General features: G+C 36.8%; 2 protein-coding genes across 2 annotated transcripts; one reads left to right on the top strand and one right to left on the bottom strand.

The window, feature by feature from the left end:
- Positions 1-17,150: 17,150 nt before the first annotated feature.
- LOC134789533 (seroin-like) lies at positions 17,151-24,371 on the bottom strand. Its single transcript, XM_063760107.1, is given in 6 exon segments — positions 17,151-17,533; positions 21,129-21,169; positions 22,440-22,749; positions 22,855-22,870; positions 23,301-23,343; positions 24,142-24,371. Coding segments are annotated over 6 exon segments (744 nt in total). The 5' UTR covers positions 24,197-24,371; the 3' UTR covers positions 17,151-17,254.
- Positions 24,372-48,331: 23,960 nt separating this feature from the next.
- LOC134790201 (pupal cuticle protein 36-like) lies at positions 48,332-59,498 on the top strand. Its single transcript, XM_063761034.1, has 3 exons — positions 48,332-49,020; positions 55,129-55,312; positions 58,885-59,498. The coding sequence occupies exons 1-3, from the start codon at positions 48,599-48,601 to the stop codon at positions 59,062-59,064; spliced, it is 786 nt and encodes a 261-aa protein (XP_063617104.1). The 5' UTR covers positions 48,332-48,598; the 3' UTR covers positions 59,065-59,498.
- Positions 59,499-72,089: the final 12,591 nt, after the last annotated feature.

Here is a 72,089-nt window from a genome sequence, read left to right as displayed (position 1 = left end):
TGCGTGGCGCTCTAAGAAACAATGCGTTAAGGGGCCGGTATATGACGTTTTCGATTTAGACCTCACTTTGTAACCATAATTTGTTCAATAAATGTTTAATAATTGCATTAAATTACACGTAAATTTGTTCACGAAGAAACCGTGTACCGACTCTTCATGCCATTGTATTTTTAATTTGCTGTTATTCTCTACAAATCGACACTAAAAGTATCAAAAAATCAAAATATGGAGTTCCGTTTGAGACAGAAGCAAAACAATTTTGTCTTTGACAGTAATTGAATTATTATATGATTCTGAAAGCTAGATAATTCAGCTACCAATTTATTATCGATTTATATTTTTACTCACAAAGACAACACAGAAATTCAATCTCAAATGTAAACTTTCGAACAATTTCCATACATTGACGACATCACTCAAAATTCTTCTTCAAGTCAGATGCCCGTTGGGGCTACACCGGAGCACACGTGTACTTCTTCAAATGAAAATGACAGCTTGATTTTCTTGCTTTTGACAATTATATTGACATTAAATCATATACGCACACGAGAAAGTATACCAGTAGATAAATTGTATTTCAAAAAATAGGGTACATAAATATCAGCTCGCGTCTCATTTAAATTTGATTTGCTGTTATAATGGTTGAAAACCGCAGTAAACTATCTTAAAACAATACGATTACAGTCGAATTTAAGTATTATGTTCCTTCAAAACTCGCTTAAAATGAAAAAAGTTTAAAGACTCATCTTTACTGATTGGGATCAATTTTTATTATGCTGGTATCATTTTGCGTCAGTTTAAAAACGTATTTGACTTCTGTACGTCAATGAATTTTGATGACAATTGTAATCTTGTATTATATTATAGAACTTTTATCTTAAAATAATGCCTATTAACAGAAAGAGTTATGTAATTCGTATAAGTAATACCTGAAAGTCTTGTACCTAGATCTGTAATACCATGGATTGCGACGAATAAATGATAATGATTATGCGGTTCGTTCCGTCTATATGTATAATGCGTGTACGTGCTGTTCTCTGAAAATCTTCAAGAAAAAATAACGGCTAGACCAGCACTAAGTACTAGCGAGTTTTTGCGGCTTTGGAGACCGAGATGAAGCTTACAGGCCAATAGCGCTCTAGTTATTGTTATGTATACCTATGTATCGAATGTTTTATAAATTACCTATAAAAAGCAATGTTTTATTTCGATTAGGTCTACATTTTGTGCATATTGCATATCTGAAGTATTTTCGTACTAAACTTGAAACTTTTGTTGAAACTAAATAAAATAATTATTCCAAATGTACAGTCGCCTGCAATTTATGTTACACAACGAAGGCCGCAAAAATATCTGACACGATCTTATTTGTAGAACCATAAGACCATGTCACATATTTTTACAAGACGCTCCTGTACTGATTTAATTTTCTTATTCAAAATATTCAATAATTTAGTAGATGCCCCTGAACTTTTAGAAAAGATAGATTTACGCGTACCCCGCAGAACAGAACGTAGTTGTCGAAATAAAATGTTATTTAGTATCAAAAGCAGCAGAACTAAACATGCGCAGCACTCATACATTAAACGCACATGTAGGTTGTACAATGTAAAGTGCCAAAACGTAGACATATTTAGCAGCTCACTAAGATTGTATAAAAAATTAGTTTTTTCTTCTTTAAAATAAAAAACACCTGTATGACCACCTAAATTAAGATTTCCTCGCATATCTCGTCACACATACTAGTACATATGCATGTCATTTATACGTAGTAATAAGTTTTTTTTTATAATATTTGTTTACATATAGGAAACTATAAGTCTATTACTAGAAGAATGTTACTCTATATACTTATCTGTTTTATAAGACTGTTTGTTTCTTAATAAATTAAAAAAAAAAAAAACATATTTTTGCGGCCTTCGAAGAGTAGGTACCGTCATTATCACCAACTTTGCCCGCTTATTTTTTAAAACGAATTTCTCAAAAAACATCACATCATATGACTTTTTTTGCTCAGCACGTCCATTGTGATCAAACGCATCAGTTTATTTGAAAGAAAAAATATTTTTTATCGTGTTTTTACTCATTTTTTTGCGTTTTAGAGGGCGGGCAAAGATATCCGGGGTTTTCGCCAACATTGCCCACGTCAATTTGGTATTCAAATACAGCTCGTATGATGATGATGTCTAAGGATCACTTAAAGGTTTTGGGCATGTTATTAACTTTTATTCCCTGTTAATAACTTAGCGATAAGTGTAAAAACTTTAAAATAAATTTGCTGGGCAATGTTGCCTACCCGTTTTTGCCCATTTCCAAATAAGGCTCGCCTAAGCATTTTACAAAGGCTAGGGTTGTCACTTTTGAGAAAATCTGTTACAATAGTTTAATGGCCAAAAATATGATTTTTGTTGTGTTTTTCATTCGTTAACGGGATAAAACATCTAAATAAAGGATAGTAAGACAAATTAAATACAGTATATATTTATAAACTTATTTTAGTGTACAAACATAACCTTCTTTTACTTGCGAAGTTGGGTAAATTAGATGAAAGTGACAACCCTAATCCGTTTTTGGTGGTGGGCAATGTTGGTATAGATGCCAAATTACCGGATTACTTTGCCCACCGCTAAAACTTTTGTGTATTTAGGCCTTTTTAGTTTAAATCTCAATAGACATAATCTATCGTCGTTGCTCTTTCCAAAGCTGATATGTGGTCGATTTTTGATTGACAAATAGTTACCTAGTAACTAAACGTATAAGGTATTAATTCATTTGATTAAAATCTCGCACATATCAGATTTGGTAAGCGCAACGACGCTATGCTTCATGTGTTATAACTCAAACCCGGAAATATTTGTCAAAGGGTTCTCAATTTTTTCTACTTGCATTCATTATTTATCAATTTTTTGTCCGCCGAAATATACCCTATATTAGACAACTCGCTCAAACTCTAAATTCCCAAGTCAAGTTATGCACAAGTTTGGTATATAGTTTTGTCAGAAATATAACCTATTTTCTACTAAAAATAGCAGGGTGGCCATAACTATTATAATTTTTTCTACATTAACGAATTTGTTTAAAATTGTCGTTTTGGGCAAAGTTTCCCTGGAGGCAAAGTTGGCGCTAATGACGTAACATATTATTGCAGGTGACTGTACATAAATGTTTCGGTGATTTTGAGATTATTTTTCAGGTTAGTTTACTAACAATCAAGTTATGCAGATACCGATTTCGTGAACGTATAAGTAGTAAGGTACCGCTATTGTTTAGCGATACCGATTATTTTTGAAGGCAAAACTATACCGTTGAAATATAAAGATATTAAAATTACAGCAGGGACAACCATTTTTTATAGGTGTACCTAAACCATCATTGGCCGAGCATTAGCAAAGGTCTCCGTTTCAGCTTGGGCAAAAATGCTTTTGTATGTTCTCCTTTGCAGATCACATTTCTCAACTGATTCTCGTGAAAATTTGTAAGCAGGTTCGATAGAACTATTCTGTTTCGCTTTATCCGCCAAAATGGAATTGCCACCCTGCTGAAACTTTATTTATTTAAATTCCTATTGAATGGATTTTGCACCTTATGAAAAACCGTATAGAGTAGTAAATAACATTTTACATCTGACTTAATGACATCTTGTTTTATTCGCTTTAATTGTACAAAACGCGTATCTCGACAAAGCAATATTAGGTAGTAAAACAGTCAACAATCAAATTAATTAAATAGGTAAGTACGTCACGTGTGACATGAACAGACAAGGAAAGCAAGATTAAATGCATTGTTTCTCTTTCATCTTTCAATGGAACGCTTTTACCCTCAAAGGAGGCTAGTGGTCAATACTAAACTAAAAGTCCAATCTAAAAAAAAACATGATGGGTCACTGACCTGTCCCAGTAAAGTGAGGTAGTGTGCGTGAAGTGCGCTTGTGTGTGAAATGGGGTAAATTGACAGAATCTGAAATTTTACCCACCGCTACCGTCGCCTTAAAACTAAAAATGGGAAAATAAAAACTTTTTACAAAAAAAAGAAAACCGACTTCAAAAAGGATGAAATAAAATATTATCCTTTTTTAAGTCTATGCGTTACCAACTGATATTTTTGAAGTCGGTGCCAAGCCAAGTAGTAACAATACCAGTCAAAAATAATCATCTTTATGGCTATAAATCCCATTAGAACTATACTACCTAATACTTAATAAATGTGTAAGTAGGTATTTCTGTCTGCCTCTTTGTCGCCTTTTCATGGCTAAACAACTGAACCGCTTTAGGTGAAATTTGAAAAGAAGGGGACATCCTTGAATTGTTTTGTATTTTGAAATGTAGTCCCCTGGATAAGGAATGGGAAATAACTCAGTCCCAATCCCACACTTGCGTGCTATAGACTGTTCGAGCATTAGTAAGAAATGCTCTTTAAAAAATACGACGGCAAAAAGATGCATTGGATTTACACTAATGTGCCGACAAACATGGTACGGACTGCACCAAGAAGGTTTGATCGTGTGTTCTGAGGTGTGTTCTTAGGTACAGTCGTTGTCAATGATATGTTTACACTTTTGCACCTTGCACCTTTCCGCTGGATGCGGGTGGCGCAAGACCGGTCATTGTGGCACTCTTTGGGGGAGGCCTATGTCCAGCAGTGGACGTTCTCTGGCTGATATGATGATGATGATGATGATGACCTTACTCCTTTGTAATAAGGCGAAAAGTGTAAACATATTTTTAACGTGGACCGTCGACTAAGAAAAATGTTGTTTTGTACTGACTTTTGACTGGACTATAAAAAAAAACGGGCACCTACCGAGATAAGCTGTTTACTATTTTCTGCTGTTTTTCAGTAGGAGAATAATATTCTAAAGGTTAGAAAGCGGGATCGGTAACGGTTTTCTTATAATAAGATACCTATTTTTCAGTTTCAAACAAAAAAAAACAAGCCTTATTTTGAAAAAAATTATATAACATTTTTTATTCCTTACATAATTTTCAACCGAAAAGCATTTTTTTAAATAGGGTTTTAAATAAATGCGAATGTCCTTTTTTTAGTCATTTCGATCCACTGTGTGCCGAAAACCTTGCACATTTGTATGGACTGACGTGGCTATTTGACCATTAAATAACATTGGTTCAATTGTTTTTTAGACAGAAAGGTAAGAAAGGAAGTCAATCAAACCAACAAAACCTTTCTTTTTTCCTCTAGTCGGAAAAAAAGAGGATCAAGGGTTAGGTATACAGTAAAAAACTGTACTTAACTTTCTAATATTATTAAATTGATTAAATAAGATAGAATAAAAGGTGTCCCCTTAGAGATAAATAAAAAGATATCCATAATCACGTGACTAATTTATTGCATAATTTATACTAAACAGAATACTTAAACGCGACCATTTATTTCTTAGCGGTCCTGTTAATGCTGAGGGGCTACCGCGAAAACTAAAATTCGTAAATTGCGGGGATTTTTCTCTTTCATTCCAATGCAGGCGTAATTAGAGTGACAGAGAAAGATGCCCGCAATTTGTGAACTTTGATTTTCTCTATTATAGCTCTGGTTTCATTAGTGGGCGGAGTCGGTCCCTTTGTCATTATTTGAGGACTTTCTGCCTGCGCTCGCGTCGTCTTTTTTGCCAACCGTCTGAAAAGATCCAGTCACACCTTTCACAAAATCCGCGGCAGCCTTCTGTCCACCTTGCTGTAAAATGAATATGTTATATAATAAATAAAAAGTTGAAGACTTATATAGCACGTTTCTAGTGGCAACCAGGTATTGTCTTCATAGTACTCAACTACAACTATATATATATATATCATCTCGTTACAATTTAAATAACAACAAACTTTTTTTTCCATACAGCCGAGCATTTTGACCACAGAATCTATATGCATTTGCAAATGAACTACCAGGGAATTTATTTTAAAGAAAAATAATAATAACGTACCTCCACATCGCTAACTGGCTTCATAAGGTTATTCCTGGAAAATTAATAATTGAGATTAAAACAATTGAAAACAAGATGTTGACATACATACAACATATGAAAACAAGTTTACTTAGTTCAATCTAACACTTACATGAAACCCAGTCCGCCATTTCCACTGTCGTCAGCTGAAACATACAAGTGATTAAAAGCAGGCAAAATACCTTAAGTAAAGGTGAGGTACACCCATGCCGATCTCCGGAATTATAGTTTAGTTTAGATTTCATATCGAATAAACTTCATGTATTAATCGGTAAAATACTACGATCCAGCAACGTTATTGAATAATTCTTTACACGATTATACATATAAAACTCTGTCCATAGAAAGTCCAAACGAAATTACTACAAGTTGTTTTTTTTTACCCTAGTCGATCTACTAAAGTTGGCAGATTTGACATTAACTTAATGACGACTATGATGAATTGATGATACTAAGTAATTCGTTCAGTCCATTAAGTTATTGTTAGGCATGTGATTAACAATAAAACAACATGATTTTTCCTTTCTAGCTTGACCTAGCTAAAAATATTGTTTCCATTTTTAATCCATAAAAAACTCACCGATGATGCATGCTGCGAATGTGGCCACCAGAAGAATAATTACGAACTTAGACATATTTTATTTTGTACTTCTGAACAAGTTAATACGGAAAGCAATTGATATTCTGACGAATTTTTCTAAACCACTTGGGATTATATACTAGCCAATGGTTATTGTTCGTCTAAGAATAAACGTTCCAAGTCCAAGTAAGACTTAAATAAATAATGAGACCAATTAGGCAAATTTTTGTGAAGTAAAACAATCTAGTAATTGACTGTATTGTGTGTAAAACAATAGGTATATGGACTTGGGTCATTAGTCATTAAAGTAAAATAGGTACCTACTCTAGTGTTGCTACTTAAACCGCAGTACAGTACGGCTACCACCAGTTTTGACATTGACATAACGCTCACGTTTACGTAACTTACTTTCTATGCATCTCGCTCGTACTCGCATATGCGAGCAATAGTGGAAGCGAGATGTACAGAAAGTAAATTACGTAGACGTGAGCGTTATGTCAATGTTAAAACTGATGGTAGAGGCTCAGGGCGGGGCCAAAAATACGTAGAAGTTTTTTTACTGCCTTATGCTTTTGTGAATCAAAGTTAAAGGAGGACATTATAAATTTTTTTTTTCTTTAGCCTATTAGTGTATCCCACTGCTGGGCAAAGGCCTCCCCTCTTTCCCGCCACTTGTCGCTTGTGTCTGTTTGTCTTGTTGTGTTGTTGTTGTGTTATAAAAATAACACGTTTTATTTAGTTAAATGATTGTAGTTTTATTTTTAATGACATTTTGTATAATACGGAAAGAAAATACTCCTAAAAATACTTTGTTAACGTTTTAGGCTTTATATTAGTTTATCTATTATACTCGTAGTTAAGACGAAACGGGAGCTGAGCTAAAAGTCGATTTTGAGATTTCAAGCTGAATATACCCGTCGCTCTGACGGGGCGTGAGAGACTGTATTTGTGTGTGTAATGCACGCACACAGATGCGTACATTTGCACCCGCGCGCGCCTCATTGCCGACAATTTGCAATGTTATTTTTCGTGCGTTACTGCCACGAGGCGTTCATTTATTACTTACTGTGTTGCGATTGAATTTTTTGACCCGGCTTACGTTTACGGAACTCGATAATCTTTCTACTACTGTGACTTGGCTTTGTTTACTTGACTTTGCTGATCAGCTTATTGTTTTGGATTCCGTGAGTTGTGGTTACCTATTGGACCGCACGCAATTCATCTACCTTTATTCAAGTAATTAAGCGTAATTAGCCGAAACCTTTATAAGAGTGTAATTCATAAGAAGTACATAAGATATAATTTATGTACTGGTTTGCTGTTAGCTTTTAATTGTATCACTTTACATATATGTTACTCAAATAACTAACACGGTTACACTGTTGTAAGAACATTATTTTTCAGGTAGGCCTTATTATACCTACTATAGGCCTTATTACCTCCTAGTACCTTAGTAGTAGTAGTACTACTACGGAAATTGATTCAAAGACTCAAGACTGACTTAAGTGGCAGTAGGGTGTAGGGTTTTTTCTAGGCTTAATGAGTTCGCTGAAGCTTATTTTTTATACTTAGCGCACAGAACCACTAGTTTAACAGTATCAGCTCTAACCACATGTCACCATTTTGTCCTTTACGTAACAAACTCAGGGGCCCAGAATATCCGATGTACCTATCAAATCAAGGTTCTGTACCAAATAAGGCCCGGTTATTATAGTTCGTTATTTTTTAGCATTAGAAAGAAGGTAAACAATCATGACGTGTCTTTTTATTAATAATTATTGAAAAACGCTTTCAAAAATTAGTTTATATTACTTATGAAAGCAAAAGAATATAAAAAAGTATATGATTAATACATACATACATACATACATACAATCACGCCTATTTCCCGGAGGGGTAGGCAGAGACCACGGATTTCCACTTGCTACGATCCTGACATACCACTTTCGCTTCCTTCACATTCATAACATTCCTCATACACGCTCGCCGGTTTAGGGTGCTCTTGCTCATTAATATGATTAATATGATTTATAATTCTAACATATTTGCTATGACTTATTTTTCAATGGTAATTTTTAATAAGACATGTCAAAATCTGTTACCTTAATGCAAAAAAAACGAACTTTAAGCGTGCTAACTTTCAAAATTTCATTTTTTATAAGATAGTATAAGTAGATGGGCAAAAATTTTGCGTCCATGTCCACCAGTGAGTAAGTGATTGAGATACCTAAACATTTAACTTTATAATGTAAAATGATATAATTTACTAACCTACTCGTTTAATTTCAGGTAGGTTGAATAAGGAACCAAGTAACCATGGGGAGGAGCAGTATTTACTAACATTTTCTTTTTGGGTCTTCAGAGTGTATCGTTTCCTTTTTTTTGCACATAACCCTTCGAGTGGCATTGTCCTCCTCGAGGTCTCTACGGTAAGTGGCGGTGGCCGCGAGACGGACAGACATAACAAGCCGGTTGAGTGGCGCAGCCATTTTGGAAAAATATACGTCAAGTGGCGGGGCCTCAACGGGTGATCATCGCGAATTTGGCGCGTGTTAGAAATATGACCGTTTCCCAAAAAAAAACTATGAATGATATATACAAACTATATATCACTGAATTCAGCATAAAATGGGTTATTTGATTGTATACCAATGAATTCTATTCTATTTATGTGAATTATGCTAGACTTGTTCTAATCTCATATTACCAATTTTTTTCTACTTTCATGTAAAAATACGTATAGTTACGAAATAAAACAATTGATTGTAGAAAAAGCAGTCTTTATGACAAAACAATACATTTAACACGATTACACAGTTTATTTCACTTTTTATCAGTGCGTATTCTGTTTGAATGTTCGCGGCTCGACGACGGTCGGCGCGTAATGGGCGAGGTAGGGCAGGAACATCACGTTATTTCTAACAAACTTTGTTTTACGCGGGAATTCGACCGTTAGTGAATACCATCCTTGTTTATTGACGAATGCATCTTGCAAGAGTGAGCAAGCAAGGCATAGTTTTAACGGTTTTATTTTAGGCGCGAAATGCAGCGTCGCCCAGAGGCCGCGAGACGGTCTCTGCCAATTACGGGCTTGTTATGACCGAACCTTCTCGCGGCCTCTGCCACGCCGAGGCATATTTAAAAAAATGGCCGCGCCATTTGTCCTACCGTTCAACCGGAGGTGCTGCCACCCGAAGGGATATTACACTTAAATATATATTCTCTGTGTAAACCCTTACGTCTTTCAATGACAAAGGCAAGATCAGCAAATGTACAATTTGTATGATCGTGCCTGATATTTGAGATCACAGAAAATAAATATTTTAAATCCACTATTCTGCGACCTTCTAAAATTTTGTTTTATCATGATTCATGATCAAAAAGCTCGGATTCAATAGTCATATCAAACGTCGATTATGCAGTTGATGATGAGCTTGCATTTTCTACCATTGGTGCTGCAAATGCATCAACCGGTGGCGATAAACTTTGCCCTCTTGTAAAACAAATTACTATTGTGATTGTGTCCAGCAAAAGGCCAAAATTCGGTTTACTTTCCTGTTTAAAATATTACTAATTTATTCATATTTCAGATTAGGTACATAGGTAACTGTCTGAATGTTACAATGCCAGCTGGCAAATTCTATCACATTTGTTTGTTTGGTAGTCATGGTAACATTCACTTACATTGATATCCTTATTAAGATCTGTATCTTATTATCCAGACCTTAAAATATTGCCACCGTTGCCCTTTAAAAAAATACTGTTTAAATAATTGGCTACTCAAACAATGCTTCTATAGTATAAATAATGACTACACAAAAATGGGTAGTATTGTATATAATGCACGAAATAAGGCCCGATTCTTAAGCGGGTTTAAATTTTGAGGCCATGTCCGCCAAAAACAACAAAATATCAAGTTTAATAAACACAAAAAAAAAAACATTGATGGGCCTTATTTTATAATTTAGGCCTTACTTTATAATTTAAAGTAGAGTTAGGCCAAGAAAAATCTATAGCGATTTTGATAGAACACGCAGTGCAAGTATTATTTCAAACGTCGCTTCTATGAAATTATGACATATAAATAACACTTGCACTGCGTGTGCTATCAAAATTGCTGTAGACTTTTCTTGGTCTGACTCTAAAATATTCTTTATTACACCACAAACATAAAAACAAATTTAAAAAAAACCGGCGAAGTGCAAGTCGGACTCGCACACGAAGGGTTCCGTACCATTATTTATAAAAACGGTCACCCATCCAAGTACTGACCCCGCCCGACGTTGCTTAACTTCGGTCAAAAATCACGTTTGTTGTATGGGAGGCCCCACTAAAATTTTTATTTTATCCTGTTTTTAGTATTTGTTGTTATAGCGGCAACAGAAATAAATCATCTGTGAAAATTTCAACTGTCTAGCTATCACGGTTCGTGAGATACAGCCTGGTGACAGTAGGGTTGCCAGATCGAAAGGCGCTATTATCGGGAAAAAATATAAATTATTCGGGATTTTGGGACTTAAGTCGGGAAAAAAAAAACATAAAGTATATAAAGTAATTGTATTAAAAACAACGATATTTTACATTATTGGCACTACGTTAGCTACGCGCTCGACGCGGGTCGCTCGCTCGCTCGACGACAGTTCGGAACATGAAATTATTGTTTTATAACGTGATTAACGTGAAGCTGTTTTTCGGGACAATTTTCACTTCGTCGGGAATCGGGAACACATGCTAAAAATCGGGAGAATCCCGCCAAATCCCGACCATCTGGCAACCCTAGGTGACAGACGGACGGACGGACAGCGGAATCTTAAGGGGCCCACTGATTAACAGTCCGCCGGACGGTATCGGCCTGTCAGTTGTTCGGAACTGTCAAAATTTTGTTCTAACTGACAGGCCGATACCGTCCGGCGGACTGTTAATCAGTGGGCCCCTTTAGTAATAGGGTCCCGTGTTTTACCCTTTGGGTACGGAACCCTAAAACCGATTTACAATGTAGATAAAGGTAGCAACAGGCGGTCTTATCGCTGTTAGTTCTTATTCTTCGTTTGTTTAGCATTAGAGTTGATTAGAGTGAAGGTGACGTGTCTTTTTTAAGCATGCAATCGTATAATTATTTAGCTTTTTTTGTAATAGTTATGTACTTAGTGGTTAATATTAGTATTTACTATTTTTTTTTTCAATAATGCTTAAAAACGAAGTATAGACATGACAACCAAATATTAACGCCATTGTAGGGCAGGATATACAGAACATGAATTATTAGTACTGTCACGCTCCGTGATTGTTGAGCCATTTAGGGTTCTAGCTAAATTGGACATTCCATAGAGCACGAGTAAGTATGGAACAACCAATTCAGCTAGGACCCTAAATTGCTCGACAATTACGAAGCGTGCCTGTAGGTACCTAAAAATTTTGTTAACCCATTTTAACCATGCAATAAAATATTTTTGATTTTGATTTCTAATTTGAAATATTAGAATCAAAAAGTTCATAATAGATTGTATATCATAACTACAAAAATGTGTTCCCTACTCTCAACCCAAAACCCCTTGTATCTTAGGATCTAGATATTTTCACACAAGACGGTTTATCGATAACTTCTTACATCACTAGATTATCGACATTAAATGTCGACTATTGCCCATCACTTTTCTGGCTGTGTACGTATTTAGAAACTTGACTCCGCCCCTAAAATTAGTGCGATAGGGACAACTGCAGCTGAGGCGAAAAATCCTGCGTAAAAATGACAAAAATCGAGGTTTCGTAGTCCTCTTTTTCCTCCCCCAAAACTTAACCAATCGTAACCAAATTTGGAAATCTAAATGATTATGAAATTATCTGTGTCGGACCGTTTTGCTTTTTTGGCTAATTGATATCAGTTTTGAATACCACGCCTCTCATTGCGGCATAGTCTATTAGGCCATTTTGGCCGTTTTTGAAGGGCTCTAGCGCCTTAAAAAACAAAAATATCAAAAAAAGCAAAACGGTCCGACACAGATATTGACAATATTAATCTGTGTTGAAAAAATCATTGCTCTAGCTTCAAAAACCACGGAGGAAAACGAGGACTACGTTTGTATGGAGGAATGACCACTCCTGTTGGCTCTTAAGGGTGACTTGCTAAAAATGTAGGTACACATAGCTAAGAACGTATCTAAATTCAAGTTGTGTTAGACTAAAGTAGATTGTTACTAAGTACTTAAATTAAAAAAAAGTATTACGCTTTTTTTGCCGCCGATATTAGACACAGTATGTATTTAAATGAGTCAATTACTCTTTCAATAGTCTTCATGAAAATTGTAAATTATTGCCTTTTGTATGTTCGCGGAAAGATTTTGGCCAATTTATTTTCTAGGAACCAAGGTCTTTGTGACATTGAATGTGAGTTCGTAAACATTTAATTTAGTTTAGGAGATGGTCATTTAGGATCTGTCTTCACCACATGAACAAGTGTTAGGGTGATTCACTTTTGTATGGAGAAAAAAAAGTTGTAATATTTTTCCTGACTTTGCTCACCAATGGAGTCTCCCCACACTAAAAACAATCTATTTCAATTTTCAGAAGAATCGAATAACGTTTAGAGGTTGCACAAGTTGAAAAGGTAAAGTGAGAACCCCATACATTGCGTGAAAATGAACTATGTTCTTAAATGACAAAATATAATGAACTGATACTAAAATCGAATGAGAAAACTGAATTTTGCGTCTAAAACACGATAAAAGCACTTTTCCTTTGGAAACAGGTGGAAAAACTGAAAAATCTTAATTAGAACATTTATCGAGTAACCAAAATCCAAGTTTACTACTAATTTTAAAATTTATTTATATGTAGAAGGTTCAGTATCACACTACTCTCCGCTTTGATGGTAGCCGCTTAAACCATTTTCTACCCTCCGATGTAGAGTCGTTGGTTATTTGAAAAATCTTTGTTGATGTTGTGCAACCTCTAAATGTTGACCGATTTTAATTATTTTTAACGTATTATATTTTTATATCAGTTAGAACAAGAATTCGAGCAAAGTCAGATGAAAATCGAAAATTCGGAAAAATGAAACACCCTAACAAGTGTCAATGGATTTAAAGCGTAGAAGTATGGTAAGAAGCGTTGGAGTAACATCAAAAGCGGGGTAGTGTAATTCTTGCTAAAGTATGAAGTGCTTCTATATGTATCATAATGACACCATTCAGAAGTAAAAACACATAAAATATAAAAAAAAAAAAATTTTTATATTCCTCTTAAAGCTTAAACCGCTAAACCAATTTAGTTAAAATTTGGTACAGAGATAGTTTGAGTTCCAGCCTTCCAGGGAATAACATAGCCTACTTTAAATCTCAGAAATCATCCTTTAAGGGTGTGAAAAGGGAGGTGGAAATTTGTATGGGGATTCAATAACCGCTGAACCGATTTAGATAAAATTTGGTATAGAGATATTTTGAGTCCCGGGGAAGAACATAGGATAGCTTTTATTAAAAAAAAATCTCTTAAAAGTGAAAAGGAAGGTGTAAGATTGTATGGGGAATCCATAACGCGTCGGCCTAATTCGCAAACCTCGTAACTCAATCTGACCAAATTTTACAGGAGGCACAAAAAACTTGATTACCAAAAATTTTGCATGAAGACTTGCTTAGATTTTTTTTTACATAATTTTAAGTTAAATTTAGCCGTCAGATTGTTAAAACCAATTTTTGTTTAAATCACCTGAACCTGGAAAATGAGGAGTTACGAGTTTTTCTTGAAAATTTTCGAAAGTTAATCGGGAGTTAAGAGTTATCCTTGAAAATAGAGGATAATCTTTTGATCTGAACAAGGTAATTGTGGATCAAAAAATATATTATTTTATTAAACTTTAAACAGAAAAGCCTCTTTACGCAAAACTGACGTGCAGTCACAACGCCATTGCAGACTGTACTGAAGGGAGTGGCGGGGGGGGAGAGATACGAGTTATTCCTTTTACAAAATAGCGGTCGGGAGTTGCGAGGTTTTCTATTTTGCTTATTAAACGTAAACGGTTTCTTTTTGGTACCTATTTAAGAGTTTTGCCGTTAGATGCGTTCAGAATAGTACTATCAAAAAGTGTCAAAACATGATTATCAAAAAAAAACGCCATCGCAAACTGTACTGGAGGGAGTGGCGGGGTGGAGATACGAGGTATTCCTTTTACAAAATAGCGGTCGGGAGTTGCGAGGTTTTCTATTTTGCTTTTTAAACGTAAACGGTTTATTTTTGGTATTTAAGAGTTTTGCCGTTAGATGCGTTCAGAAAAGTACTATCTAAAAGTGTCAAAACATGATTTTCAAAAAAAATGGAGTTACGAGGTATGCGAATTAGGCCGACGATTACGGCTGAACCGATTTAGATGAAATCTACGTCTACATCTTTGATTTACTTGAAAATGATACTAAACTTGACATAGAACCTAAAGTTAAACAAGTATTAACATCAGACGTCGCCGACGCTTAAAACCCCCCCACCCCCCACCTGCATCAACAATCTGGGTGGCTCCACTTCTTAAATCCATCCTTGGGTCCTAAGGACCAATCCTGCCAAAGGAAATATCTTGTTCATGCAACGCCGTGGTTGACCTTTTTATGCTCTGAGCACACTCAACTAATGTATTTGCCATTTTCAAAATTACCGGTCACAGAAGACAAGCTCTTGGTGACATTAATTAATAGTAGTGTAGGATTTCAAACGAAAGTACCTACTCGCCGTAGTTGATTTTTTAAATGTTGAAAATTGTTGGCTAGTTCGGCCTCAATAATAAACTAGTAAAATAGTTTAGTCCAAAAATTAAACGATATTTCAATTGAATTTTTAAATAACAAAAATGGACCCTCAGTCTGCTCGCCAAGAACGTAACATAATGCCGCGTTCGAAAGAAAGTTCAAGAAGAAAAAACCGGCCAAGTGCGAGTCGGACTCGCGTTTCTAGGGTTCCGTACATAAGTCCGACTCACGCTTGACTGCACATTTCTAATAGGTTTTCCTGTCATCTATAGGTAAAGAACTAATTTGTGTATTTTTTTTCAGAATTTTAGACCCAGTAGTTTCGGAGATAAAGGGGGGAATGGTCATTTTTTGGCTATTTTCTTAAATAACTTCGACCCTATGTATTTTAAAATTATAAAAAAAACATGTCTGTCTATCTTTGGGTCACTAATTTACATATGTGTACCAAATTTCAACTTAATTGGTCCAGTAGTTTCCGAGAAAATAGGCTGTGACAGACGGACAGACAGACAGACGCACGAGTGATTTTTCCTTTTGAGGTACGGAACCCTAAAAGTAGTCCCGTTTCAGTTTAATCATGAGTGAAAATCACATTTTGTTCATATTAATTACCTTAAAGGTCTCTGCCAACTACACCGTATCACACCATGACCGTGCTATGAACGTATCAGGCACGGAATGTAACACGATACGGACTACTATGCCCACTACACCGTGACCACATTGTTTCATATCCGTACATAACGGGTTTAGTGCCCGTAGTAAACGCGCATCATCCCCATAGCATCCGCCTATAATCCCCGTAGCATTCGCGTTTCATACCCTTAGTACCCGCGTTTTATCCGCGAGAGCATGACTCGTCAGAAAGAGCGAGCGAATAGTTATCAGACTGGTAAGAGCGAGCAGGAAATATAGCAACGCGTTTATAAAGGGCTTAGAACGGTCACCATACGCGGTTATAACCCGTATGCCCACCGTTTCGCCGCCTGCACGCACCGTTCTGGCAACGTTGCGTGCCATGCACGGAGTGTTTCGGCACCGGCAAAATATCCTCTCCGACAATTTTTGACGGTCCGTGCATGGCACGCTACGGGTATGGTCGGTGACGGAACGGGCTAGTGGGCATAGTCTCATACATTTTAATACAAAGATATTTTTTTTGCCTGACACGTTCATAGCACGGTCATGGTATGATACGGTGTAGTGGGCAGAGACCTTAAACCAGCAATAATATTATTTAAATCAGCTCTACTAAAGAGTAAAGAAACAGACTATTTTCAAGTTTTTAGTCATTGATGTAATGGTAAACATTTTCATATTATTTTAATAAAACTTTTATAGCAGTGGAACCAAGAGGAGACTAGGAAAGGAGGATATAAATAAAACACTTTCATTATTTTCGTCAGTACTTACAGTTTATTGAAGTTTTAAATATATTTAAGAGTATTTTCAGAACTCTGAAAATAAAATGATCTTCGTTAATTTTGCGCTAATTTACCTCTTTTTAAAATTCTTAGTTAAGTATAATAAATTAGCATTCGATATATTTATTAAACACACTTACTTTTTGTTATGAATTAAAATAACACTATCCTAGTTCAAATAAGTACTTAAGAAATTGGACAATGATCTATATAAGAAAATTGAATTCATTTAGTTTAAAATTAATAATGAAAATGCAGTAATGTAAAATATTATAAGTCTTAAATATAAAAGCGATTTGTTAAAGCGATTGGGCAAAACCTTTGTTTTTTTAACACTAAGACGTTTTTAACGAGCGAAGTTGTAATAGGATATTTTCATAACATTTTATTATATACCTATATTTTTATCAATCGATCTAACAAACCGAATAGACTATGAAGTGGATGATAAAGATTGAAAATAAAAATTTTTGAACATATTTGTAGGTACGTAATTTAACATCTCAACGCAACAACACCAGTGTACTTCATATTTCATCCACTCGTGTCTCAATTTATCGGTCCTTTAATTGCGTCTGCGTTTGTCACCTTTGTTGTACCCGGCGTGTTGCTGGTCAACTTTTCCATTGTCGTTAGCGATGACACTGGATGCTCCTTTGTCTTCAACCACCCTCCCGTTGACAATTTTTGTGCTCTTTGATGACGACACTGAATAACCGCTATAGCTTTCTCCTTTGCCAGGCTTATGGTTTTTAATGTCTTCGATGTTGATGGGTTCTATAGGGTCGAATTTGATTGGTTCAAATTTGATCGGCTTAAACTTGATTGGTTCAAATTTCGGCATCTGTAATTGCAAGAAATTAATTAGATAATACATGGAGGCAGCGAGCTTTTCAGGTTGAACCTGTTCTGGAAACAGCCGGCCTAGCCAAGGTTACAATCGCTATCGCTTCGACAACGAAAAGCTTTATGTCTCTCTATCACTCTTCCATATTAGTGTGAAAGTGACAGTTGCATTTCGATCGCTACGGAGCGTAAGCGATTGGCATCTTGGCTACGCGGCCAGCTCAGCCACTACAGAGTTACTTTTTGCAGTAAATAATAGCTTGTACCTATATAGGTTGTAGGCGTTTGTTTTTCATTAAGTCACCGTGAGTTCAGGTCCTTCTCCGAACGCATCTCGCTGAGCACTGAGACGACGGCCGTGCGTGCCCAGGATCGCAGATATCATTGCTTCTGAATTGTTATTTTTAGTTAGTACGAACAAAAAAAGTAATCGATTAATTCGGTCAAAATAAAATTGCGCGCATGGTATAATAATATACTCCGCCTGGTACTCCATTCCCGTCTTTTCTAGGTCACCTAACTGACACGGGCTTACGTCATCATGCGACAGCGCTATATGATAATATGCGATAGCGCTATATATAGCGGCCATGTTGTTGTGACGTAGGCCCGTGTCACTCTGGGAATGGAAGACCATGTTTTATTAGACTATGATTGCGCGTATTTATAGAAGCAATTTTCATGTTAATCGTTTTTGTGCTAAAATTAATAAAAATTTTAAATGGTGCGTTTTAGACCTATATTCGTGATATTTTTTCGAGTGAAAGTTGTTTAATCTGGTTCCGAATCAATGAAGTTACTAAGAGAAAGGCTTCAAGATTGCTAGGTTCATATTTTCTGGCAATCGTATTATGATCTACAAAAGCGCTACGATTTTTCAAAAACTCTGCTGGCTGAACTCACTGCTCCTTAAATCTAATAAAAACTATCATCGGGCTAACAATAATTTACTTAATTTGACTTATAATCGCGCATTTTTGTGAAGTGTATTTTTATCGAACATAGGTAGTTGTTTAACTAAGGATTACGGCTGTTATTATTATTATGTATGGAGGGGCAGAAGTAACCTCTTAATATCCTGTTAGGAAGTAAACAGTCCTCATTATTTCAAATTTGCGGCCGTTATTCGACCACTCTAATTATTCCTCTAGCGAAACTTATTTCCAAACTACTCGTAATATGAAAATATAATAGAATAACAACAAATAACGAGTGGCGAGTCACCGCCTTCCTCGATAACTATGGCAGTTGCCCAGATCTCTTAGCCCGGTCTCATTGTCTGCCCAAATTTAAACCACCACACTGTTAGAAGTGATAGAGGCAGAAAACGAAATTACGATATTCGATTTTCGCGGTATGCCCTCAGTTCTCTTTCCATTTTTCTGCGATAGCCTCCAATGCCTGGATATTGCCAGCAATATATGACGCGAAAAAAAAATTAAAACATGACAAATGATCAGCCTTCGGCGAGGACGCCATTACTTGAGATTCTCTCTTTTTTGCAATGCATAACTCAATTAGTAATTTAGCATTTCAATTAATCTGCCACTTTGCATAGGATTGATTTGGTGAAATTTAAGCTCGGCATTTAAAATATTAACCACAATATTTTAAGCCCAAACCATCCTCAAATAAGTAAGTGAATGATTACCTTAATTTTTTTCATTTTTGGGAATTCAGGAAACTGGAAATCAAATTATATTCATAAGTTTTCTGGGTACTATTAAGTGATTGCTAAGTGAGTTATGTAAAGAAAAGTATGCCATTGTTCCTTATGTACCTATACCTAAACCCTTAACTTTAATATAATACTGCGTTTAATAATATATTATGTTCTTCCATGTATTAATATTTTTGGAGAAATAATGTAGGCCTTAGAATAGTAAACCCTGGCATTCTAGTTCCAGGAAGCCATCCTGTTACAATTTGAAGCTGAACTAGGTATCTTCGTAAGCCAAAAGGACACTTAAAATTTCACAGAACGCGTTAGTTCGTCGTTCTCTACGCTTTCCAATACCTTCTAGGCTTTATTATTCTAATATTTAGGTCTCCAAAGAAAACAGGAACCCATTCTGCTCTGAACGGCTGATATTCGTACACATAAACGCCGTAACGACATTTGGAAAACCACTCTTAATTTAGAATTTGTAGCACGAGAATAAGAAAACAATTGAATGAGTTATACAATTGCGGTTACGGCTGTTATGCGTGGTGAGGCAGTAACGAATTAGAAAAATTTATGCAATTACATGTTTGCTCACTTTAGGTATCTGCAACAATTAAAATTCAAAATTGGAATTAGAAACTTTTATTAAAGAACTCCCGCTACGTTAGTCTAGTAAAACAGTATAAAACTAAAAGAATAGTTCGTCTTTGTACTCAAAATAAAAATGTATGTGTTAGTGTTGAATAGTATAGTAGCAGTGTTGTATGATTGATGGTATTGGGTAGTGTGGGGGAAATGGAGGGGACTTTACCACACCGGCCTGACCCTGAAAAAAAAACATTTTTTTAATAATATTTCAAAGAAAAACAAATAGATAACTGCCCGCTGGGGCTACCTGTAGAAATATGAGAATATAATAAATAGTTATTTGTCTTTACAAGGGGTAAAGTGGTTGTTTAACTCCTTGTGTTAATATTGATAAGCGAGCAAGCGAAATATTCCAAAATTCGAAAAGTGGAATCTCAAGCGTTGCGAGGGTTTCAAAGCACGAGAGTTAAACAAACTTTGCTACCGAGCACAAGATGTACTATTAGATAAATGTGGAAGAGCTTCCTGTCACAGGTATTATACATACTTACTAGGCTAGGAAGTCCCAACCATGAGAGTGTTGTGTTGTATACTACTAATTTAACGAAATAAATGGTTTTTGATTATTTTTTGCAATCTCTTTTTGATTAATTTCTTTGGCTTCAGTTTATTTACAAGAAACAAAGATTTAAAACTATCAATACTCAATAAATACAAAAAATACTAGAATACCTAAACGGAATCCTGTGCCGTGCGTAAATTACACTTGCTTGTAAATAGGATACGAAGGTGAAGTAAACATGACTATGTAGAACAATAAAACTTAATGAACAGTTGAGTACATAACGTTTTACTCGTAAAATTATGCGTCACTTGTTTTCGTTATTTTCTAGAACAAAAGTACACGCTCGTATAAAGAAATGTAGGTATGTATAAGTACTTAAGTGACTATTTCGTTCACGAGCGTATATTTCTTTGATTTTCAATCGTAGGAAAAAAAATCCTATTGATTACTGGAATTAAAAGCAATCGCTGCTTTGTCGATAAAATTATCAATATTGTTCGTTGTTCGAGAAAAACGCTAGTGGACGGAATAGTCCCCATGGGACAACAGCGCCTATTTGATATTCATCAAATTCACGAGTAGAGCTTCGCGTAAGCGTTAGAGGCCCTTTCAAAGTGACCATGCTTTTCTTTTCCTTACTAGGAAAAGCGTTCATGATGGAAAGTTCCGCTAAGTACTTAAGTATATTTATTTTGTATTCGTCGAGTAGACGCGCTTGCACATTGCCCTTATTGTATTATTAATTATATAACTAAACACTAGATCAAATGTTACTTACTGGATAGGTTTGTTGAGATCAGGTGGTGCATTGCCGTCTGAAATCAATAAACAATTGAAATGATTATGAAATCAGCACTTCAGATATTTTTAGCTTAAAAGTCACTAGGGAAATAAATTCGGTCATCCAAGTCATATTTTAATACAACTTTATGTGAAAAAACAACGGGTTGCACTCCGGGAGTGCCGACAGAAGTGAAAACTCAATGACTAGTCCAAAATGTCTGCAGCACTATGTATAAATTGACCTATCCTCCTTTCTATTGAAAAACTTTAGTTCCGAAATTGCTGGCCAGTGAGCTTAAATTTGTAGCGTTAATTGTTTAAAATTCGAATAGAAATTGTAAAGTTACCTTGCAGACCTCGCATCTAAATATATTTGGTCATGATATTTTGAGTTTTATTCACCAGTACTAGAGTTCACTTTTATTAGCGATTTCATCAAGATGTAGCTTTATTGAATTATATTGGAGTAATATAAAGTTAGAATGTAACTGTGAGATCCTCGTATTTCAGCCCGTACAAGATTAGAACATTGAGCTTTATTGCTTAATATTAAAGTCCAGTTTTAAATAATTGACCTGATTATGATACATTATAATTAAAGTTCTTTGGTGAATAAAAACGAAACAGCAAGCTCAGGCATGCATTTTGGCCGCGCGGTAGAAAGAGAGGGTTACGCGTTACGCGTTACGCTGTCTCGAGTTTAACATTTTTTCCCCACTTCAAAAAGTGCACAGCGCCGCTAAAGAAGTTTTCACTTCAAAACTACTATTTTAATAAAAACCTCATACACTTTTAACGTGTTTTTTTGTAGTAAGTGCATAATGAAAACTTTAGAGAGCTTTTTGCTAATAACCGTCTTTTTGTCTTCTTTCTATCTATAGCAATATCTCTTTGAGTAAATAATTGAGACAAAATTCTTTTCGTCGTCTTGTTTTTTGTCCCAAAAAAATGTGACGGAGTGGAGCTTTTTGTATGGGGTGAAATTTAATTTTAATTTTGCTCATGTGAACCTACAGCTAGAAAGACATGCAATGCAATAGCACTTGACTTTTTTTATTTATTTGATAAAAGACGAAAATACAAGCGTGACCGAGTGGTCAGATTGGTCCAATTACTGTGATCGTAATCGAAAAATTGACTGTCTCATGCATCTAGTTTTATTTACATCTTTTTGGAATGTACAATGTATCTTTCATTGGGTACTAATAGCAACACAACTCGTTATCAGAAATGTAAAAAAAAATATACGAGTAAGTATTTCAATTTGTTACGATATCAAAAACTGTCAACTTTGTTACTTACGTTTCCACTCCTGGACCTTTCCATCCTGGTTGGTGAGGACCGAAGTGCCTCCCTCTTTCACGACTTTCCCGTTCTTGTCTACGTATGATTTGCTGCTGGACGACACCATCACACCGTTGTACACGCCGTTCGGCCCTGGCTTCGCTTTCTTAATCTCGTCAGCGGATATTATAGGGGGCATCGGGAAATTAAAAGCATTAGGAGCGAATGGTTGCATTGGTGGGATCGGTTGGATAGGAGCGAAGGGTTCGAAAGGAGGGAATGGGGCGAACGGGAGTTGGGGAGGGGTGGGCGGCACAGGCATTTGCATCTGTAAAGTGAGTTTAGTTCAGAGTGTGAGAAACAAAGACGAACATTTTAGTTGCGCTATCATGTGCCTATTTATAGAGAGGTCCGGTTAAGGACCCATACTTACTTTAAATGGTTTAAATCTGAAATAAAAACAAAGCATAATCAGTAATATACTTAAATTCTTAATTCTTATTATTTCCGGTTAAGATTTCACAATATAGCCATATAATAAAGGAATAGTGAGTACCTCGATAACCACCAATTCGATACTATTATGATAGATTTTTCTAGGGGAAGATCGCCAATGAGAAGGACCGACCAAATAAAAGCCAGTGTGTCGGCCACAGTAAGCGAATGCTCACGGAAAGTAGCTCTACGCGAGAAATGGCGACGCGTCGTTAAGCGACTCGCTGAAAAATTTACATAGTGGCCACGAACACTGCGAAGAGTGTAACGAAGAAGAAGATGATAGATTTTAGGATCTTTCTTACTTTGCGCCCCAAAACTACACTGTTAATGAATTAACCAAGAGCGAAAGCTAACTGGATAGTTTAAAAATAAAATACTTACGCAGGGAAATCGTCGTTGGTGTCAGGTTCCCAGACAAATTTAGCTATGGACAAAAAAAAATACTTCATTGTTAATTAAATCAAATTATAAATATACCTAATAAATATTAAAAGGCAATCTTTCACAGATCAACCTTAGGTCCCACTCTTACTAGACTCAAGTCTTAGTCCCACAGTAAGTTCAATAAAGATTGTGTTGTGGGTAGGTACTAGATGACGATACGGTGGACGTGGACTGTATAATGTAAGATGAGATGATGAAATCACGTATTATCGAACACTTATTATATTTAATAATTTTACAATAAAAATATACCACAATATCGATCGGAGACAAAGGCAGACCCACACCAAAGAATAGTATTAGTAGGTAGGCAGACTGAGACATGTGACATTGGAAAACAAAATAATAAAAAGTATAAAGATTTGCCAAAAAATCACAAAAGAGGTCGCATGCGAGTCGCCAACAATTTATTATGCATAGGCACTTGCGATCTAGTTTCAGATAGATCAAAGATCAAAAGATCAAATTTATTGAATAATAGTTCATATTACAAGTCTTCAACAATAAGGTCAATTGTCAAAGAAAAGTTACCAAAACTTCCTTAAAAATCTTGTTAAGTATATCACCTAAAATAATCTTACTAGTTATGTAGGTATTTTACCTAATTCTGAAAAGAATTTTATTTAATAAGAAAAACAGCACACAGGTTTTAATCACAATTATTTATTCACTATAAAATTAAACTTTGTGTGCTTTGACTATTCATTAACTGCTCAAACTAATTTAGAAGCAACTCAAAGGATGACGCAATACGTGCAAGTCTATCAGAGCAACTCACCGTTGGCACAGCCGATGAGCACTGCAGCAACAATGAGGAATTGCATGGACGCCATGATCGGCGTAATAACTATTTCTTTTACAATCTTATTTCAGAGTACTCGGGTTACCGGGGCAGGCGAATACAGACTGGATACCGATGCACCGACTTTGCTTTTAAGTATTATCAAAGCGAGACACCTGCTGATTAAACAGTGTGTCGAATGTAGGCTTCACGCACCTCAATGGTCCCTGAAAACACAATATAATACAGACAATATCTTCGTTCAACATGGCTCAACCCCAATCTCAAAACAAATGCAAAACGAATCAGGGAAGCTTTATTCCATATGACTCAGAGATTCTAATGAGATTTTATATACATTCTGCTCACAACTCACCACGTAATTCTTAGAACGTAGGTATTTTCTTTATAAAATGACGCATGTACTTTAAACGCGAAAATTACACGCAACAATGCTTTGATATTGACACAACTGAGGCAACTGAATAACATGAATAAGCGACTGAAAAATTTAAACATTATGTGAAACGTGACAGAACGTTGAAAAATACTGAGAATTATTTTTATTTGCATGTTTTATTGCGTTTTTACAACCGCATCGGTGATGTCCTACATTTCCATCATTAATATGGCAGATGAAGATTATAAATTATTATGCATATATAATAATATATATATTCACATTTTTACAATTTTGATTCGACTAGACACTCTAGACAGTTCTAACGTTATTGTTTTGGAAGCAATATAATAGGTATTAACCCTGCACTTGCACTGCTAAATCGAATAATAACTACTTATAACAATAATATAGACGTACTCGTACATGTTAGTAAACTGGTAAGATAATCTTTACGGAGCCTTTCGTTTGTGCAATGGGACTGCGCATTCAAGATATATTTTTAGATCACTAAACTTTATTTGAGTTTTGAGTCAATATTGTATACATACTAGTATTGGGAGCTTCAATGATAATAATAATCTCTCATAACTTTAAACAGCGGCGATGAGGCGACTTGCGTAGCATGTTAGAGTTCCACTTTACATGGCATTAAACTAAACTCATTTTCCAGACGGTGGATATCGAATCGGATCCGCTATACCTAGTAGGTTGAGTAAGGTCATTTAGCATGCACTTTAGTCTCAGGCGATGCCGCTTGGCACGATTGTTCCTTAGGTCAAACAAAGTTGATCTGTACGGATATGATGGTCGTTCTTGTCTACGTGACAGCGTGATAAAACGGTGTCCGTCACTTTCTATCCCACGGTGTTAAAAAGTGACAGTTATTTTATCACCTGGATAAAGATGGATAAAGCCATCCATAATACGCTGGCTGGCCCGGTAGCCGCAAATCGGGAGGAGAAAGTTTGTATGGAAGAAAAATAAAAACAACAAATTTGTACCAAAAAAGGGCAAAAACGCATATAAAAATTATTAAAACATTATATTTAAACTTATAAAATGTCAAATTCAGTGTTTTAGTAAACATTTTTAATCTTTGACTTTGGGCATAGTTCCATTTGTATGGAAATCGTTACCGCCACGCGCTATAAATAATTTTTTTATTACGAAAAAATGTATGAATGCCTACTAAAAAGTGATATTTATCTGAATAAAGAATACATGGGCTACATCGTCCAATTTTTTATTTAGTACAAATCGCCACATTGTGATTGTAACATCCAAAATTGTCACAAACTACATAACATTTTCATTTCTTGTACAAAAATATTTTTTTTTGTATATTAAGGTATAATAATGATTTCGAAAATGAATTCCCCGTCCCTAAATTATACGAAAATGATATATGTATAACTTGCCCTAGTTGCTAAGACTAGGAAGGAATATAGCACAGATTGGACCTGGGGAGCCGACCCTTTCAGCCCCCCCTTTTTGGGGGGTCTGCATGGTACGATCTCCCGGCTACCGGGCCAGATCAACTTTGTTTGACCTTAGGAACAATCGTGCCAAGCGGCATCGCCTGAGACTAAAGTGCATGGTGTTCCATACATTTGTGTTCCTTACTAAACCTACTACTATACTTATTGACAACATTGTCAAAACACAAAACTGTTCAACGGAATAAACTCGTGTCTTTTAACTCCTGTTATTTCACCTTTGTTTTGATCATTGTTTCACTAATATTCTTTGTTTATTAACAAAACAATTTTAATTGTTTATAACTCGCGTTCCATGTTTAAGTATGTCTTGTTGAGGGCATGCTGCCTCTCCTTTGGAACTAATAATGTTTACGAAGAACGCCTAATGCGGAATGTAGGATTGGTAATACACGCTCGATAAGCAAACACAATTCATTTCTGACATAGCTCATAAAATCTAAATGCCTTTAAAGCAAGAGCAACATATTTCATTAAAAAGGAATTCTAGTTGTACTGGTTCGATGATCAGTTAATATGTAATGTATATACATTTCATATACTTAAGTTACAACTAGTGGCTCAGAGAAGACTTCGAATCGACAAAAAATAAATAGATAATTATATAATTTTCCCACAAAATTTCACAAGAACTGGTGAAGAGGTGTATACAGCCGGATAGACGTATGAAAATTACGAAATCCTTTTTTGCTCAAGCTGAAACAGGGACGCTTCGCTACCGCTTCGAGCTCACTCGGCCAATTAAGTGCTTTAGTTTAAATTAGTAATATTTATGTTACCCAGACTCTATTTTTTAAATAGCATCGTCGGAATTTCCCTATTATATATGTGTTTTGATCCGTTCGTAATAGTCTGTGATGTCTAAGCAATTTCAATTAGCTATATTAATTGAATTTTGATACGATTTGTATTGATGTGACGATGTATTGTAAATGCAAAGTACAAAGATGTATTTTAAGTACAAAGTTTTGGAATTGAAATGAAATAAACACTGTAACAAGTAGATTAGTTAGTAGAGGGTTAAGGTACATTTTTGGTGCCGTAGTGACCAGGATTAAATATATAAATAGTTTGTTACATAAAGTTAGCCTCTTGGGCTACATTTTTGCTGCCGTAAGAAAACTGGAATGTGAGTTGATTTGATTTGGATTTAATTAAATATAAAATAAAATATTCCTATATACTAGTATCTAACTACAATATCAATTTCTCCTCCTCGTGGCTTCATTGTATTGGCGTAGCTTGCGTGTTAGGGATTTACATCACCTGAAACAAACATAAAAATACATTAGTATAAATAGACAAATAAAACTAGCTAAAAATACAATGCGTTATACGAGTCCAAAAGAAAGTAGGGGGCGATAGTTAAATTTTAACAATCAAATATATGCATATTTGTATATGTACGGACATATACATATATGTATTAAAACTAAACTATGTTTATTTAAAGTTCCGCAGCTCATCAATTCGCCGTACAAATCCTTATTGATACCGGATTCGTATTTCGTAAAATGCTACAAAAGCATTTCAAAACCATTTTAACATTTGGCTTTACCACATGACATCATCACCTCGCTACTCGTGACGATTTTCTTTCTCTTAAATATGAGTTATACCTACCGTCTGTAAATTTGTACCTGCCTACCTTTATTGTATCATACTTAGCAACTTTTACTATTGACCAAACCGCGAAAATATTGGCTGTATTTTACATTTCGGCTGATCAGGAAGTAGGTAGCCGTAGGGCTACCATGAGTTAACACTTGACGTTTACGCTATACTAGCGACTGCGTGAACTCGATCGCAGTCCATCTCGTTTGCACAGATGGATTGGTGCAGTCAAGTTTTCGCAGTCGTTAGCGTAAATTTCAAATGTCTGTGTTTTCTATGGAAGAGCCTATAGGTATACTATATGCCCCACTGCTGGGCAAAGGCCTTCCTCTTTCTTCCACGCGTCTCGTTTTATGGCAATATTAGGCCAATCTTTCCGAAAGACGTCAAGACCGTGCCGGCACCTCCTTCAAGTATACATAGGCCGGGGAACAAACTTTGAATTGTTCGAGAACATCACATTATGTCCTACAGTATATTTGTGTTTGGAATATTATAGAACACTATTGTGTGAATGTATGTGTAAAGTTATCTCAAAAAAATATATTGAGATTTTTCGAAAAAAAAAATTTAAAAATGTAGTTTTTAATAAGATGTAAACATTAAATTGTACAGTAGTGATTTTTTATTCAAAGAGCAAAACTAAATATTTTACTCTGTAAGTAAAATATCCCCCACTTTTTTAGTGGTGCATACGTCACGAGCAATAAAAATGTTTAAAATAAATGTGGTATTATCTATGAAAAGGGACCTTATTGTCGATGGCGCTTACGACACTAACATCGATGAGCACAAAACGTAGTAGTTTAAAATTGGGGATTCTGGCCCATTTTAGTTATTTTGATTTCCAATTTAGCAATTAAGTTTCTTTGATTACTGGAACATTCAATGTTGCCGTCTATCCAATGCGGAGGTCAATTTATGTTATGTGACGCTGATGAACTTATCAGTCATCGGGTTTAAAGGTCCCTTTGTAGTTTTTTGTAAATAACTCGTAAACGGTGACCTGTAGCAAAAATGTTCTGATACATAAGTAATCTGCGTAAAATTGTCTACATTAAATATTCTATACACTTTTTCGCTAGGATCAGTATTTAAAAAAATATTTAAGGTAAAAAGTTAAATATGATCAATTGTTAATATTTTTTGTAAATAACTCGTAAACGGTGGCCTGTACCAAAAAATGTTCTGATACATAAGTAATCTACTTAAAATCTACTCACACCAGAGGATGCTGAAGAAAACGCTAGGTTGAAGGAGAAGAAGATTGATCCTAGCGAAAAAGTGTATAGAATATTTAAGGCGCTCTTATACTCGAGTTTTACGTTTTCAAGGGGGTGAAGCAGACGAGTGGTAGAACGGGCAGGCGGGCGCCCCGCGCGGCGCACCGCACCATTCCCGCGCAGCACGTCTACGTCCTTATTCTGACGACATCGGTATTCTGAATCGTCAGTTCCGAGATTTTTAGTTCGGCAATTAATATTGAAAAAGATTTATTAGTAAATTCGAATTTTGATGAGTACTTAATGAAATTAAAAACCGGACAAGCGCGAGTCGGACTCGCCCACTGAGCCCACCGAGGGTTCCGTACTTTTTAGTATTTGTTGTTATAGCGGCAACAGAAATACATCATCTGTGAAAATTTCAACTGTCTAGCTATCACGGTTCGTGAGATACAGCCTGCTGACAGACGGACGGACGAACGGACGGACAGCGGAGTCTTACTAATAGGGTTCCGTTTTACCCTTTGGGTAGGGAACCCTAAAAATGGTAGGTAAGACGGTGAGGTCGGTGAGTGTACCTAAATAATTATTAATTATACGTATACAATATGAGTGTATACTTGACTGATCATGTTTTTGTAAAAATCGATTTCGACTGGCAAAACATATTATTTTTTGGCAACCGGGTTTTTTAACCTAATTAGACCCCGCTGAATCCGAAATTGCCAGTTGATTGATCGAATTCTTGACTGGAAGTGAGATAGTTGATATTAAAGGTCCTTTTTTTTAGTTTTTCGTAAATAACTCTTAAACGGTGGCGCATAGCAAAAATTTTCTTAAACATAAGTAATCTACATAAAATTGCCTACAAGAAAGATTCCGTACAATTTTTCGCTAGGATCAATATTCAAAGAGATATTAAGGCGGGAAAGTTAATTATAATCACTTTTTGAAGGTCTCTTTTTTAGTTTTTCGTAAATAACTCGTAAACGGTGGCCAATATAAAAAAAATAGTTAAACGTTAATAATCGACACAACATTTTCAATAAAAAAAGATTTAGTACATTTTTAGCAGGGATCAATATTTAAAAAGATAATAAAGAGGGAAAGTTAATTATAATAAATTCTAAGGTTCCTTGTTTTTATTTTTTCGTTAATAATTTGAAAAGTATGACTCATAGCAAAAACAAATTTTACACAAATAATAAACATAAAATTTCCGACAAGAAACATGTATAACACTTTTCGCTAGGATCAATATTTAAAAAGACAAAGCATCCGGTAAGTCAATTATAATCAATTTTAAAGTTCCTTTTTAGTTTTTTGTAAATAACTCGTAAACGGTGTCCCATAGCACAATAGGTTTTTATGAATAAATAATCTCCATAAAATTTTCTGCAAAAAACATCTGAACACTTTTCTCTAGGATCAATATTTAAAACGATATTAAAGGAAGAAAGTTAATCACAATCAGTTCACAGGTCGCTTTTTTTCGTAAATAACTCGTAAACGGTTGCAACGGGGGCAGTTGCAAAAAATATTATACATAAATATTGAACATAAAATTGTCCACAAAAAAGGTTTTGTACACTTTTTCGCTACGATCAATATTTAATGAGGTATTAAAGGGGGTAAGTTAATTATAATCAATTTCCAGGTCCCTATTTTAAGTTTTTCGTAAATGACTCGTAAACGGTGGCCCATAGCAAAATAGGTTCTTAATGTTAACTAACCCCCCTTGGCTAAAAAGTGGCCTCCATGTTTAAAATTCATTTGTTTACGTAAGATGTCCGTCTTTGGGTCACGAATTTACATGTATGTACCAAATTTCAACTTAATTGGTCCAGTACTTTTGAAGAAAATGGGCTGTGACAGACGGACAGACAGACAGACAGTCGTGCGCGGTCGGCCAAACGTCACTAACGGATGCTCGTATATTTTGCAATTTTAACGGGCAAAATGGAGAAAAGTGATACGAATACATTGCAAAACTTGCTAATAGACCTAATCAAACCGATCGAAAACAAAGTGTCGGAGTTAAGTGCAAAATTAGACGCCTTATTTGCTGAAATACGTGAAGTGAAATCAGTTTTACCGATCAAAAATACTGTGAGGTCAACCGATCTGTCCAATAACAGCGTAAACAACAGCGCCTCGTCTACACCATGCAGCGCGGTGTCGACACCGACTAGCCGTCCTGCTCGCACGCAGGCGCCTGCGCCGCGTAAAACGCGCGCTTCCGCCATCCGAACGAAAGAGAAGCTGGCTGCGCTTGTAAGCAAACCGTCAAATTTCAAACAAAAGAACCAGCTACCAAAACCGGAGTCCCAGCGCATACCGACCGCCATGACAATACAAAATGACAACACAAAAAATGCTGAAATTATCAAACCAAAAAGTGACCAAATTGTGAATGACATTGTACAAACGGATGATTTAAGTAAACAAGTGAATAATACCCCACATAACCCTGTACCGAAAACAAACAGTGAAAGTTCGTCTACCGAGCCCTCTAACAAAGAGACCCAGCCCGAAAAGCCTGGTTGGGAGCCCCCAAAGAGCCGTCACCAACGTCGGCGCAGTCATAAACCTGCCCCCGTATCAATATAGGGGACCGCAAAAAACACCGAGGTCGCCGGAGTAGAAGTGCTTAGATACTTACACGGGTGCTACTTCAAGTACGATTCAACGCCTGAAAACATTATTAGCCACCTAAGAAGTATTTGTGATGATGTCCAGTACACCGTGGAAGCTATACCATCGAAAAGAAATACTTACAAGTCATTCAAGATAGGCATACCTACAAATGTTTATGACAACTTCCTAACGGCATCTGCATGGCCCTTAAACACCTGCATAACCGATGGCGGCCCTTTCTCCGACCCAGGGAGTCAAGAGCTCCCAATGCAGATGCCAACTAGTAGGACGCCCTCACCTGCAAACCTAAACAATGATAAAAGACCATTGCATAACACCGTACAAATGAAGATTTTACATCAAAACATAAATCGACTAGCAAACAAAACGTATAAAATTGAATCTGAACTACAGATAAGTGATCAAATTGACGTGCTTTGTTTTACTGAGCACTGGCTACAGGCTAATCAAATAGATTCTGTTAACATATTAAACTACAACCTGAGGGCCCAATTCTGCCGATCAACAAAGAACGGTGGAGGGAGCTGTATCTATGTCAGGACCGGAATCCCATGCATCGAGCGAAAAGAAGTCACGGACCTCGGAATTGAATCCCAGTTCGAGATCTGTGCTGTGGAGTGCATCGGACTTGACCTCGTCATCGTGTGTGTATACAGACCCCCGAGCGGTGATGTACCTTTATACCTATCTATGCTAAATAAACTTTTAAGTCTTAATTTTATTCAAAATTATAAGGTGATAATAACTGGTGATATCAACATTGATTTAATACCTAAATGTAGTAATGTAAAATCCCTATTAAATACAGTACATCAATTTGGGTTTAAGCAACTAGTAAATGTACCTACTAGGATAACTAATACATCAAAGACCTGTATCGATCACGCATATAGCAATATAAATAGAAATGACATTAAATCTGTATCGTGTTATGACTTGAATTTATCTGACCATCTCTGTGTATGTATAATTGTTGATATTTCAAATAATCGATTAACTCAATTAAATCACATTTCCAAAAGATCATTCACATTTCAACGAAAAAATGACTTCACTCAGTGTCTAAATTTTTATCAATGGGATCAAATTCTTAATAAAAGTGACTGCCCTAGCAAAACAACTGAACTCTTAATGAATGTCATCAAACATTATTATGATATCTGTTTTCCTATAAAAAAACATTTAGTAAAAAAATACTGTAAGTGTGTGGGTCAACGAAGCTGTAAAAACTTTACGTAAAAAGATAAACAAAACTAAACAGGTTTTATCATCGCACTCGCAATCTGACAGCACTGAGTCACGCACCGATCAGCTGACGCTGCAAAGTTTAGAATCTGACTACTGGACAACGTTGAGACAAGTACGTAGTAATTTTATTAACAACCTGATATCGAACAGTAATGGTGATAACATGTGTAGAAGTGTATGGCGGGTAATATCGGCAGAGACGGGCAAAAATATGAAATGCAAGGGCGGTGCAATTGATGTATTTGTTAGTAAGGCTGCGGGCGACAGCGTCGGCCAGCGCGCGGCCGCTGCCGCCGCGCAGCTAAACAGGTATTACATTGATGCGAATGTAAACAACTCAAACCCGTGCGCTCGCACCGCGCTCGCATATCTAGATCAATACCTACAAAATACACCGCCTGCACCCTACGTGTTTGAACCATTCACGTTGAATGAAATTTTAATAACATGTAAGAAAATTAAACGCAAAAAATCCAAAGACAATAATGACATGTCTACTGAAATTATTGACTGCTTCCCTCCGGTTGTAATCTCATTATTCCTATTATTATTCAATAAGTGCATTCACGCCGGAATATATCCTGATAGCCTAAAGGAAATTAAAGTACAGCCGGTTTACAAAGGCAAAGGTGAAATGCACCTACCTAAACATTTCCGTCCGATATCACTGATACCAGTTATTTCAAAAATATTTGAACGAATGATGAGCAATAGGATAATGAATCATATTACATCTAATAACCTATTAAACCGGCAGCAATATGCCTACCAACCCGGGCGGTCGACGGCGGACGCGGCGCGCGATGTTGTGACGCGGGTGCTGGCACACCTGGAGGGCGGGCGACAGGTCGCAGCGGTGTTCTGCGACCTGTCGCGCGCCTTCGAGATGATCGACCACTCACTCTTGCTAGCCAAACTCTCCCGCTACGGCTTCAGTGGAAGTTTTCATGACGCTGTTGCCTCGTTTCTAAGCAATCGAAGGCAAGCTACATACGTGCTCAATACGAAGTCAATTCTGGAACCGATAGGATGTTCTGCTGTTCCTCAAGGATCCGTGATGGGCAATAACTTGTTTCTGATCTTAGTAAACGATATCACAACCGCTTGTCCCTACCCCGAGTACGTGATGTTCGCCGATGACACCTGCATCATAGTCAACGCCGATAATTTCGACAACTTAAAATTGAAACTTGCCCATGTAATGCATCAAATGGCCGAGTGGTTTACGGCAAATGGTATGTTACTAAATGTCGATAAGACTAATATAATTCATTTTCAATTAAAAAAGACACACAACCCAATAAATATAAAAGTGAACGATATCACAGTTCCCCAAGTTGACACGACAAGGTACTTAGGGTACATGATCGACGCCGGGCTGACGTGGGCCGCGCACATCGACCACATGTTCGACAAGCTGTCCTCGGCATGCTACGCCCTGTCCAGACTCGCGCCCACCCTGTCTGCCAATAACCTGCGTAAAGCGTACTTTGGATATTTTCACTCTGTCTTAATCCAAGGAATTGACTTATGGGCCACGTCGGCCACCTGGGAAAGACTCTTTAAATTACAGAAACGTGCCTTACGCATCATTGATCGGAAACCACTCGACCATCCGGCGAAAGAAATATTTAAAAATCATAAGATCTTAACCTTGCCAAGTATATATATACTGACAGCTTGTGACTACATACGCGAGAACCTACATAACTACCAAACACTAAATAGGACGTCACGTAGGCAACCGCTGCTAATAGCTCCGAACCGGCGGCTGGCGAAGGCCCGTGCAGCGCTCAGTGTTGCCGGGGCGAGCATATATAATATAACCATGTTCCTCTAAACATAAAAGAGGCTAAAAGCAACGCAGCATTCTCGAAAAAACTGAAGGCAATATGTTAAGCATGTTACACTGTCTCAGAGTTTCTGCAAATGACCAACCCGTTGACCCTAACACATCAAATACCTAATATGTAAATCATAACCTGTAGGTATGTTTACTAGGGTGGGTCACTCGTGTATGGAGAAAAAAAAGTATTAGTTATCCTTCGGGCACAGTTACAAAAAGTTGCGTAATAATGCCAATATACAGTATTTTAAATTATTCTGTAATCGGAATTCATTTTCTGCCTCCGGATCCATTTCAAAGTTTTCGTATAAATATTATTATATTTTGTATGGTCTGCGGAGTATATTTATGTATCGTCTCTTTATTCAAACTTTAGCTAAAAAGTTATACCATTATTAGCTCGAAATAGCATGGTAAAGCTTCAGAGCCAATAAATAAATAAAAAAATACTCAAAAAGAAACATTTTTTTTCATAATGTCCATACATTTAACAAAAACTTTGACTACAATCCGGAGGCAGTAAAATTAAAGCTAAAAATAAAATAAAAATACGTGCAATAATTAATTACCAAATGGCACCTTTTTTTAATTGTGCCCCCTATTAAATTAAAAAAAAAGGAAAAATGACCCACCCTAATGTTTACTAAAAACAAAGGAATGTAATAAATAATTTTAAGATAATATACTTAATGCATAATGTAAATAATTAATTAATTATGAACTGTGTGTACCTATTGTGTGACTTATAAATATGTATGTGATATTTACGAATAAATGATCTGAAATCTGAAATCTGCACGAGTGATCCTATAAGGGTTCCGTTTTTTCCTTTTGAGGTACGGGACCCTAAAAACTAAAAAAAGTGACATGTGAATTGATTGTAATGAACTCTCTTCCTTTAATATCGTTTTAAATATTGATCCTAGAGAAAAGTGTTCAGATGTTTTTTGCAGGAAATTTTATGTAGATTATTTATTCATAAAACCTATTTTGCTATGGGACACCGTTTCCGAGTTATTTACAAAAAACTAAAAAGGGACTTTAAAATTGATTGTAATTAACTTACCGGCTGCTTTGTCTTTTTAAATATTGATCCTAGCGAAAAGTGTTCTACATGTTTCTTGTAGGAAATTTTATGTTTATTATTTATGTGTGATCAACAGGGTAAAGACCGGTAGTGATCACCGAATCGTAAGAGGTGCCTCTTGACTGAATATCAATATTAAAATTGAAAGGTCCAGCCTGATGAAGTCTACGCTCCGACCTACTCGAGCCCATGTTCAAAACCCCGAAAGCTTTCAACTCGAGCTCTCTAACCGCTTTGCTTGCCTAGAGAACTTGGCTTCAGTGGACGAAATCAACGACGGGCTAGTGGAAACTGTCCACACAGTAGGCTCTAAGTTTTTTAGACCCCGCCGTAAAGATAGACCTCAGAAATTGACCGAGCAAACCTTAAACCTCATGGCTGAACGACGCTCGCTACAGTTGCAGTCTCCCGATGACGCGGAGTTATATAGGCAGCTCAATAGACGTATATCTAAGTCCTTGCGACATGATCTGCGTCTCTTTAATACTAACCGTATTAAAGAGACTATTGAGCGAAACCAAGGCTCCAAAGTGTTCGCAAAGGACAAAGCAACGCAAGCAAAGCAAGGGTCTATTGGGCAAAGCCAGCTGACAAAGCTGAAACGGGAAGATGGCAGCATAGCGTCGAGCAAAGCGGAGGTTTTAGGTGAGATCGAGAGGTTATATGGACAGTTATACACTTCGATCGCAAAGCCCGTTGACAGCTTGGTAGGAGATCCAAGAGCCAAGCTGTCCCGACATTATACCGAAAATATCCCGGACATCAGTCTGTACGAGATTAGGATGGCCCTGAAGCAGCTTAAGAACAACAAGGCGCCGGGCAAAGACGAAATCACTTCAGAGCTTCTGAGAGCGGGTGGAACACCGGTACTTAAAGTCCTCCAGAAGCTCTTTAATTCCGCCTTGTCCGAGGGCATAACGCCTGAAACATGAAATAGAGGCGAGGTGGTGCTGTTCTTCAAAAAAGGTGATAACAACCTATTGAAGAACTACAGACCCATCACGCTTCTGAGCCATGTCTATAAGCTGTTTTCAAGGGTCATCACGAACCGGCTCGAACACAGACTTGATGACTTCCAGCCTCCCGAACAAGCCGGTTTCCGAAAAGGCTATAGTACCATAGACCACATCCATACGCTGCGGCAAGTTATACAGAAGACCGAAGAGTATAACTTGCCATTATGCTTAGCGTTTGTGGACTATGAGAAAGCCTTCGATTCGGTGGAAACATGGGCGGTGCTTGACTCTCTTCAGCGATGCCATATTGACTATCGGTACATCGAAGTGTTGAAGTGTTTATATAATAACGCCACCATGTTGGTCCGAGTACAGGAGCAGAGCACGAGGGCGATTCCATTGCAAAGAGGCGTAAGGCAGGGAGACGTTATCTCTCCGAAACTGTTTACTGCCGTAATGGAAGACGCCTTCAAGCTCCTGGAATGGGAAGGACTTGGCATCAACATCAACGGCGAATACATCACTCACCTTCGGTTTGCCGACGATATCGTAGTCATGGCAAAGTCGATGGAGGAACTCAGCATGATGCTCGATGACCTCAACCGAGTTTCACAACGGGTGGGCTTGAAAATGAACATGGACAAGACGAAACTTATGTCAAATGCCAATGTTGTGCCCATCCCAGTCTCTGTTGGGAACTCGGTACTCGAAGTTGTTGACTCGTACATCTACCTAGGACAAGTAGTCCAATTAGGTAGGTCCAACTTCGAGAAAGAGGTCAACCGCCGAATCCAACTCGGTTGGGCAGCGTTCGGGAAACTACGTAATGTCTTTTCGTCCGACATACCTCAGTGCCTCAAGACGAAAGTCTTTAATCAATGTGTGTTACCAGTGATGACTTACGGCTCCGAAACGTGGTCTTTCACTATCGGCCTCATCTCAAAACTCAAAGTCGCTCAACGAGCTATGGAGAGGGCTATGCTCGGAGTTTCTCTACGTGATCGAATCAGAAATGAGGAGATCCGTAGACGAACTAAAGTCACCGACATAGCCCACCGGATTAGCAAGCTGAAGTGGCAATGGGCAGGCCACATTGCACGCAGAGAAGATGGCCGATGGGGTCGAAATGTGCTCGAGTAGAGACCACGGACTAGCAAGCGCAGCGTAGGACGTCCACCCACAAGATGGACAGACGATCTTGTTAAGGTCGCCGGAAGACGCTGGATGCGGGTCGCTTCCAACCGGCACGTATGAAGGTCCAAGGGGGAGGCCTATGTTCAGCAGTGGACGTCTTATGGCTGAGATGATGATGATGATGATGATTTATGTGTAAGATTTGTTTTTGCTATGAGTCATACTTTTCAAATTATTAACGAAAAAATAAAAACAAGGAACCTTAGAATTTATTATAATTAACTTTCCCTCTTTATTATCTTTTTAAATATTGATCCCTGCTAAAAATGTACTGAATCTTTTTTATTGAAAATTTTGTGTAGGTTATTAGTTCATTTTTTTTATATTGGCCACCGTTTACGAGTTATTTACGAAAAACTAAAAAAAGGGACCTTTAATATCACATATCTTCCAGTACTTCCAGTCAAGAATTCGATCAAGCAACCGGCAAAGTCGGATTCAGCGGGGTCTAATTAGGTTAAAAAACCCGGTTGCCAAAAAGTAATATGTTTTGCCAGTAGAAATCGATTTTTACAAAAATGTGACCAGTCTAAATTATTCAATTTGATTAATTTTATAGCATTTTAAAATATGTTTACACAAATTATCAATCGTGACTGAATTCCGGATTGGTTAGATGGGTGTGTGCCTTTGCTGCCCAACTTGTTATAAAATGACAATATGACGGACGAATGTCTGAAATGTCACCGTATTTAAGAATTATTTTGCTTTTCTTCGTAAGTATGTTGAAAAACATTGTGTGTATAACATATTTGCATATTTATACTGTGATTACCCATTTTATGAAACGTCCGCTAAACTAGCACAGGTCCGACGCTGACAGTGGTCACGGGCGTACTGGCGAGAGGAATAGGCGCAAGGTATTGCCGCGTAGGGTGAAATTTAGTAGGCAAAATGTTGAATTCATCAAATGATGAATGAAAAAATTAACGTATCGATAAAAGGACAAGCAATAATGAAGATTTACTTAAAAGCTATCGACTGAAGTAAGTTTCATATACATTTTCGTCCTAGTACTTCTAACATAAGGAAATAAAGACAGTGTTAGGCATGTTTTCAACTTAAGATTCTATCGAGAAAATAATGAGCCGTCGTGTTTCTGACAAGCAATAACGTAGTTCAAGGACTGAAGTTATACATACTAGAAAATAATGCATGAAATCCTTGTAAAAGTCTGTAAATATGGTGACAAAAAAGTGCATTTTACTACACACTTCGCCTTAATGTAGACAATTTGATGTAGATTACTTATGTGTCAGAACATTTATTGCTACAAGTCACCGTATACGAGTTATTTATAAAAAACTACAAAGGGACCTTAAACCCGATGACTGATCAGTTCATCAGCGTCACATAACATAAATTGACCTCCGCATTGGATAGACAGCAACATTGAATGTTCCAGTAATCAAAGAAATTTAATTGCTAAATTGGAAATCAAAATAACTAAAATGGGCCAGAATCACCAATTTTAAACTACTACGATTAGTGCTCATCGATGTTAGTGTCGTAAGCGCCATCGACAATAAGGTCCCTTTTCATAGATAATACCACAAATAATTACTATACAACATTAATTAAACACTGAAATAAACACAAAAAATCTTTAGTATTTATTATACGCCTCAAAGTCACAGATAAGTCCCTCAGACAACTAGTCACTTGGACAACGGAAGTGGTACTCCATAGCAGGGATGTTGCGAATATTAGCATCCGCATCCGCATCCGCGGAACATCCGCATTATTTCAACATCCGCATCTGCATCCGCATCCGCATAAAATCGATGCAGACCATTTCACCCTTACGGTAAAATATATGTAAAATAGTATATGGTACAATACAATTTATTGTAATATGTTAAGTATTTATGTATTTGTGCCAGTGATTCAATGGACTTATAATAAAGCCACCATCACTCTCCAACAGTACTCGACCGACTGACGCCGCGAGTTTCGTGTTATCAAAATGGGTAGGCCTATCTGCTTATCAGAAATTTGAACTTGTCGTCAAGTATCTTGCTACGTTATCTATATTTAGATTTTATAACTAATTTATGGTTGTCCAGTGGCCTGCATGGCGAAGATAATTCAAGGGACAAAATATAAACGCAAGAAATTCATAAACCGTTACATGCAAACAACAAATCGGTATGTTTTATTGATGATACTTATCCATAAAAAGCGGCTAAGTGCGAGTCGGACTCGCCTATGAAGGGTTCCGTAGCAGCAAATAACATAATAAAATTGCGTGTTACGATATATGTTGTATTAAAAAAAAACTACTTACTAGATCTCGTTCAAACCAATTTTCGGTGGAAGTTTGCATGGCAATGTACATCATATATTTTTTTTAGTTTTATCATTCTCTTATTTTATAAGTTACAGGGGGGGGGGGGACACACATTTTACCACTTTGGAAGTGTCTGTCGCGCAAACTATTCAGTTTAGAAAAAAAAAATATTAGAAACCTCAATATCATTATTGAAGACCTATCCATATATACGCCACACGTATGGGTTTGATGGAAAAAAATGGCACGTATTTAACGGGTCAACTAATTCATCGAATTTGGGTAGTTTGAAAAAATAGAAATGGGTACTAAAATTAATAGTTTGGCAACAAAAACGGAGCCTTAAAATATATCAATATGAGTTGTGTTTTAATGCCGTTACAGCTTTTGATTATTTTTAGGCAGGTACCAAGTATTTATTTGGCAACTGAATTATTATATTGGAGACCATTTATGAAGCATATTTTAAAAAGAAAACGGCTATCTATTAATTCAAAAATGAAGTTCTTTTAAAATATTTTGTTGGTCATTACACGGTCAACCTAACACGCTCCTCGCTTTGCTCGTCGTCGCAACTATCTGTTGACTCTAGTAGAACACAGTGGTAACTATTAAAATTAGTAATTTAATATTTAAAGATCTAATGGTATAATGGCCATTAGGCGTGTCATGATTAGAAATTTCAACTATTAAGTATACTGACCATTACGTTTTGGAAAATTAATTTGAGGTGTTTTGTGTAAAGAGTTCATTAAATTTAGCCGCTTTCGTGTTAAAATACTACCTAGCTGAAACGACATGGTCAGTTATGACTATAGTTGATTACTTAGGTGTGAACAACTAGATGACAATTAAATTATATGATCGCTTTACAATATTAGTTGCCAATTTATTATTTTAGTCGCCAACCTATCACTTTAAGTTCCCTATAATTTTTTGGGTGGCTTGATTTTGCTGCCAGTTATTTTAATAATATGATGCTTATATTTGAGGCTAATATATATTTTTTGGCGCTAAAATATTAATGCACAGCCAAATTACGGAGCATCCGCATGATGCGGATGTCGGCCAAGTCGGTAACAGGAACGTATTAGCGGCGGCGCCGGCGGCGTAAGTGCTAGGTAATTTCGTCATTATATATAACAAAATTGTCTAGATCCCGAAAAGTCGGCCAAGTTACTGTTTATTAAATAAAACGCGCCTATTCTTGCTCAAATACTAAACGTTTTGTTTTTTTTAAATAAATAATGCTAAAAATGTAATATTTGACGTTTTTTAAGTACCAAATCTTGACATCCGCATCCGCATCCGCGGATGTGAGGCTTTAAATATCCGCATCCGCATCCGCGGATGTCAAAAAATCTGCATCCGCAACATCCCTGCTCCATAGGACATTTTGGTTGTCCCTTGGACAAAAACGATGTGATAAGATTTTTTATAGGGTCTGAAACAAATTCAATAAAGTATCAGAAAGCACTAACGTACCTATATTGTTAGTGCTTTCTGATATTTTATTAAATTGGTGTCATTTAGTACCCTCTTTAAGGTTTATTATTAATATTTCCATTGGACAACCAGATATGTCTATGGGACAACTTAGTTGTCCCTAAATTGAAAAACACATATCTTTATTTTTTTTCGTTTTAAATTCGAGCGCAGTTCATATTTTTTGTAGATACAATAACACAATATAAAACAAAGTAGCAGGAGCAATTTTCTTTCATTACTGTAACTATTTCGCGTTTAGATAAAAAGTTCCGATTATGTAAAATAAGAGTTGTCCAGAGGAATATTTTTATAAAGATAAAAAATTATACTGCATTGTTTAATTAATGTAAGTAAAATAATTGATAAACAATAATTGATGTCTAATTTGACTAAAAATACTTTTGGATAGTCCAGGGGACAGGGCAGATTTGGGCTGGTGAATTTTTTTCGTCAATATCACTAAATTCTTAAAGAAACAGCTCTGCTTTATACATAATCATAAACAAGAGATAGATAAATATGGACAATAAGAAAAAAAATACATAATTTCATCATGTGGACATTTAAAAGTTGATTCACCCATAAATATGGACAATAAACAAAAAAAAATAAAAATCCATAATTTCATCATGTGGGCATTTAAAAGTTGATTTACCCACACGCAAAAATTCGAAAATGAGTACCATGACGACTTTTACGAAAATTGCATAGCCGCCATCTTGGTTCCAAAACGAACATTGTTTTTAAGTCTGCATCCCGAAAAAAATTGAAAACATATATTATCACGACTTGTATGAAAAAGTGCAGATGCGCCGTCTTGGTTCCAAAATGAACATTGTTTTTAAAATCTGCATCCTCAAAAAATTTGGAAACAAGTATCATCACGACTTGTATGAAAAAGTACAAGACCGCCATCTTAGATTCCTTAACGGACATTATTTTTAAAATCTGCATCCCCAACAATTTCGGAAATGAGATAAATGACTTTTACGAATAAGTGCATACGGCAGCGGCAGGTATAAAATTTGCAATAGGTAGATTGCGTAGCAGTGGATTGCGATTTCCAATATGGCGGATATTGGATTCCAAAATTGTCATCAATTTTGAAATCTGCACCCTCAAAATTTTCGTAAACGACATTTACGAATATTTACAGAAAAATCTATGAACCTAATTTATCGCAAATGTTTGTAATATACCGGGTGTTTCGTATACCATGAGCAATATTGAAATTAAACTGTAGGCTTTACTCCTCAAACTGATTGACATTTGTTCAGGAACTTAAAAATAACTTATCTTTTGGTTTTTATTACACATCAGTTTATTCTCAGATGCAATATATTGCAAATTTTGTTATTTTTAAGGCATGACAAGCAATGTCAAACACTCTGATAGTGATGACAGCGTATATTGAATATATTATTTAATTTGTATGAAAAAAGAGAAAATCTAAAGTTTTCATAATTTTTAAAAGTAGTTAGTCAAAAGGTATATCGTTTGAGGAGTACAATATATGGTTTAATTATTTGCTCGTGTCGTGTTACAGGAAACACCCGGTACATTAAAATAAACGCATATTAATCGGCCGGTCAAGAATGTCATGATCATACAAACGGTATCCAAACAACGAAAATATACCCCTCCCTTTTATTCACACACTCACAGCATCGTAACGCGTCGGAACGTGTGCCACTGCCGCGTCACACACAAAGCCCGGGTTATATAGACTACCACATATAGACCTCGCATTGTTTACTTGCATAACATATACTCTTTCATGTGACATGCCATGTTGAGGAAGAAAGAGACGCATTTAGCACAACCTTACAAAAACCTCGAAGTGAATTGTCGAAATTAAATATGTATATTATGTATTAAGGTGACAGTCCATTTCCAACGACAGCTGCATTACTGTTCATTTTACTATGGAAATTGACAATAACAGCGACGCGTTCAGTACTAGTAGTGCAGCTGCAGTCAGAAATGGAATGTTACCATTAGCCTGCTAACCGCACTATACTGTTGTGCCCTACATCAACCTATGTTTGCCCCATGATTTAGATTATTATTGATTTTTTCATTACTTAAATACAATAACCGAATTATGCAAGTGCGTAGTCAGGCGATATAGTTTAAGGAGTACCAATATATAATATGTATAAAACCTGAATCGCTTCATATGCTCTATCTAACAGGTACGTTATCTGTTCTACGCATGTCTGCGCAAAAGTGGCGGCGTTTTTAAAATAGCAGTCTCTAATTTATTTGTTATTTATTTTAATTTCTCACAAAGCACTTGTTTTATTTCCAATATTTTTTTGGTAAAGTGTGTTAAATAAACGGACGATTGTAGAAATATTTTGATCTGGAGTGTACGTTTAAGTAAACTAGTTTTTTACGCAACATAAAACAAAAAATACGTCATAATAAATAGATCTCATTGTATCCCGTTGGTGATAGTTTCCATATAAGTAAAGATTTATATTTTGACCAAATCATCGAATTTTCGAGTTGTGTAGGATTTTCTAAGTTACATTTATATCGATTGTTTAAAAAAAAACTATAGATTGAGCTTATTTTACACAGCTCACAGGAAATTCTCGGGATTTCTTTGTTCTTAATCATGAACTAACTAACGAAATGTAATTTATACATCCTCCCGACTGTACGACTTTGTCGGTATAGCGTTCTAGACATTGACCCTGGGGTCATTAATTTCCTGAAGGGCTCAATTAGGGCGCTCCGGATAATCGTACCGTGGGCATCTGTAAACCCTAAATATTGATTAGAAAAAGCTTTCAGAACTGTAGGAATTGATGCAAGGAAAAAATTTTCTTCCCCCGTCTAACAGTATGACCTAGAAATATATACACACTTAGGAAAACTTGAACTTGAAAATCGTAACATAAGTAGCCATCACACTATAGGTACATCGTAATGCAGTCCACGTCACGAATTGGGCAATCCGTCCAATGTCATTGCTACGCACTGCGATTGTGTAACCGCGACGAAGATTCCATGTTGATATACAAACAGTAACATTTGACTTGATCGTTGTTAGTGCTTATCTCGTTACAATAAGGTATAAGAGTGGTCAGTGAACTTTTTTGATGATGATATCAATTGTCATAGTTATTATGTGTTTGTTACCTTTTTCGATGTAATAATAGTAATATGTATGCCCAGTCTGTTAGTATGATTAAGATAACATGTCCATCCATTTGACAAAGGCTGACAATTTAACTCACTATTCGTCTAGTTCGTCTGTCCATCTATCGCCTCAAATTTTAGGTATTTTTTATTGTAGCAAGCCACTTAGGTACAAAGGATGACTCACGCTAGACCCGAGGGGTCCGACATGTCATTTTCTATGACGACTGATCGGTGATCACCTGGTGCTTTCCATTGAAAACGAAGCGCCGGATGCTCCGGCCCGGTCTAGCGTGAGTCATCCTTAATTCAATGTTGAAACCTGTCATTCCAATACATACACTATAGGTACTTACATATCAAAATTTTACACAATGTAAGTACATAAATACTTAGGTATATTGTCTTAAAATTGGCTTCTAAGCGGAGGGCAAAAATAGTGGAATAGGTTAACCATTGCTACATCAGGACATAACACCATTCCTCCATCGCCCACGTCCTCAAGGACTAATCTAGGACAGAACGCGTAACAATAATGTCCATATTCCAAATGTTTACATGCTTTGCGACATATAATTAGTACATAGTTATGTAATAGGTGTTTACAAAGATTTGTGGCCAAATTCAAAGATCATTTTGATTACGAGTACGTTCCTCCTATGTACATATTGAAGTTTTTACGAGACCTTGAAGTTATTGGTACCCGTAACAGCCCCACGTAATTAAATGAATCTAACCCAACGCAAACGCACGTATGATATAAAGAAAGGTCCGTTACAAACTTGCAGTAATCGGACCAAACATAAACTTTCGAAAATCGACACTTACTCGTAGGTCAGCTACTGTTTCAAGTTTCATTTATATTTAATAGCATTTAAAAAGAATAATTGATAACGTCTAAAACCACTTACTTGATTAAGTAAACCATTAGGTACATGTTTTATACATATTTATAAGTTGACAGTCTAATTTGATACACTTTTTTAGGTTGAGTGCTTTATCATTGACGTACTTAATTTAGGCTATAATTGTACAGATTTAGTGATCTCATTTTTCTGTTCCCGAAAGTTAAGAAAATGGGGGTATGCTATAATGCCCGCAATTTGGGTAAACCTGAATAATATGTCGAGGCCGGTTTCAGGCGATCTACATAAGTTACAACCAGAAATTAGGCTCCAATATCCAACTTTGTGGTGACGAATAAACAATACATGTTTATAATAGTTGTAAGTCAATTTGTTTGTGTGGTTGTCGCGTCTCGGTCTTAACTGTTATTTTGTATAGTAGTTCCTTCTTTCATTTAACTTACAATACCTACTGGAAGTACATATGTCTTTCCAAAAATAATCGATATGCCGCCCCATTAGGGCGCCATAGTGCCCATATCACAATATGCCATACATTTTCATACGACCTATATAGGGTGCATCGTGGCAGATTATAATTGCGTGTAAGTCTGCGTACTTTAGACATCGGTTACACGCTAATTCTGGCGTCAGTTCAGTCCATCAGTCCATTCGAGTTTTGACTGATGCCAGAATGATGGAAAATGGACACGGTTACACGATCAGTCCAGACTGACAACAGACTGATAAAATTACGACACAGTCGCCGTTTGGACACAGAACGCAACACAGTGATTTAGTCTTGTCTAATATGATGACTGACGCGAGAATGACACGAACAGGTTACACGATCAGTCTCCTATATGTTTTCTGTCATTCAAAATGGACTGACGAATATTATCTAAAAATTTAAATTTTCATCAGTCCAGACAATCAGTCCATCAGTCCGCGTGTTACACGATAATTCTCCCGTCAGTCTAACCAGACTGATGGACTGAACTGACGCCAGAATTAGCGTGTAACCGATGTCTAAGACATCGGTTTAGACTGATCGTCTAACCGTGTCCATTTTCCATCATTCTGGCATCAGTCAAAACTCGAATGGACTGATGGACTGAACTGACGCCAGAATTAGCGTGTAACCGATGTCTTACGCATGACGACCGTGACACACGACGAGCGGCCCCGCCTCAAATTACAGCCAACACTTAGGGCTGCCAATATTGACAATACTTACAAGCGGAAAAAATAAATTTAGTACCCCATATATTGTCGTCTATGCCCACATCTACAATAAAAAACCGGGCAAGTGCGAGTCGGACTCGCGCACGAAGGGTTCCGTACCATAATGCAAAAAACGGCAAAAAAAAAAACGGTCACCCATCCAAGTATTATACTGACCCCGCCCGACGTTGCTTAACTTCGGTCAAAAATCACGTTCGTTGTATGGGAGCCCCACTTAAATCTTTATTTTATTCTGTTTTTAGTTGTTATAACGGCAACAGAAATACATCATCTGTGAAAATTTCAACTGTCTAGCTATCACGGTTCGTGAGATACAGCCTGGTGACAGACGGACGGACGGACGGACGGACAGCGGAGTCTTAGTAATAGGGTCCCGTTTTACCCTTTGGGTACGGAACCCTAAAAACAACGGGTTGCACTCCGGGAGTGCCGGCAGAAGTGAAAACTCAATGACATTGTAACAGTTTTACGATCAGGTCACGTGTCCGTCTTACGAAGCGTCTTACGTCTTACGCTGTCGCGAGTTTAACATTTTTTCCCCATCACAAAAAGTGCACAGCGCCGCTAAAGAAGTTTTCACTTCAAAAATTCTATTGGGCCACAAGCCTTGAGATGTTGGTCAGCACGGCCTTCCAAGAGGCGGAGGACGGAAACCGATGGAGAGAAGTCAGCAAGAAACTTTGTTGGAGGAGTCACGATCCTCATTAATGTTATGATAATGAGGGAACGACGGAGGAGGAGGACGTACCTATAGCTAGGACTATTTATTTAAAATTAGTCTACTTATATCGTTTAGTTTGTAGTTTGTATATATATCTATGTCGTTTCTTCTCTAGCACAACCCTGGTTTTTAATTATGTATGTGGATTGATTGCCGGGCAGTTAGACTCCTTCTAGTGGTCAATGTAACCCACTTGATCAGATGCTGTGGCGGGAGATGTAAATCTTATAAGAGAGAAAGAGAATCTCATCTCATATTTTAATATTATGAGTATTTATGTATACTACCAAAAGTACCCGTATCGTCCAAAATAACTACATACTACTTAAGAGACCTCAGACTTGATGAAGTTTTATATTAAAGTTGAACATAAAAATCTACCTATAATCAATGAAATGGTACGTTCTAGACATATAATGCTATCGTATATTAACACGTTCGCTGCTGTAATTAGTTGTTAACATTGCAATTAAGCATGTAGGTACATCTCCGATGCCGCAGCGAATGTGTTAATAAGGCAATTAATCATGATACAGAACAAGCTTTATTACCTATGCATATTTAGGCCAATAGGTAGAAGGAAGTTCCTTTCATAAATAACTGACATAATCTTAGTCACATATGTAAATGTGTGAACTGTCCCTACGTGCCTAGATTCCAAACAACCTGCCATAAGTAGGACGGCTGGATTTCCCCATCAATAACACTATGTTTGTTGCCTACAAGTCGTTCTATCAGTCTGTGGATGTTATTACATTTGCTAAACAAAACGTCGTTAAATCTAAAAGGAGAAGGTCTAAGAGGTTTATGGAAGTCGCCGGTGTGTAGAGGGGATGCTGTACCGGCAGGACGTCGGCGCGGGCGAGTCGCAGTGGGTTTTCTGAAGGCTACGGCGCGTGCCGCATGCCAACTCCGCCTCTGACCTCGCGCGACCCTATTAAAACAAGAAAACATCGCTGATCGGACATATTGTCTCCAATATCCCCAACCATGAAGTTCATCTGTTCGTGTTTGTGTCTGGCGGTCGCGCTGGGCAGCGCCGCGGCTGCACCCGCCAACGGCTTCGTATTCCCGGACGAGCGGCGGCGGGAGAAAAAACTGGAGCCAGTCATCACACCTCCTGTTCTACCTTATATAGAACATTTGGAGCGTGACCCTAGCACGCTGCTTCCCAACGAGACGAAGGGAAGAAACGTGCCGTCTGGTTCAGTCAAGCCTCGTTTTGGATTCGGTGGCGGGTTTAACGTCGCACCCACCGGGCATGGTGGTCTGACGGCTAGCATAAGCAGCAGCGCCAACGGCCTCGGTTCCAGCCACTCGGCGTCCCAGTCATTTTCGTTCGGAGGGTTTAACGAAGGATTTAGTGCATCGCATTCAGCTAGCCAAGCCTCCTCATTTAATGGATTTGGCAGGTAAGTTTCTAATAGTCTCTAATTTCTTTTTTTTTTGCGAAAGTGGCGCCATCTATAATTATAATTATAATTTAGCCTTTTATTTCCAATAGATTATATCATATTAAGATTACATTCCATGCATAAATATATTAATTACATTAAAATAATATAAATTCATCATTAACAAGTTTCTAATTACTTTCTAATAATGAATTATCTTAAGGTAGAAAATCTTTACTTAATAAATTACTTAAGTAGGTACCTATTCATACATGTGTGAATTATTGTTTTGTGTTTACACTTTAATCCCGGTTCAATAAGCAAAAAGTCGATCTTATTTTCGATAGGTACCAATACAAATCAATATTGTTTCAGACCTAGTGGGATAGTTTTGTTTCCATGTTCTTTAGTCTTCAAACTTAATGCATTTACCTTATTTAAGGACTTGACTCTGAAACCGGTCTACTTATATTCGATTAAACCTTATTACCCGACTACGGCAACGCAAAAGGAGGGTTATGATTTTGACCGGTATGTTTGTGGGTATGTATGTATGTATGTATGTATGTATGTATGTATGTATGTTCATCTGTTCCTTCATAACTTCTAAAGTACTCATTGAAATTTGACAAACGACGTGTCATTCGAATGGTCTTAATCGTCCGCTGGTTATAGGCTATATCACGTCACAAAAAAATGAACACGGCGCCCTCTAGAGGTCATAAAGTCACAAACCAAAAAAATAAAAATAAGTAATGATGACGTGTTGTATATCAGTTGAAAGAGCTCAATTAGCACATTTCAAATATATACATATTGTTAGCTTTTGCACCCGGCTTAATTTGCTTGCATGCACCCGATAAAACATTAATTTATCTGGTAGGTAATTCGAACTACGAATCTACAATCGCTCTGGATTCTATCTATCCGCGTGTTACGCGACTACGGCGATACAGGAAGGATTTTTCAAAAGAAATTTGTTTGGCCGCTATATACATGGTGTTTTTTTAAATGACCTGCAATATTTTATAACCTGAATAGGTATAGAAGTCCTGATCAGCAAATTTTTTTACGAGATCGGGTTAGGTCCCATGGTAAAAGTTGCTTAGTAATCTTAGTATATTCACCTCGTTAAAATTCGCAGTGGTCAGGCGAAGCATACTGAAACGTACCTATGTGACGCACCGGACTCGGTCCAAAAGACGACACTAAAAGGGTCAGGCGTAGCCCGATGTACGTGGCGCGTTGTACGCGGTCCAAAGCCGGGCGGCGAATTTACAAAAGCTATACTATTTCAGTCACGACGCAGATTTTAATAGGTGAGCTTTTGTTTATGCATATTACTTGACAATATCTATACCGTTTCGGTAAAAAGTAGTCACTGAAATGGATTAGCTTTTTGCATACATATTTTCAAATATTATTCACGCCAAAACCTAGTCGAGTTTAGTAAGTTCAGGCACGTTTGAATGTGATATCTAAATTTTAATAATACTCATTTACTCAAATGGTTTAGATTTTGTCGCGATATATTTAAACATTAATGCTCTCACAATACCTAGTCGAGCGGAGTCTCGCCGTCATTATTCAATATTATTCATCGAGTATTATTTGTACGACACTAAAGTTCACTGAATATTGATTTCAACAATATTTTTTTTACTAAATTACTTTTCACCTAGTATTCATGTAAATTGCCAAAAAAGTAGTTTAGGTTAGTTTGATCTGCAACCTCCAAGAAAACGAAATGTTGCTGGAAAAGTGGGTTAGGTTAGGTTAGAACTGCGACCCCCAAGAAAACGAACTGTTACCAAAAATGTGGGTTAGGTTAAGTTAGAACTGCGACCCTCAAGAAAATGAACTGTTGCCAGAAAAGTGGCTTAGGTTAGGTTAGAATTGCAACCCCCAGGAAAATGAACTGTTGCCAGAAAAGTCGTTCTATGTAAAAAAAAAGTCGGGTCGCTGTTTGGTCGCAGTTCCCCTAACACGCTCTTCCTCGCTCCGCTCGTCGTCGCACCTATCTTGAACTCTGTCAAATGACTAGACGATATCGTATTAATAAATATCTAGCAAGTTGAATGATTTGACCAAAGAAATGTACTCCAAACGTTGTACTATGTGGTAATAATCTACTTAACAATAATTCTATAATGTAAAACGTTGTCATGATGAAAATTTGGCGAATGTTGGTTGCCAAAGTAAATCATCTGCGAAAAGTTGTCTGGCAAGTGAAATTCGGACAATAAAACTTCGGAGAAAAGGCAGAGAGAAATCTTGGTCCTTAAATAAATCATCTACTTCGTTATGTACCAATGTATTATAAAATACAGTCGACTTATAATTGTATTACGATTTCACATTAAACATGTCCTAATAAGAAATCTCACCTGATATAGTTCTTAAATGAAAAAAAAATTAGGCATTTTTAAGTAATTAGCACGAACGGTAATTAATACAATACAATCGGAGTCATTACTAAAATATTATTCAAGTTTAGATCGCAACAAACTAGCATTTGTAGCAACAATATCCATATTAATTTAGCCAACAAAGTCTATACGATTTCAGTAAATTTCTGAACTGTAATGGATTAGGGTTTGGTCAAGTTTTGTCCAAACAAAAGCTAATCCAGTTCAGTTCGCATCTGGACCTTATCAGTATAGGCTTTGTAAATTCGCAGCCGGGCGCCTTCGGCACCCTCATACTAAAAGAGTCGGGCGTAGCCCAACGTACGAGGCCTGATGTACGCGTTCCAAAGCCGGGCGCCTTCGGCGCCCTCATACTAAACGAGTCGGGCGTAGCACGACGTTCGAAGCACGATGTACGCGTTCCAAAGCCGGGCGCCTTCGGTGCCCTCATACTAAAAGAGTCGGGCGTAGCCCGACGTACGAGGCTCGCTGTACGCGTTCCAAAACCGGGCGCCTTCGGCGCCCTCATACTAAAAGAGTCGGGCGTAGCCCGACGTACGAAGCACGATGTACGCGTTCCAAAGCCGTGCGCCTTCGGCGCCCTCATACTAAAAGAGTCGGGCGTAGCCCGACGTACGAGGCTCGCTGTACGCGTTCCAAAACCGGGCGCCTTCGGCGCCCTCATACTAAGAGAGTCGGGCGTAGCCCGACGTACGAAGCACGATGTACGCGTTCCAAAGCCGGGCGCCTTCGGCGCCCTCATACTAAAAGAGTCGGGCGTAGCCCGACGTACGAAGCACCATGTACGCGTCCCAAAGCCGGGCGCCTTCGGCGCCCTCATACTAAAAGAGTCGGGCGTACCCCCACGTACGAGGCTCGCTGTACGCGTTCCAAAGCCGGGCGCCTTCGGCGCCCTCATACTAAAAGAGTCGGGCATAGCCCGACGTACGAAGCACGATGTACGCGTTCCAAAGCCGGGCGCCTTCGGCGCCCTCATACTAAAAGAGTCGGACGTAGCCCGACGTACGAGGCACGATGTACGCCTCCCAAAGCCGGGCGCCGAAGGCGCCCTCATACTAAAAGAGTCGGGCGTAGCCCGACGTACGAGGCTCGCTGTACGCGTTCCAAAGCCAGGCGCCGAAGGTGACTTCAAATATTATTGTAAGTAACGAAATCCTGACCCCAAAATTAATTAAATAAAAAATAAGTTCAAAAACTAAAACCCGACTACCACTTTACCTTAAAGTTTATAATCGTGGCATACGTCCACGGCGATCCTTTGAATATATCTGTAAATATATAAAAAAGTATAACTCTTATAATTTTCCTATATGATAATTTCAGATAAGAATTCTATCTTGTTTCATACTTTTTAGAGCGCGATTTGCAGTAGTCGGGTTTTAGTTTTTGAACTTATTTTTTATTTCAGTAATGAACAGGAACAACCCGGAGAACTGGGGGCCTAGCCGGAATAACAATCATTGATAAAAAACCCCAATCGAAACTTAATGAATGTATGGAAATATTAGACACGTGACTTTTCGTAGCATTACTAGTAGCGTTAGTAGTCATCCCGGTACATTTTTTTCCTTTGGCGTTTGTTGATGTAAGATTGTTATCTGGGCTAGTCCCCCTGAGATTTTTTCTTCCTCGCGTTATCCCGGCATTTAGCCACGGCTCATGGAAGCCTGGGGTCAGCTTGGCAACTAATCCCAAGAATTGGCGTAGGCACTAGTTTTTACGAAAGCGACTGCCATCTGACCTTCCAACCCAGAGGGTAAACTAGGCTTATTGAGATTAGTCCGGTTTCCTCACGATGTTTTCCTTCACCGAAAACCGACTGGTAAATATCAAATGATATTTCTTTCATAAGTTCCGAAAAACTCATTGGTACTAGCCGAGGTTTAAACCCGCGACCTCTGGATTGCAAGTCGCACGCTCTTACCGCCAGGCCACCAGCGCAGCGTAGCAGCGCAGCGCTTAGTCCCCCTGATATTTTAAATTACTTATAAAACTCTAACGAAATTTTATATGATCATTCATTAGATATCTATTGCCTAGAGAGTGGAAAGAACCTCCAGACCTTGGCAATGTTTTGTAACTGTCTCCGTAAACCTGTACCCGGCAAGGCGCGCTGGTTCGGTCAAGTAGTGCGACACCATTAAGCTAAATGTAACTGTTACATACATCTCGTTGCGCGAATATGTCTCGAGTTGAGAAATTTTGACTGCCCGCGGATTTTTAGAGCCTGACAAACGAGTTACAGCTTAATTTTATTATTAGGTGTTGGACTCGATAGCACCGTTACAAAGATATCGACATTCCACATTCACATATTGAAATCCAACTCATATTCATAAGCCCAGTGATATTTAGTTAGTAAGTTATGATTGACGATTTATTCATTTGTAAAACAAAACCTTAACCCATTCAGCGCTAATTGACGACACATTGTCGTTATGCCTCTGCGAAGCATTTTCGCTACATACCGGGAAACCCATGTTATCGGCTATGACGTAGCGCTACTACCCTAGCTCAGCTGTGAATATGTTATCAACCGCTTTTGGCGCTTTTATCAAATAGTAAACAACTATTTTAAACGATGTAAAAGAATCAGGGAACGGCTTCAAACACAGGTATTATTATTTTAATAATTATGTACCTACACGTTTGTATTATATGGTTATATGCAGACATCGTATATTCTATAGCATTTTTGGTGCAGCGGAGTGGCATTAACGGAATTGGTATAGATTATTCCAACTGAAATGGTAAATTAAGATTAATATTAACGCTTATTAATCGTTAGGGTTGAAATTGTTTATACCAATTCCGTTAACACCACTCCGCCACACCGAAAATGTTATAAAATTTACGATGTCTGGTTATATGTATTATAACTACAGGATGCATACATATTTAAACGTAATGGCAACTCCGTCTCGCTAATGTACACTGCTATTAAAACTTCCATTCTACATTCTTCTTATGGTGATCAAGTGATTTATAAAATGTTCATCGGGTTTTTGTCTCTTCTGTTATATCACGTGAATTGTAACGTTATTCTATTAGTTCTTATTATGAGTAGGTACATTGAGTACTGTGGTCAGAGATGATTCGATATTGCTCGCTTTACGAACCTTAATTACGGTCAACATTTTTATGGTTAACCGACACCGGAACTTGATGCTTTAGACGAACTTTCATACTCACTGTGCTAATAGGTTATGTGAAATTCTAGCATACCTACCTACCATGCTTTTAATTTTTAATAGGATGAGGTAATCTATTGTAAGCCTCTTTCATGTCTCTTGTCCTATTTTTCGGGAAGCAATTATACATAATGTGCCTACTAGTTATATTACAAAACTTCTTAGAACGTCGCGAGAAACCACCAATATTCTAACAAATTGAATAAGTAGGTAATTACTAATTAGATATCCCGTCTAACAATCAAATGGCTCTTAATATTTAGTTGTATTTAGGCTAACAAATAGCAACTGCCATGTAATCTTCAAATCCAGAAGGGAAAACTAAGCCTTATTAGGACTCCGGTTTCCTCACTATCTTTTCCTTCACGGATTAGTAAAAATATGTATCAAATGGAACTATAAGTTCCAATAAACTCATTCGTTCGAGCGTCCTCATTGGTAAACTTTGATATAATAAGCATTGAGTACTGTTACAAAACAATAACACATTTTTAATTACTTTTCAGCGGCTTCGGCGGCAGTCAGGCGAGCAGCCAAGCGGCCTCGTTCGGCGGTTCCGGCGGTTCCCAGTCCGGCGCGGCGTCGTCTGCTTCGGCGTTCGGCGGTCACGGCGGCTCTGGCAGTCAGAGCGCCTCGCAGGCCTTTGGCATCAACGGCCTAAACTCCCTTGGCGGATTCCAGCCTCATGAGGTAACGTCACAGTGGTTTATGAAAGCTTGATTTGATGGATCGACCAGGATTAGCCAGGGTGCCTCACATGGGTCTCTATTGTTTCCCAAATAGTTTTAAGTCATAATGTATTGTTTGTCCGAATTTTCGTTAGTCATAATTGGTTTTTCTCAGAAACGCGTAACTTTTCAGGATTGACATAAAACAAACCTAACCTATCTATAGAATAACCTTACGAAAATCCTGAAAAGTTAACGGTTTCAGTTTTATGACTAACGATAATATGACAAACAATACATTATGACTTAAAACTTTATGGGAAACAAAGGGACCCCTGCCTCACATGCATATCAACGGCCTAAACGGCCTTATGCAACGGATCGATTTGGTATTTAGTCTAAGGCTATTGATCATAGATTAAAGACTAATGAAGTAACTCTGGGTGACCGATGCTCTGGTGAAAGCGAACTACATTACTAGCCGTTGAAGCGAGGCCAAAGGTAATGTTAAAGATAGGAAGGCGTAGCGCGAGCTCATGAAGGCCTGCTGCAAATCTGAGGTAACAGTAGGACGACCACAATAACAACAATAAGTAGGCAAGCATCTGATTTGCTACAATAAATTACAACTAATAAGTACTTATAAACTGAAATAAATGTCATATACTAAGAAAAAGTGACCAAGGCCTCCAGTGCCCCAGGGTGGAATCGAACCAGCGTCCTCTCTGCTATCGCGGCAGGTGCCTGTGCCACTCGGCCACCGGGCCGGAGTTTCTTAGTATGTATATGACATTTATTTCAGTTTATAATCTATATAGTTTACTCGGGTAATTCCGAATGTCGAAAACTGTCGGATAATTCCGAAAAGAGACTTTTATTATGATGGAATTAAGGGTGATTTTCATCTGAATTTCGGAATTATCCGACATTCGGTAATACCCGAATACACCTTAGTAGTGTTTCTACTTGAAATAAAAACAAATTAAAAATATTTTATGAAAATAATTTAATTTGTTGTAATACTTCTAATAGAACTAAATACTTCACTTGAAATATTAATTAGAAGGATTCATTGCTCATAAAATACGACATTACATCTACTCTACCTATTTACTCAAAGAACAGAAGAACCTGCGAAACACATATGAAACAAAAACTTATAGTATAGGTTTCATTGACTGCTTGCTCAACCATGTTAAGCACTTAGCTCTCGCAATAAACGCAATGTAGGTGATCATTTCATGACAATTTTACCATACAATTATGCCTCGGTTAGGTAATTAGCTATATATTTATGATTTTCAAAAAGGTGATAGTTTTTGAATTAATACGCTTAGATACGAAAACCGAAATTAAGACTTCTTAACCGCGACATTCCGCGCATCAATGACAATCTTGAATTAATTATCCTGATCATCATTATGGCGCAGATGTATATTCTTAAATTACATTATCGTAAATTGGTGATGATTTCATTAGCATTCCCACGATGACGGAACCAGTCGCCAGTCGCCCCTGGCCATCGCCGCTAACGATCTGATTATTGTAATTTCGCCTTAATCACGAGAACTCCATCTGAATGTAAATGTAGTACATTTAGCAGCAGAAGTTGCTAAGCGGGCCAGGTGTTCAAAATGATCTTGACGCGACTTTATTGACAAGAGAATAAGAATGTGACAAGGTAAATTTGAACACCTCGCCCGCTTAGCAACTTCTGCTGCTGACTGTACGACAAACGAATAGCTTAACATAATTATGCGTGCTAATTTATGCCTATCAAAAGAAATTATATCAACAGATAATAAAGGAAAAAAATAGTACGTATGCTTTATACTTGTATGGATAATTTCAAGTATTTCTTACCGTAAACCTCTTCCGAAGAAACGCTGAAAATAGCTATGATTTCAACATTCACCTGTATACATAATGGACTCAAATATTTTATTCTATACGAGCATGAGTAATATAAGGATAGGTACCTACTTGCCTACTTATTTTACATTTCCTATCGCTTAATAGTTCATACAGTTCCGATTGTAGGTAGGTTCTTAACACCACCATGAACGTTCAAAATAACGGAGCTTGAAGAATCAAAACCCGTTGAAAGTTTATGTAGCTGATGTAATGTTAATAATTTAAAATATGTAAATCAGCTATGTCACGCTTTAAATATGTTCGTTTTACGTTATAACCAACTAGTGTGTATTCACAAATACTATGGTGTTAGTTAGGAATTTTCCATGACAGTCTCAAAAACGCTACATTAGCGCAAAATATTGCTATTAAAATTTATGAGCCATTAATTAAATAGTTGTACAGAATACAATGAATTTATTCCGTGATTCGTAGTGCATTTTAGTCAACACATAGGTAGTCGAGGTCTGACCGACGTCAATACCTCAATGGTAGTAGCAGTATGCAGTAGGAGCAATTACGAGTGGTCAAATCGGACTAAGGTTTTCCTCTTCGCTTAAAAGGCAACTACACGAGGACGCCACTTAGACCATTTTCCTGTGTTTTGCATCTAATAGAATCCTGACCAATTTCTAAACATAAAATTACTGGCTAAGTGTAAAAACTGAGAAACTAGATACTTACCTATAGGAAATGCTAAAACAATGAAAATGTAGTTCTATTCTATACTATGTCTAGTGATTTAAAAAACGAGAAACAGTTTCTAAAACTACCACCTTTGACTTCGTGTATTAGTTTTTTTATTATCTCTTTTAATTGTTTCAGATAAATCTTTACTACTAATCTTTACTATATATATTTATTGCCTACGTTTAACACCTACTTACACAAGTGTTGTGCACTGACGTGCTACTTGTAACATTCTGCATGCACGTGGTGCCGGACACGATTTTTTATTTTATAGTTTTCGGAACCAACATTATTTAATTCTCCAACGACACGTAAAAAAAATAGGTACTTCAATGTAGTCAAATAGTTCGCAAACAATTTGCAAGAAAAAAATCTTTTTAGATAACATTCGCTCAAAAATATGGTAATTTTTCCTTTTTTATAAAAAAATTGCCTTGTCTATTAGATATCATCCTATGTGCAGGTAAACATCCCTGAAAAAATATCCATATACTTACTACATATAGATGTGGTGATCAAACAAAGATTTTTAGCAATGTATTAATATTATATGCACCGCTAGCATAGCCCATTTGTTTTCAGTTAAAAACTGTGTGCATAACATTTTAAACACCGTATTAATTGCGTATCTTAAATCTTAACTATTATAAGTATATTTAAATTAAACTACACGATTATTCATCATTACATTGCTCAGCTTGGCTACATCAAATAGCTATAATTTAACCATTTTTCACGCCTGTCTTCGGGTACACACGTGCTATAGGTACCTATATATGAAATGTAATGTAAATGTGATGAAACATTTTGCATTATGTATACTTAGTTAAGCAGATCTCACATCATTTCTCAAGAGAGGAATTGCCAATGTCTTAGCAATATTTTTTTAAACATAAATTTATGCATTTCCAGAAGTAGATAGACATTTCTAGCAACATTTTTTTCGAATGTATTTTATTCCTGTTTGTTTATATCTCTATTTTGTTCTAGGCAACCTTTGGCGAGGGTCTATTGGACGTAAGGCACCGAGGGATTCCCGAATTCCCCTTCCCAGAATTTATTGGCAGAAATGGGAGAGGCAAAGGCATAAGCGCTGCCAGCTTTAGAAAATCGAGGCCTCTGAGTACCGATAGCGACGATTTTCTGGCAGTTCTAGTCTCGAACAGTTAAACACAAATATAAGTATTTAGGTCCTACGTAGTTAGCGATTAAAGATGACGATCTTGCCAAGTTTATGCAAGCTGGGGTATTTAAATAAGATATATTTAGTCTTTATAATTAACGCTCGCATAAATTTGGCAAGAATCGTTAATATATCCTTACATAACGACAAATATAATAAAAATACGATTGTTGTTATGTTCAGAGGGCCTATTAGACAAGATGCTAATCGTTGGCGCCGTAGCGAACGAAACGATAATCCCTCTTTACCACTCTTCCATATTAGTGCGACAGAGAGACATTAGCGTATGGTTCGCTACGGTGCGAACGATTGGCATCTTGGCTAGGCACCCTAATAATTCCCATAATAGAAACAACACATTGCGGGTCAGTGAGCATGAGCATGACAATAAAAATAACAATCGAACTTTGGCCACGACCCCACAACATGATTATTAAGTGATTATTGTGTACAGTCGAGTTCATAACATCTTTACGAGTACAAGCCAACATTGGAATGTTGGCTTGTGTAGATGTTTATGAACTCGACTGTACTTACCTACATATGGATAGTAGATGTTAACCAAGGGATGAAAGGCACTCATTTCTGTCGAGGTAATTCACTCACTGCGTTCGAGCGCCAATAGTCCGAGGCTGAAATGATGCCTTTCACCCGAGTTAAACACTCTACTTTTCATTTCGAATACGAAGAAAGTAAAATGCATGTAATTTTAAAACCATGACTAAGTATAATTTTTTATAGTATTTTTTGAGGGTACTTATATTTCAATTAACAATTTAGACAAAAGTATCGTTATTTATGGAATGGGGAGTCAAATATCAGAATGGAAATTGTATAACAAATCCATTTATACCTACCCAAATTTCAATAGGGTATTTTCCTACTAGTCAAATAGTAACTTTTTTAGAACTGTCAAAACGATTTGCTAATATGGAATTTATATGAAACATTACATCGTGACGTCACGGTCAATTCACCTACTTTTTATATTTCTATCCGATTTATTTAATGGAACTTGTGTTTAAACATAACTTCTATTTGTGTTTTTCTAATAATTATCTGGTGCTTTATTTCATGCATGGTTTTTTTTTACTAGCCTATTTGAGTGTCCCACTGCTGGGCAAAGGCCTCTCCCCTTAATTTCCATGCATGGTTTAAAATAATTTATTTTAAAAACAGTATAATACCCTATTACTTATCGTAAAAAATTAATAAAATCGTACTTGGAACGTATCATTTTCTGCACACCTTTTAGAACAACTCATGACCCTCTTTCAGAGCATGAGAAATGAAAGTAGGTACAGTGAAACCTGGTTAAGGGGGACCTGGATAAGTGAGAAACCTCTATAGCTGGGACTCATGGTGCGGTCCCGACACTTTAGCACTGAATTACCTCTGTTAGTGGGATAAAACGAACCTCTATAACTGGGATTAGCTGTTGTGATTTTATAGTCACATTTACCTCTATAATTGAGACAGAGAGTGTATTTTACCTCTTTTACTGAGACTATATTTATAAGATTACATTTTCCTAATTGTTTTTTTAAATTTTATACGAATAGACCTCTGTATCTGAGATAACGTCAATCTATGACCTCTCTAACTTGGGCTTTATTGATCAATTTCCGTATTCTTACTAACTCTTTGTCAATCCACAAATACCGCATTTGCTTAATTGTGTCTAAACGACTTCAAGTTTGATTTAGTTACTTTATGTAATTAAGACTATCGAAACGAAAGCTGAAATCTTGATAAGTAACACGAATAAACAAATTTTCATTTAATAAATTTCTAAGACGCAATGAAGTCCGTATCAAATTTTATTTTATTTTAAAATATCTATCCTTTAGAGAATCATTCAAAATAAATTCAAATAAATATTTAAACAGACTTAAAAAATATTTAGGGACAAGGATTATTTTGCCTTATTTATTTATAAAGATTAACCACCTTATTAACCACCTCTATAACTGAAATATACTCTATTCTCACCTCTATTAATGGAACCCTCTGTAAATGAGACAGAAATTTATTTGTACCTGGCTAACTGAGAGCATGGGTAAGTGGAATACCTCTTTAAGTGAGACAAATCTGCTCGTCCCTTGAAGTCTCACTTATCCAGGTTTCACTGTATATATATAGTCGCCTAGTGCTCACAGTAGTACTACAGGATTTGCTTAGTTGGCTAGGTCGGTTTGTGTAAGATTGTCAACATTTTTCATTGTGAAACCAGTATTCTATTACAAACTTCACTAGTCCACGTCAAAGTTCACGCAAAATCTGCAATAATAGTGTGGCAATATGTTCTAACAGTTAAACATAATTTTCAACTCCCAGTGAATAAATATGCTTAGCAAGTAGTTTCAAGAGAATACATAAATGTTTTGAAATAGTAACATCGTTTAGAAATGCAGCATGCTAGAGTTAAGGTTAAGACTAATTGCCACATCAAAGCTAGCGCGGTTTTGCATTGAGTATTAAAATGGCATAAATGCTGTAATTAAGTAATAACAGTAAAAATAAATTTGCATTTTTTGTGTAGCTCAAAACTCTCAAAAGGAAACATATGAAAAACGTCTGTAAAATATTTAAGCTTGTAGTGGTTAAACTTATATCGTACCAGAATTAGTTCATTTCCCAAAGCATACTCTATATTTAGCTCTCTTACTTGTATAGATTAAGATGAACATCTTGTATATACACAATATATAAATAGGAAAGTTTGTAACTCTAAGTACCAAAATGTTGTAAGAAATCGTTATTATTTATTTAGTTTAAGTTCTATTTAAAATGAATACAATCAAGCTACTAATGAAAATATGTAATCGTAATTTTGTTAAGTAGGTATTACTGCTAAATGTTTCCACCAAACCAATGACAATTAAGTACCAACTTAACCAGCAACGTCTTCAAATTATATTGTTAAAGAACCAATAAAGATTTGTTGTCCTTACTTTGTTTTTTTTTTGGCTAAAGTGAACGCTCAAAAATTATAATTGCTAATTCCGATCCAGTACCCGTACCACAAGTCACTGACAGTGTCAACACTGACATATAGGCCAAAGTCTAGGTACGTAATTTACTTTCTATACATCTCGCTCGCACTAATGCCAGTACGAGCGAGATGCATAAAAAGTAAGTTAGGTATACGTTCACGCTAGCGGTTATGTCAGTGCTAAACTGGTGGTAGCAGTACCTACAGATTTCTAATAAATTGAAAGTTACAAAAATCCCTACTATTTCATAGTATAAATGCGAAGGTTGATTGAAAAATAAAATTCACGCTTAAACCGCTGAATCGATTGAGATGATATTGGGTATGGAGATAGTTTGAGGCCCGAAGAAGGACATAAGATAGTTTTTATCAATCATCATTATCGAGCGTAGCGACTGGTTCGAAAAGTGGAATATCTTTAGCGTGTCAAGTTTTCTACTTCAGGTTTCAAGTTTTTTATTCACCACACCAACGCTAGGAAAATACTTGGTAATTATCTGTAAAACATTACAAACATTACAAATAAATTCAAATGAACGCTATTAACTATTTATCATTCAAAATCATCGTTTAACTGTGAATTCTACAAGCCAACACGAGTAGCTCTTACTGTAGGCTGCAGAGATAAGGTCAATGTGGCCTTTACTTATCTCATGCGTTTAAACTGAAAATCTATCTAAGGGACATTTCTACTTTTGATGTCACCGTCTGACCTAGCAACGATATTCATTTGTGAAAAGTGGCAACGTCGGCGATCGTATTTATACAATTTTAAACAGAACTAGGTATGCGACTCAAATGACGCGATAAAAACCTATTCAATATTACAACTACCACAAATAACATCTTTAAAAGCAGGAACGCCTGATTTTCAACGGTGCCATTTACAGTATCAATCCATTGCACTATCCATATTTAACAGGCGTTACACACTTTACAAGCCCTTATAGTTCGTTCGCGTTAAGAATGCAGCAAAATCAACATTGTCCATTGGTCTAGAGACGCCCGTAACCAATCAAATAATTCCTAATTAGAAAGTGAAGTTCATAGCAGGTTCATAGTGACCAATTGAAGGCATACTGCATCTTTTTTTTAAAGAAAAAAACGTGTTTATTGCCATAATACAGGTTACATATGAATATGTCAGGGGTCTACGTCTCCGCACTAAGTCTAGGCTTCGCCAGTGTCGCGGGGGATCCGGTAGGTTTATTCATCATACTTACTTAATGTTTTTTTTGGTCTGGGCTAAATATATAAATGTATTGGTCTCCATTTGCCACACTTAATCTTGTATTTGTACCGATTTTGTAGAAGATTAAGTTAAAATTAAATAGCAGTGTATAAAAAAAATACAAAAGAACATTTTCAGGTACTGTCCGGTCAATAAAAATGACGTTACGTACACACTGACCTTTTATAATCGCTATTACCAGTATTTGGGGATACGAAGATGATCGTTATTTATCTTCCTTTCATACACATCCTTGTTTAAGACGCTACGGTTGCGCCTGCGCCTGCGCCTACGCGGGCCTTACGCAATGCAATAAAAATACAATGCAACTTGCATTCAAGTCAAGGAGGAATTCCCAATTATTCACGATAAGCCCCGTCGAAAACTCTTTATGGTTGCAAATTACTTTAAGTGCCCAATGTTACGTTTATTTATTTAATTCAATGAACTTGGACTATCGAGTAGTAATAAATATTTTTATCATAAACCTGATACATAAAGGGTGTGGATGTAAATGAACAAACAATGAAGTAAAGTAGTTATTTATGGGGGTATAGTTCTTATTTATCTCTCGTGCTTTATTGAGGCCCGAGTCTCGAGCAAGCGAATGATATCAAATTACTTAGTCAAAAATTGGAATCTCGAGTGTTGCCTTCTCAAAGCAAATTTAAAATTCAAAGACAAATTCTAAATCATAACTGAAAACTCAATTCTATCTTATGTTTACCAGTTTTCGTGAAGAGTAGAAAATTCGACTTTGTACAGTCAGCTTCAGAGATAATTGACCCTTCCTGCATATAAATAAGTTTGCAGCTGACTGTAGACTGATTTATACAAGTACCTAAATGAAATTTTAATTTTCAATCAGAACTGGTGTGGCGAAATATTCCTTTACTTACTTAATCCTACCCTTCATGCATTGACTTCAAGTACCAGTTTTATGTAGGTACGAGCAAGTCTGTCGAGTGTATACAGAGATTTCTCATGAAAATGTTTATTTTTACCACTTCTTAAAAAGTGACTAAAAATATTAACAGACTTCTGGGTCGAATGTTAAGTAGTTCCTACATATTTTGAATCAACTTTGTCGAATCGGTGTCGCCCAGAAGTTTATTGGCAAATTATCGGTTCAGGGTAAACTGGGCACTCGTATATGGAAATCACATGACAGAGTTTATATAAGATGGGAACCCGCCATTCAACTTCATCAGTTTACAGAATATTCATTCGCTTCGAATTAATACTGTGAGTCGACGTTAAATATGAAGATTTTAACATTTTTTTGTGTTGTGTACTGTGTTAACGCTATTCAAATATTTCCTTTGCCGGGTCAAAGTATACCAAATAATTCTAAATTTGGTAAATTTAATACGGCGCCTCAGATAACTAAAGCGCAAGAAGTGAATTTAAGATTTACAAGCATTACCTCACGTCCATTGTTTGCCGGAGGACCAACTACACAGGCCCAGGGTTTCAAGACTACGGAAGTAAAATCTGCATTTCGACATATTGTGCGACCGTTGAACACAGTTCCTTCAGTAACGGCGTCGTTGGTGTCTCAGATAACAAATGGAAATCAAGGGTCATCAAGTTTAGCAAATGGTTTTCAAAGACCCGAAATTGTCACACCCGCGAGGACTGTAATGGAACAGCCGGCTAGAGATCTACTACCACCTAAATAGGTAATGTGTGATTGTTTTCAGTTGATTTTGAATATTTATGGCGAACTAATTACAGATACAGCATGACATTATTAAAGTAGCGTTCCATTTTTGAAAGTAGGTACCTACTGTATTTTAGAAATTGTTCCCCTATATATACTCTCCCGGCCGGTTTCGACCACGGCGACTGTTTCAGCTCCGTTGTTGTATACGTTCGTGTGCTCGCATATGGCTCGCGTAGCCGATTTTATTTGCGAAGACCCGTGCGCATGACGGGCAGGAAAGCACACCATTGACGTAATTATACCTAATAGCCGCTGGTGGGCGGGCCTTCAGCTCATCCCGTCTGATATCGAGTTCCACAAGTCGACGGGATTCAAAGTCATTCGTTTGCTTAAAGACGAAAGATCTCCATACAGGGCGGTCGGCTGCCTGCTTCTCCCACAGAAGCGGGTCAATGTTACAGGTCTTCATGTGGCGCTTAAGCACATCCTTATACCTGAGAAGTTGCCCGCCATGCTTTCGCTTGCCCTCCTCCAGCTCCGAGTAAAAGATGCGCTTTAGCCACCCGACCCTCTGCCATCCTTGAAACGTGGCCGCCCCAACGAAGTTCGTCGCATAATATAAACTTCGATCCCACCCACTTTAGCTCTTCGCAAAACTTCGGTTCCCCTAGGAATAGTCAAAATATAATGGTTAAGTTGGTTAGGTACTACCTAATACAAAACACTCACTTTTATATTATAAAGATTCTTCAAGATAATTATCACTGAAAAGGGGTTAATGATATAATAAATTGGCAGATATTCAAAATAAGTACAACTAAAATAGTAAATTGGTAATTGCCTTAGTGACTCAGATGGCAGGGCGCTGGAGTATCGATCCAGAGGCCGTGAGTTCAAGTCTCATCCAAGACAGTAATTTTTCCACTTTTAAATTTATTCTAAGCTTAATAGCATCGTCCGCAGACTACTTGTTAAAAATTAAACTAAAATAGTAATTTCACACCAAGAAATGCTTCGCAAACCAATGTATTATAAGGATAATATAATAACTTTATGTTTTGTTTCAGATTACTTAGAAGATTGGGGATAACTGCTGAATTTCTTCAATTTTTAAGCAAAGTATTAGTATAAAGAACTAAAAATTTGTTTTTTTTATTTATACCTACATTATCAACTTCCTACCAGTGGTGGGGAGTCAAATGTATCCGCACATCCGCAGTTCACACCATGGGTATCGACAACGGGGGATTTACCATACTTAGTTAGATATGCCTGCCTGCGAAAATGTTGATCCAGGGTTCAGACTTGAGTTTTTTTGAGTTCTGCCGCCGCGAGTAATTGAATTCCTGAGTTAGGAATGTTTTCAATGTATAGATATTTAAGTACGTACCGATATAGCTTACCTATAAGTATATTTTTCATATGTATAGGTACATACTATGTGCGTCCAGCACAACCATCTTTAGGTTATTTGTGTTAGAATACCTGAGCGTTTCTTTTATTTTTTGCCATTTTTATTTATTGTGACCTTTTTTGCCACTTTTATGTTATTTCTACTCAGAATCACGAGCTCTTTCGATCATAATGGGATAAAAAAATGTCCCAGAGATTTTTTTCCTATTGTGTTACCATTTCCCCACCCCATATTCCCATTTACTTTGTATGGCGGTAACAAAAAGGAAAGTTTGAAAAATGTATGGAAATTTTAGGACACTTTTTTTCTCCTATAAGGATGAAAAGGGCTCGCGATCCTGACTAGAAATAACACAAAAGTGGCAAAAAAGGTCACAATATATAAAATGGCAAAAAATAAAAAAAACGCTCATCTATACAGTATAGGTAGAGATGGGTAGGGGTGAGTAAATACTGAGTATTTACTCGGTATTTACTCAAAGCACCCGATAAATAACCGTATTTACTCATTTAGGTGGGTAAAAACGATTGCTTATAAAATATTCAAAAAGTGAGATTTAAGAACAAAATTATCTTTTATTGAAGAGTGCTAACGTGTATTAACAATATCTATAAAATAAAAAGCATATAGGACGCTTAATTTAGGAAAAAAAGGTAATTATTAGTGAGAGGCAAATTGTGATAATGCATAGGTAACAATTTTGTTTTAAATAAGAAGGTATTTACTTTAAAAATATGGTACTTCAATTCTATCGATGTTCTAGATAACTGCATGTCGCGCAAAAGTGCGTGTTTACGCGGCACTTACGACCTTTTATTAAGGGTTTTTTAAAGAAAACTCAAAAATGGCTCAACCGATGATGTTCAAAATATTGTTTTTTTGTACTCTATTATAGGGCTAATCTCCCGATATGTTTTCATATTTTTTCTGAACTTTGGTTCTAAAGTTATACAGAGATAAACATTATTTTGGCCTTTCGAAACGGGTTTTTTCCAAAAATATTCAATTTATCCAAAAATGTTCTTAGAAACATTCCAGTTATTTTTAAAGACCAATTTAATGATATGCAACACGTTGGTGGCTTCTGAATTTTTTTTTCGTGACAATTAGTTACATGTATGGAGTGCCCCTCTTAAAAATACATTTCTTACAATTTTGAGTACTTAATCCAGTAGCGGCTTCCATAATACACCTATATTTCAAATTTATATGCCCCTTCCAGCACTCTAAATAGTTTATACCCACCAATTTGGGTATAAACGAGTAAATACGGGTATATTGAGTAAATACTGAGTATTTACTCGGTATTTACCCGTGAGTATTTACTCACTACCCATCTCTAAGTATAGGAGTATGTGAACACCGGAGATCTTTCCGCAGATACATCTGTGTTCACAAAAAGATAAGGTCAGCACAAAAACTTTGTGATAGCTCTGATTCTACAAGCGTCCATATTTATTAGAGAACCCCATAAAAAACGACTTTTATGTAAATTAGCATGAAATGTTTTTTTAATACTATTTACAGATATATTTGGCAAGCAAAATCCCACGACTCATCTCATAAACTATTATAAACAAGTTTTTGTCCCAGTGTTGTTCATCCGGTTACTTATCTAATTTTAATCAGAACTTATAAAGTTATTTTATTCAAACGATGTTCCAAAGCAAGTAAAGCAACTTACTCGAAGATAAGTTCAAATTGAAAATTAAACATAATACCCATATAACCATTCCAGTCGCAGAATCACAAAGTGGTAACTAAATGTCAGATGTGTCGTAACAGAGTCCACACAATGTGTCTAGAATTGTTTCGAAACAAAGTGTCGTCGCCGTGTCTACACTTTTCCGTAACAAGGTGTCGACACATTTGTGTGCACTTTGCGTGCGGTTTGCGACTAAATCTGACAGCAAATTTGTGACAGCAAATGTCAATATAATATACCTCTTGAAAACCAAGGTTTGTCAAACTACTATTAGTGTTAGTAATTCTAGTAAGTCATCATGGGCAATGCAAATGATAATAATCGACCGAAACCATATAAACACCCAACACCCGTCAACCTTTTACAGAAAAGTTTTTAAAGAAATTCAATAAGCTACTTAGGTCAGGCAACGAATGCTCCAAAAGTTGTAGAGGGAAATGCTCGGAACACAATTTTTGACTCCGTAACTCGGTTTGACAAGTTAGGAGGTGAACATATCAAAAGTCCCCGGCCGTAGCCCTTGAGCGGGGGGTAGAGAGGGGGCTTTGAAGGTCCCATTTTCCCGTTTTTCGATTATATCTCGGAAACTATGCATCTCAGCGACATGGCCACTTATACAAAATGAAAGTTAATTTAATTTGTTACAAGTTTATTCAGTCAATTTTTTCGATATGTTGAATAGTTTTTGAGATATCCGCTCTTGAAAGTTTATTTAGGGCTCTCAATTTTATCTTGATATATCTATATCAGTGAAGGTGCTAGGCCGTGTTTGGTATCGTTTTCGTATAAATCTGGGGTGCTGAATCCATTTAAGATATCACATTGACACCATTCCACAAAATAAAAATAAATCTTTTTAGGGTTCCGTACCTCAAAAGGAAAAAACGGAACCCTTATAGGATCACTCGTGCGTCTGTATGTATGTCCGTCTGAATACACAAAATAGTTCTTTACCTATAGATGACAGGAAAACCTATTAGAAATGTTCAGTCAAGCGCGAGTCGGACTTAATGTACGGAACCCTTAATACGCGAGTCCGACTCGCACTTGGCCGGTTTTTTTGAAACTCTTCTTGACGCTTAACCGCTGAACCGATTTCGTTGAAATTTGGTATAGAAATAGTTTGCGTCCCGGAACAGGACATAGGATAGATCTTATAACCAAAATCATCTTTTGAAGGTGTGAAAAGTGGCGTGGAAATTTGTACGGGAAATCAATAACCGCTGAACCGATTTATATGAAATTTGGGATGGTCTACATCTTTGATTTAGTTAAAAATGATGAAAAAACATGACTTCAAACCTAAACTTAAACAGTATTAACTTCAGAAGTTAATTCTGAATTCCCCCCTACACCTCATTTCACACCTTTAAAGGATGATTTTTGAGATAACTTATTATATCCTGTCTCGGGACTCAAAATATATGTGTACCAAATTTAAATTAAAACTGTTCAGCAGTTTAAGCGTGAAGAGGAGTTTAAAAGAAAGTATTTTAATAAGTTTATATGTTTTTACTTCGGAATGGTGTCAATGTGATACCTTAACTAAATGTGGTACTGCGAATTTATACGAAAACGATACCAGAACATGGCCTCGTAGCTTTACTGTTGTAGAAGTCAAAATAAAATTGAGAGCCCTAAATTCTTATTACTTGGCCAAACTTGTGTAGAAGGAAAAGGTAAAATAAAAGTCTTCGGCAGGAATATAAGACACAAATATATTTTTTTTTTTGCGTTACTATTTCATTCATCAAATATAAACATACCTTGATTATACTATTCTAGTGAGATCCTCATAGATAAACAAAAACATTTATTTAAAAAATTACAAGGTCGAAATGTCACGGAACTTGTGAGAGTAATATGTGAAAAATATAAACTTTTATGACAAAAAAAATCTGGACACAATTTAAGAATCACCCAATTGCGTCGAGGAATCATCTGTATTTTTGCTTGTTTCATTACCTCCTCGCTTCTTTTTTGTCCTTTGCATTCTGTAGCAATTTGTTAGATCTGAAAATAAAGATAACTTGCGTCGTCACGGATGTCGATTTATAGGTTTTAGGGAGTGCAGAATTCGAAAACGATGATCATTTTATAATCCAAGATGGCGGCTACGTATTTTGTCATAAAAGTGGAATCCAAAATAGTCATCATTTTCGAAATCTGCGCCCCCTAAAACCTATAAAACGACATCCATGACGACTTTTATGACATAGTGCATGGCCGCCATCTTGGAATCCAAAATAGTCATCATTTTCGAAATCTGCGCCCCCTAAAACCTATAAAACGATATCCATGACGACTTTTATGACATAGTGCATTGCCGCCATTTTTAAATTGAAAATGTTATCATTTTCGAAATCTGCGCCCCCCAAAACCTATAAAACGACACCCATGACGACTTTTATGACATAGTGCATGGCCGCCATTTTGGATTCCAAAATGGTCATCATTTTCGAAAGCGGGGCCCCCTAAAACCTATAAAACGACATACATGACGACTTTTATGACATAGTGCATGGCCGCCATCTTGGAATCCAAAATGGTTATCATTTTCGAAATCTGCGCCCCCTAAAACCTATAAAACGACACCCATGACGACTTTTATGACATAGTGCATGGCCGCCATTTTGGAATCCAAAATGGTTATCATTTTCTAAATCTGCGCCCCCCAAAACCTATAAAACGACACCCATGACGACTTTTATGACATAGTGCATGGCCGCCATTTTGGATTTCAAAATGGTCATCATTTTCTAAATCGGGGCCCCCTAAAACCTATAAAACGACATCCATGACGACTTTTATGACATAGTGCATGGCCGCCATCTTGGATTCCAAAATGGTCATCATTTTCAAAATTGGGGCCCCCTAAAACGTATAAAACGACATCCATGACGACTTTTATGACATAGTGCATGGCCGCCATCTTGGATTCCAAAATGGTCATCATTTTCAAAATTGGGGCCCCCTAAAACGTATAAAACGACATCCATGACGACTTTTATGACACAGTGCATGGCCGCCATTTCGGATTCCAAAATGGTCATTATTTTCGAAATCGGCACTCCCTAAAACCTATATATCGACACCCATCTCGACTTTTATGACAAAGTGCATGGCCGCCATTTCGGATTCCAAAATGGTCATTATTTTCGAAATCGGCACTCCCTAAAACCTATATATCGACACCCATCTCGACTTTTATGACAAAGTGTTTTGCTACCATCTGCATGCAAGACATTTCTATTATTTTTATTTACAAAAATGGCCCCCTGTCAACTTTCAATCGAGATTTAATCGACAATTTATTCGATTAATATTCAGATTAATTCAATTTCAATCAATGTTAGGTCGACTAAACTAATCGCGATTAAAATTTGAGAATTAACTTTTTTTATTCCATTAATTAGTCGAATAAACAGTTAATCGATTAATGCCCATCTCTGACCACGGCATTTTTACACTTTGAGAATATCTGAAAACAAATCAACACAAGGAGCCATTTTGCAAATCCAGTAACATACCAGTAACTTTGTTATTACTTTTGACAGCGCGTGTCATGTGTCAACACAGAGTCGACACAAAGTCGAAAAATTGCAACTACTTTGTGACTGCAATATTTCTCAGCCTTAAACCATATTTATACATCATAATTAACAAGTTTCGTAGTATGTAAAGCGTTATTTCTGTTATTTAAGTATAGTATACGCATCGAAGTACTAAAAATGCTTCAAATAATATAGTTATGAACACAGGCACTGAGAAGTAAACAATTTCATTTCCGGCTAAATTAAAACAATGTGGTGGCGCGTTGATTATATTACACTTAGTTTATCAAATCACTCGAGCAGTTTAATTCCCCATAATAATTTAAGTCATATTGTAATATAAATGCAAACAATATATAATTACGTCTTGTAATCCGTTTTAGAGATGGCGTATTAATGTCACTTATTTTTATTTAAGTATTTTTCCATCTGACAGTTTCCATTTGA

This window comes from Cydia splendana, chromosome 4 (genome assembly GCF_910591565.1).
Source record: "Cydia splendana chromosome 4, ilCydSple1.2, whole genome shotgun sequence".
Classification (NCBI taxonomy): domain Eukaryota; kingdom Metazoa; phylum Arthropoda; class Insecta; order Lepidoptera; family Tortricidae; genus Cydia; species Cydia splendana.
The sequence above is the reverse complement of the archived record's forward strand: the minus strand, read 5'-3'. Positions and strand labels throughout refer to the sequence as shown.

Coding starts and splice junctions, on each gene's coding strand:
- LOC134790201 (XM_063761034.1), top strand. CDS start 48,599: ATGAAGTTCATCTGTTCGTGTTTGTGTCTGGCGGTCGCGCTGGGCAGC. Junction 49,021..55,128: donor TCATTTAATGGATTTGGCAG/GTAAGTTTCTAA, acceptor ATTACTTTTCAG/CGGCTTCGGCGGCAGTCAGG. Junction 55,313..58,884: donor GCGGATTCCAGCCTCATGAG/GTAACGTCACAG, acceptor ATTTTGTTCTAG/GCAACCTTTGGCGAGGGTCT.